Raw genomic sequence first — 71823 nt, forward strand, 5'->3', positions numbered from 1 at the left:
GTGCTGCTCTCGCTTGTTAGTGGGGGGCTGGTGAGCGCAGTCCCAGCGAATCAGCCAGCGAGACCACAATAATAATAATCATTATTAGTATCACAAGTAGGCTTACATCAACACTGCAATGACATTACCGTGAAGACCCCCTAATCGCCACACTACAGTGCCTGCTCGGGTACACAGAGGACAAATTCAGAATGTCCAATTCACGTCTTTTGGGACTTGTGGGATGAAACCAGAGCGTCCGGAGGAAACCCACGCAGGCACTGGAAGAACGTGCAGACTCCGCACAGACAGTCACCCAAGCCGGGAATTGAAACTGGGTCCCTGGCGGTGTGAAGCAATAGTGCTAACCTATCTTTTAGGGCATGAAGCCTGTGGGGCCATTATTTTTTTGTCATGGTGATGACCTCGCTGGGCCGAGTGTCAGGAGGCTCACTGTCGTTCCTGCTCGCTACCACAGTTCAAAACTTTTGGTTAAATCCCGCCCACAGTTTCCTTTAATATTAAACACTTCAATGTTTCTAAAGTAAAACTGAATTAGAGAACTGAACTGGGATACGAGGCAAACCCCGTCTAACCTTTGGACACAATGGGTAATTTAGCATGACCAATTCACCTTACCCGCACATCTTTGGACTGTGGGAGGAAACCGGAGCACCCGGAGGAAACCCACGCACACATGGGGACAATGTACAAACTCCTCTCAAACAGCCACCTGAGCCGGAATTGAACCCGGGTCCCTGGAGCAGTGAGGCAGCAGTGCTAACCACTGTGCTACGGTGCTGCCCATATAATAATAATAAATAATGCACTTTGAGGGAAATAATAATTAACAGTTGCAGGTTGCTCATTAGTTCATTTTTAAAATTCAACTGTAGCCAGCTGATATTAAAAATAAAGGCTGGAAACCAGCAAGGAAAGCAATCCGGGTCTTTGATCATAGTCATCTTCATGTCTATGGTTAACAACAATTAGCTATTATTAAATGTAGAGCCAACATTTTTCAAGGCTGGGCTGGCTTTACGCCAAATTCTCAGAAAAGGTGAAGAGTTAGTTGGATAGAATAAAATCCCCTACACAGTCATTAACGTGGAATTTTATCAAATACCTTTTGGAAGTCCAATGACATCCTCCTGTTGAACTTCCAGAGTGCACTTGGCTGTCTATTTTTGAAAGACCTCGAGATGACTGATTAGGCAGGAGTTTCTTCATCCAAATCTGTGTCAATTGTTGTTTATTAAGTTTTGTTGTTTAGATAGTCTCCATATTTATTGCAGATAATAAATTTCATTAATTAACAGGAAATGGGAGTAAGCCTCGTCCCTCTATAGCTTTTAATAAAAAATTCAGAGTACCCAATTATTTTTTTCTAATTAAGGGGCAATTTAGCTTGGCCAATCCACCTAACCTGCACATCTTTGGGTTGTGGGGGTGAAACCCACGCAGACACGAGGAGAATGTGCAAACTCCACACGGAGAGTGACCTAGGGCCGGGATTTGAACCCGGGTCCTCAGCGCTGTAGGCAGCAGTGCTAACCACTATGCCATGTGCCGCCCTCGTCAGTCTACAGTTGCCAGTATTTGTTTTGTCCACTGTGCATGGGCACCAGATCAGACTGTTTCCAATCTTCATGGATGTCACCGATTTCATTACCGCTGATGTTTTGTTTTTGGCCATGGTAAATTATTAACCAGGTTTAACTGTTTTGCTGGGAAATATTGTTGTTAATTATTTAGCCATTGAACTATTTTTTTTTTTAATGTTACAGTCAATCAACAACATGAATACAAGCTGGAGGTTGCACTGAACGTAACAGAAAATGACATGTCAAAAATTCGTGAATTACCACTGAAATTACTTCAGAGATTATCGCACCCCATTAATTTGACTCTTGAAAATGGCACATTTAATATAACTGGCATCACGCTTACAACAGGTGAGTGTGAACGGAATAAACCAAAAACCTTATGCAACATAAGTCACTTGTAAAAAGTATATTTCATTTTTTAATATAAGTTTAGAGTACCCAATTATAATTTTCCAATTAAGGGGCAATTTGGCACGGCCAATCCACCTATCCGGCGCATCTTTGGTTTGTGGGGGTGAAACCCATGCAGTCACAGGGAGAACTCTGTGTCCACGGTGCTGTAGTCAGCAGTGCTGACCACTGCGCCACCGTGCCCCACCCCAAAAAAATATTTCACACACCTTAAAATCTGTCTGTGGTTCACTGTGAGATGGTAATTAACCAAAACTTTTAAAGTTATTCTTTTTCACTTAACAATTTGATTTTACCCAAAAAGTCTCTGAGAGATGAGGTTCAGAAAAAATACAAGGCGCGATCTTTCGGAAACATTTCCAAGTGCTGTACTGAGCGGGAATTGCCACGAGTTTCCCGGGGCTCCGCCCTGCAAGGCCGGCAATGCTATTGGTCCATTTAACGTGGCCTCACGGGCTTCCCGCTCTGAATGCTGGCTCGCCAGCTGATTCGCCGGGGCCGCGTTTGCCAGCCCCCCGCTAACAATGTCGAGCAACACTTAGGCTGCACTTGCTCAGCCAACCCCAGCCAGCTCACAACAATGGCGCCGAGGAGACCAGCCTCAAGATTCGGAGATGCTGACCTGGGGAGGCTGCTGGATGCAGTGGAAGCCGGAATGGATGTCCTGTTCCCCCAAGGGTGCCGGAGAGTGAGCCACAAGGCAGCCAGTGCTGCACGGCGTCGGCACCATGAGTGAAGGTGTCCAAGGCGTCGCACAGTCGGTGACGGCCATGACTGAGGGTCTCGGCAGTATGTTTGCCTAACTGGGGGATGTCACCCAATACCAGGGGTTCTGTGGGACATGTTCCACTCTCAGATGGGAATGGCCGAAGCGCTGCTGAGCTTGTCCCAGTCACAGGTGGGCATGGCTGAGGCATTGCAGAGCATGGCCCAGTCACTGGGGGATGTGTCCCAGTCACTGAGGAGTACGGCCGAGGGCATTGACACGATGGTGCGGACTATGGGGAACCACCAGGGCTGGCAGAGCCAGATGATGCAGGGACCGCCGGGGTTTGAACCAGCTGACCCTCCATTCAAAGATGAACCCCAGGGCCCTAGTGGAACCAACTGGGAGCAGGGAGCACTGAGTGCCAACACGGGCCTGTCCCATCGGGCAGCGACAGTGGCCACCAGCACCCGAGTTCCACCCCCCTGATGAGGCTGCTTCTCGGGGTCAGCATACGGGACAGGGTGGCACAGCTGTCCATGTGCCATCGACAAGTGAGCGGGGACCTCCGACCACAGAGCCCCCAGGGGACGCCCGCCAGGGGCATCGAAGGTCACGGCATGAGGTAAGTAGTTGGCTGTTTCTACCTTAGATGTGCATCCTGGGGACACTCCTAGATGTAGTGGCTATTAGGGCTAGGCACGTTGAGCATCACTGAGGGCACTGGGGTAAGGGGGAGGAGTTTGGTAGGGGGTGGGGAGGGGGTAGGGTTGGGAGCTGGGGGGGGGGAGAGGTTGGGGGGGCAGCGTTATCGGGAATGGGGTATTGTACAGCACTTAAACAACTTTTTGCACAAACATTATGATGCCTCTGTCACTTTCTTCCACAATGCAGGCTGACCCCGGACCCTTTGCCTATCTCTCCAGGCAACCCCCACTCCCCATGGCACCCACCCTCCCTCCAGCCGTGGTCATATCCCGGGAGCTGTGTCCCATCCCCTGGGTGTTCGGATGTTGGCTGCTGCGTGTGTGATGTTGACTCCCAGAAAGTATCCAGGCATCAAGCGATCAGAATACTAGGCAATGACATCCAAATGCTACATGGCCCGCCTACCCACAGGAACCCATTTGGCATGTGTGAAGTGCTCACTTAACCACGAATACGAATTCCCTATCAGCGATAGCCTTCAGCTGTGCTGCCAGAGGCCGCAGAAGCCAGTGATCGGTGTGGCAGATGGGCAGGGACAGGAGTTGCCCCTGGAATGGGGTTGGGATCCAGGGGTTGGTATTGTGGTGCCGCGAGCGATTGCCCCCTCCCCAGTTGCCCCCCAGCACATCCCCCCCACCCTCCTGTGGCGGCCCACCCCTGCGGAGGGTCCCCCACCCCTCACCAAGTATTAGGGTGGCAAGCCCAGTGCCCCCAGGTGTGGTGATATGCATCACTGTAAATACACAAGGTGTGAATGTAGGTACACTGCAACTAGATAAACACTAGAGGGAGCACCAGAGACATCATGACATGCAGACGTACAGCTAATGAACACATAGGATAGGACACGACCAATGGGCAGTCAAGACACTCAGATGTGACACTACCACAAGGGGGCTACCCATATAAAAGGACAGGGCACACATGCTCTTTCTCTTTCCATAGGCGACACTCAAAGAGACCGGGGCAGATCAGAGCATCACACCCAGCCCATAGATTAGAGCAGACTGGTTAGTTAGATTGAGTTACTATAGCAAGATCAGCAGGAGAGTCGAACTCAAGTTGGAGAATTGTTAACTGTTCAACCTATCTCCAAGTCTGAACCTTCCTTTGTCAGAGTATACATCAAGGAAGCAACTTATGCTATATGAAGAAGCATAACACAATACCGAGCTCTTTGCCTGAGCAAAGATTGCTAACCTCCTCCTCGGCTCCTCACGGAAGCCCTTCCACCAGGTTCACGTTTTTCAAAAGGAGTTCTAATTGGCGCAAGCGTGACCACTTGCTGGGGAGGCCGCTGAATGACAGGAGGCTCTTATTAATTGTATGGAAATGGGACTTAAGTGGTTATAATTGGTTTCTCACCATGCTACGGCGAGATTCCGATTTTGCCTACGGGAATGGACCAGTTGCATCACAAACTGTTTGCTGCTATTCACCGGACTCGTTATGCTTGAGTGTGAGTGTAACAAGGCCAGAAGATCACGTCCACAGTAAAGAAGGAGGAACTTGATGGATCCTCAACTCAGACATCTGCTTTCCTTTATCAAATAAGCTGCCGCCTTACTTGGTAAAGTCAACAACAAGTGTCTTATTGAAACTATTGTCGTTAAATCTACTGATGAGTGTGGTGCTGTTGTTGCCTGGCATAATGACCTCTACGTAGCTGAGACTGAAAGTCAATTTAGCACTTGTTCCTACCTGCCCCTGGACTACGATTCCACCAACAAACATTAAGCTATTATTTCCAGGACTACATCTGAGCTAATGACGTCTTGACATCATCCTACCATGGCCTCCAAATTGTTTTTTATTCATTTATGGGATGTGGGGCGTTGCTGGTTAGGCCAGCATTTATTGCTCATCCCCAGCTGCCTTTCAGAAGGTGACCTGCCTTCTTAAACTGCTGCAATCCTTGAGTGTGTAGGTAAAGAGACTGTGCTAATAGGGAGGGAGTTCCAGGATTTAGCCCCAACGCCAGTGAAGGAACGTCATATATTTCCAAGTCAGGGTGATGAGTGACTTGGAGGGGAAGCTCCAGGCATAGTAACACAGTGGTTAGCACTGTTTCTTCACAGCGCCAGGGATCCAGGTTCGATTCCCGGCTTGGGTCACTGTCTGTGCGGAGTCTGCACGTTCTCCCTGTGTCTGTGTGGGTTTCCTCCGGGTGCTGCGGTTTCCTCCCACAAGTTCTGAAATATGTGCTGTAGGTAATTTGGACATTCTGAATTCTCCCTCCGTGTACCTGAACAGGTGCCGGAATGTGGTGACTAGGGGCTTTTCACAGTAACTTTATTGCAGTGTTAATGTTAGCCTACTTGTGACAATAAAGATTATTATTATTAGGTTATTATTATAGGTGGTGGGGTTCCCAAGTATCTGCTGCTCTAGTCCTTCTATTTGGTAGTGGTCGTGGGTTTGGGAGGTGCCGCCTAAGGAACCGTGGTAAGTTACTGCAGTGCATCTTGTAGATATTTCACACTGTTGCCACTGGCTGTCGGTGATGGGGGTTTGAATGTTTGTGGAAGGAGGAGCAATCAAGTGGGCTGCTTTGTCCTGAGTGGTGTTGAGGTTCTTGACTGTTGTTGGAGCTGTACTCATCCAGAAAAGTGGAGAGTATTCCATTACACTCCTGACTTGTGCCTTGTAGATGGTGGAGAGGTTTTGGGGAGTCAGGAGGTGCGTTACTTGCCATACAATTCCTAGCAGTTGAGCCGCCCTGATAGTCACAGTATTAATATGGCTAGTCCACTTAAGTTTCTGATTAATGGTAACCCCTAGGCCCATTCCTCGTGGGGGTGAGGACTCTGATGTCTGGCCCCCTGCCGCCCATCTGGACCCTCTCCCATCTGTTGTGGGCCAACTTCTCCTACGGGACACAGAGAGGCCATCATGAGCTGCACACTTCGTTCATCGCAGAGGGAGGGTGGGGGATGAGGAACATGTTGGGGGGGATGGGGTGCAGGCATGGGCAGCACTGCTGGACATGGATGGACTGGGGCAAGGTCTGCTGCTGGATGGGATTGTGCCAGGTGCATCGCCATCGAGGGGGAAGGGGAGGCGGGGCCAGTGCCCAGGAGCCAGTGCCAATCCACCCGTTCGGCCTGGTGGAGGTGGTTCACCTTCGAACGGCACTGGATGCTGGACGTCCAGGTGATGCGCCCTGAGCTGAAGGCCACTACCACTTCCTCCCAGGTGACACTGGCAGCCTTGTGGCTGACGCTCTGAGCCCCTCGGGAGGATAGGGTATCCCGTCTGCAGTAGACCGCATCCAGTAATCAGGCCAGGTCGTCATCCTCGAACCTTGGGGTTTGTCTCCTCTGCGGCACGGCTGCGAGCTGTGTGGAGTCTTCTTTCCGGATTGGTTTAAGTGCTGCTTCCCCTTGTTGGCAGACAGCTGGCAGGCGTGGTCCCTCGGAACGAGCCAGCGTGACCATCATTAGCAGCCTGAAGCCTGTTGGGCCTCATTAAGTGGACCAATTGACGTTTGATACTGGGAATCAAGAGAGACCTTCGATGATGGGGATATGCTGGGCGGATGCACGGAAGGCAGCATGAGTGGTGGTGTCCAAGGCAATTCTATCCAAAATAGCCCACCTGAACTGGATGGCACAGTGGCACAGTGGTTAGCACCGCTCCCTAACAGCTGCAGGGATCCGGGTTCAATTCTGACCTCAGGTGACTGTCTGTGTGGAGTTTGCGCTTTCCTCCCGTGTCTGCGTGGGTGTCCCCCGGGTGCTCCGGTTTTCTCCCACAGTCCAAAGATTTGCAGGTTAGGTGGATTGGCCACCCTAAATTATCCCTTAGTGCCCAAAAGGTTAGGTGGGGTTACGGATTACGGGGATAGGGTGGTCACTGGGTTACGGGGACCCGGTGGATGGGCTTAAGTCGGGTGCTCTTTACAAGGGCCGGTGCAGACTTGATGGGCTGAATGACCTCCTCTTGCACTGATTCTATTTTTTAAAATAGATTTAGAGTACCCAATTATTTGTTTCCAATTAAGGGATGATTTAGCGTGGCCAATCCACCTAACCGGCATATCTTTGGGTTGTGGGGCGAAACCCACGCAGACACGGGGAGAATGTGCAAACTCCACACGGACAGTGACCCAGAGCCGGGATCGAACCTGCGACCTCGGCGTTGTGAGGCAGCTGCACTAACCACAAGAAGATACAAGGGTCGGGATTCTCCGAGCCCGCACCGGCTCGGAGAATCGGCATTGACACCAAGACGGCCTGCGACGCCGGTCCGATGCCGCGATCGCGCAGTCGACCTGGCGCCGGTCGGGGGCCATTGAAAGAGGCCCCACGGCGATTCTCCGCGGTCGACCGGCCAAGTTCCCGCTGAGTTCCGCCGGCGTGGTTCCCGTATGGTTCCACCGGAGGGAGCTCGAACCCACGGCCGCGCTGACCGCTCTGGTTGGGGGGGCGGGTTGGGGAGATCAGGCTTCGGGGGGGCCTCCACGACGGCCAGGCCCGCGATCGGGGACCACCGACCGGGTGGAGCGCGCGATTTTGGAGGGGCCTACCTTCTTCCGCGCCAGCCCGCTATGTTGATCCGTCATGTTGCCCAGCTCTGGCACGCAAGCGGCCGCCGCGCGCATGCGTGGGCCCGTGGCAATTAGGGCAGGGCCGCGTACAGCAGCTGGAGCAGCGCAGAGCTGTGCTGGCCCCCTGTACAGAATCGCTGGGCCAAGAGGCCCGTTGACGCCGGTGTGAAATACACCGGTGTTTACACCGGCGTCAACACTGAGCCGCATTTTCAGAGAATCCCGGCCAAGATATTTCCAAAAATGCCAAACAGCTGCACCAGAGGCTGTATGGAAACGAGAGGCAACAGGAGCCTGGAGAAACCAGCGAGCGAGAAGGCGGACACACGAGGCGAGGAAGCCAGGCAGCACCTGGAGGAGAGGGCCAACAAGCAGTGCAAGAAACTCCCACTCGCCGGAGGGTGGCTGAAGGAAGTTCTTCACCAGTGAGCTAAAGGAGCTCAAGGAGGACATAAGGCTGGAAATCGAGACAGTGGTCATGGTGGCAGTCGCAAAGCAATAGAGGCCCAGGGAGGCACAATAAGGGAACTAAAAAAGGCCTCCACGGACCAAAGTGACTGGATTTTTGCCCTGCAGTCAGAAATAACAAGGTTAGTGGCAGCCGAGGGAAACCATTAAGGGAAGATCGAGGACCAAGTGAACCGGTCGATGCGCCAGAACCTCAGAATAGTGTGACAGTTGGAGGGAACCGAAGACAGGAATCCCACGGACTACATGGCACAGATGCTGAGAAACCTGGTGGGACGGGACAGCTTACCCAGCCCGCCAGAGATAGACTGGGCACACAGATCGCTCCGACCAAAACCCAGAGCCAGGGAACAGCCGAGGGCAATAATTGTGAAAATGCACCAGTACCAAGACCGGGAGAGAACCCTGAGATGGGCCAGGCAGACGAGAACCTGAAACTGGGAGGGACATCAGATACAAATACATCTGGACATTGGGGCAGACCTGGCCAAGCGCTGGACCGAATTTAACAGACTGAAGGCGGCCCTGTTCAAAAGTGAGGTGAAATTTGGGATGTTCTACCCAGCCAAGCTATGGGTAACATTCCAAAGCAGGGAACACTATTTTACAGCCCTGCAGAAGTGGACGGGTTAGTCCAAAAGAACAAGCTGGCAAAGCAGCAGCAGAACAGAGGTGAAACCATCACCCTGAGAAACTGAGGAACTGAAACACAGTATGTACAGGACTGTACCACCTTGCTCTGAAACCGAAAGCTGAGGCACAGAAAGGAGGGGACGAGGGCAGCGGGGCGCAGGAAATGGGAGAAAGAGGAAGAGAGGAGAGGGGAAAAAAGCAGTGGGCGAAGGAAAGGCTCAGACTGACCCCAGTGCTAAAAATAATTCTATGTGTGGGCTAAACTGGTGAGAAACTCCCTAGGGCCCACAAAAGTGACTGAGATACCCTCAATTACGACTCAGGAGAGGAGTTTGATAATACAACCAGAAAACCAGACAGCTGCCGAGAGGTGTGCTCACTGCACGCTGCCTAATGAACGTAACCTTATATACAGCTTCCTGGGGGCAGAGCCGGAGGCGGAGGCACCCAGGATTCCAAACCCGGTCTTGAAGGGGCCTACGCATTAAAGGTACATATGTATACAGATGTCATTCATCACATTCACCCTCTGTTTAAAAAAACGCATAGTCCGTCGGGGGTGAAGTGGAATTACAAGTTCAATCTTTTGGGTGGTCTGATTGCCCGTGTCGACCTTCTCATCTCCGGCGATGGTGCAGCGGACACGGTCGTCCTTGGTGGTGGTATATCCAGGAACACGGTTGTCTGAGCCTTTGCCCGCGTTGGAGCAGGGGGGGTATCCGGGGTGACTAGGGTGATTGGTGCCGGCGCCGGCTGGGGGGAGGGGGGCGCTATGGGGGGGCGCTATCGGAGTCGACCGCCGGTGTGGGGAGGGGAGCGTCGGTGGAAGGGGGGGCCAGGTCTCGCAGGGAAACGGTGTCCTGCCTGCCGTCGGGGTGCTCGGCGTAGGCGTGTTGAGGGTTTGCGTGTAATAATTGGACCCTCTCGACCAGTGGATCTGTCTTATGGCTCATCTCGTGCCTCCTGAGTAGAACTGGTCCCGGAGTCGTCAGCCAACGTGGAAGCGAGACCCCAGAGGTGGACTTCCTGGGGAAGACAAGCAAACGGTTGCGAGGGTTCTCGTTCGTGGCCGTACAGAGGAGCGACCTAATGGAGTGTAGGGCATCGGGTAGGACCTCCTGCCAGCGGGCAATTGGGAGACTTCTTGACCGTAGGGCTAGAAGAACAGCCTTCCAAACTGTTGCGTTCTCCCTCTCCGCCTGCACGTTTCCCCGCGGGTTATAACTGGTCGTTCTGGTCGAGGCGATGCCCTTGTTGAGCAGATACTGACGCAGCTCATCGCTCATGAACGATGTACCCCGGTCGCTGTGGATATAAGCGGGGAAACCAAACAGGGTGAAGATGCTGTGCAGTGCCTTGATTACGGAGGCCGAGGTCATATCGGGGCAGGGGACAGCGAATGGGAAGCGGGAGAATTCATCGATGACAGTGAGGAAGTAGGTGTTGCGGTTGGTGGACGGGAGGGGCCCTTTGAAGTCCTCAATCTGACATACAATGAAGAGAAATGCGTGTTCCACACAACCCGGCTAGTCATCCTCGGCTACATCGTGGAAAATGGGGTCCTGGGGCCAGACCCCGACCGCATGCGCCCCCTTAAGGAACTTCCCCTCCCCTGTAGCCTCAAGGCACTCAAACGGTGCCTAGGGCTCTTTTCCTATTATGCCCAGTGGGCCCCCAGATATGCGGAAAAAGCCCGTCCACTCATTAAGACCACGGTTTTTCCCCTGATGGCTGAGCCTCAGTCGGCCTTCAGTCGTATCAAGGCCAATATCATCAAGGCCGCCATGCACGCGGTGGACGAAACCATTCCCTTCCAGGTAGAAAGCACTGGCTGCTACCCTCAACCAGGCGGGCAGACCAGTAGCATTCTTCTCCCGAACACTTACCGCCTCGGAAATTCGACATTCTGCAGTCGAGAAGGAGGAACAAGCCATAGTGGAGGCTGTGCGGCACTGGAGGCACTACCTAGCCGGTAGGAGGTTTGCCCTCGTCACCGACTAACGGTCGGTCGCCTTTATGTTCAATGTCTGGAGGAACTTCCTCAGGTTTTCGTCATGGTCCTGCTGGTCATGGCCGCAGATGGTGACGTTGTCCAAGTACGGGTATGTAGCCCGTAAGCCGTACTGGTCCACCATTTGATCCATTGCTCTTTGGAAAACTGAGACTCCGTTTGTGACCCCGAAAGGGACCCTGAGGAAATGGAAGAGCCGAACGGCTGCTTCGAAGGCTGTATAGGGGCTGTCCTCTGGGCGGATAGGGAGTTGATGATAGGCCGATTTTAGGTCGACCGTGGAGAATACTCAACACTGGGCGATTTGGTTCACCATTTTTGCTATGCGGGGAAGTGGGTACGCATTGAGTTGCGTAAAGCGGTTTATGGTCTGGCTATAGTCCACCACCATACATTGTTTTTCCCCGGAGCGGACTACCAGTACTTGTGCCCTCCAAGGGCTGTTGCTAGCCTCTATGACCCTTCTTTTAGTAGCCGCTGAACGTCTGACTTGATGACAGTCAAGTCTTGGGCACTGTAATGCCGACTCCTGGTGGCGACGGGCTTACAGTCGGGAGTGAGGTTCGCGAAGAGGGGGGTGGTGCAACTTTGAGTGTCGCCAGGCTACATACCATGAGCGGGGGCAGGGGTCCGCCGAACTTCAGACTTCGGTGGCTGCACTGAAAGTCCAGACCGAGCAGCAGGGGGGGTGAGGGAGGTGAGGGAGGATATAAAGTTTAAAACGGGCAAATTTGGCGCCTTGGATAGCGAGGTTCGCGACACAATACCCCGTGATTGGGACCGAATGAGACTCAGATGTGAGGGCGATAGTTTGGGAGATGGGATAGGTGCGCAGGGAGCAGCGTTTTACCGTGTCTGGATGGATAAAACTCTCCGTGCTCCCGGAGTCAAAAAGGCCGGGGATGTCGCAGCTGTTGATTTGAACCTGCATCATTGAGTTTCGCAGGTGCTTCGGCCGAGATTGATCGAGCGTGATCGCTCATAGTTGCGGCAGTCAGAGTCCTCGGTTGAATCGGACTCGCAAAATGGCCGCCGCCGTCGGTCGCACGTTTTGGGTTTTGAAGATGGCCACCGCCATGACTCGCACGAGGCCGATGACGCGTCGGAAGTAGGCGTTGCGGGGCCTGTGTCCCGGGAGTTCGATTTCTGTGCCCGATGAGACTTTTGTTTCTGGCCTTTGGGCCCAGCCAAGCAGACCTTCGCAAAGTGCCCCTTCTTTCCGCATTCGCCGCAGATAGCGGAGCGGGCCGGGCAACACTGGCGTGAGTGCTGGCCTTGCCCACAGAAATAGCATTGGGGGCCCCCGGTGTGAGCGGGTCGCCGCGCGGCGCAGGCCTGAAGCGTGGCCGAGTCTGGAGGGGATTGAGAGGGGTTTGCAAGGTCTGTGGAGTACGTGCGGAGATTATGGTGGGCCGCTTCCAGGGAAGAGGCGAGCGTTACCGTGCGTTGGAGGTCCTTCGCTCCGTCTTCTAGGAGCCACTGCTGGATGTACATGGATCGGATACCGGACGCGAAAGCATCAGGAATATGTAAGTTCATGTGGACTTCTGCCGTCACCTCTTTATGGTCGCAGTTACTGGCGAGCGCAGTGAGTCTCTCCAAGTATTCATCTAGCGTTTCCCGGAGCGTGGTGGCAGTCGAGAGCAAATGTCTGGCATGTACCTCGTTTATCGGCTTTACGAAGCACTTCTGTAGGATTTTGACCGCCGTTTCGTACGTCGTAGCTTTCTCGATCACGGAGGATAGTCGGTGGCCCACCCGGGCATGTTGGAAGCTCAGCTTGCGAGGTCCGTTAACTTCTGTCTCTGAGGAATTCAGATAGGCCTCAAAGCACCGGAGCCAGTATTTAAAAATTTCAGTGGCTTCCGGCGACCGAGCGTCCAAATTGAGCTTCTCCGGCTTTAGACCGCCGTCCATCATGATGTAGTCGGGTTATTAAATTGAGATACCCTCAATTACGACTCAGGAGAGGAGTTTGATAATACAAAGGCTTTAACAACCAGAAAACCAGACAGCTGCCGAGAAGTGTGCTCACTGCACGCTGCCTACTGAACGTAACCTTATATACAGCTTCCTGGGGGGCGGTCTTAAAGGGGCCTACGCATTAAAGGTACATATGTATACAGATATCATTCATCACAGTGACTAAGGGCGGGATTCTCCGGCTGTGCTCGCCCGGTGACCGGAGAATCCCGCCTGAGGTCAATGGATTTTTTCACTGTTGCGTCTCACCTGTGGCGATCTTGCAGCGGGAGGGGCGGGAGAATCCAATCCTAAGTGTCATTAAATAGTGGTGGGGAACTTGCCAGCAGAAACTCCCTGAAAAACCCGCCACAAATTAACAAAGAAGTTGTTTTGGGGGAATCGTGCCATATATAATAAAAAGGTGAGGGGGGGTTAGGGAACAGGGGGAGTTGGGTTTTGGAGTCTAACTCGAATGCAGGGCTTTAAAATTTTTTAATTGGTTTGTACAAATTTGTGTATTTTTATTTTTGTTAAGTCTTAAAGGAAAAACGCTAATAAAAACATTTAAAAAAAAAAGAAAACAATCAAAAGAAAAAAAAAGTTTGATACCAGGACAGCCTCAACAGGTCAAGCATCAGGAAGCTCGCAGCAGTTCCCGCTCGCTACCACACTTATAAATTTTCCCATTAAATCGCGCCCTTAAAATTGTTTTCATGACTGGGGAGCTAAACTCACTGGACAGACCAGCTCCTCAGAGATCATGCCACCATTTTGAAAAGGTGCCATGATCTCAAAGTGAGCTTGAGGGTCCACTACACCCACCAAGCGCAATATGAAGGGTAGTGTAGCGCACAAAGACTCCGTGAGACGAATAGAGTGAAGTCGATGAGGCTTTATTAAGCGTGTCTGTTCCCCCGCAGCTCGATAGTAGAATGGCCTGCGGGGGAGGACTCCGGCTTCTTATACTCCGCCTTCAGGGCGGAGCTAGAGGTCAACGGCCAACCAGGACCCGGGATCTGTCAGCCAATGACATTAGGGCTTCCAGTCCCACATGACCCCCAATACATACTACCACATTCACCCCTTGTCAAAAATGAACCCGGCGGGGTGATGCTTCGTATGGTGGTAAGGGTTTACAGGGCTGGTCCTGGGAGGAAAAAAAAACATTCACATGGCAATACAGTATTGTACAATTTTGTCCTGTTTCGACTATTTACAGAGGGTATAGGGAGAAAAGCAAAATGTTCTTGTGAAAAGTCCATATTTTGATTTTGATCGACGCCACGAGTCGGTCGGGCGGTCTGGTCGTCCGTGTCGATCGCCTCGGCCCCGGTGGTGGTGGTGGTGCTTGTACCGGTGTTGTCGTCTCCGGGAGCCTTACGGTTTCAGCTTGGGCTTTACTCTTGGTCGGGCCTGAGGGGAGGGGAACCGATCCTCCTGGGAAGGGGGCGGTCGCGGGTTGCGGCGGTGGCAGGAAGGGGGGGGGGTTGGGTGAATGGTGTCGGGGGGGGGTGTGTGTGTTGCCGGCGGGCGCCAGATCCCGCAGGGAGACCGTGTCCTGTCGGCCGTCGGGGTACTCCACGTAAGCGTACTGCGGGTTCGCGTGGAGGAGGTGAACCCTTTCGACCTTACTGAGCAGGAACTGGTGCAGCTCGTCACTCATGAAAGAGGACCCCCTGTCGCTGTGGACGTATGCGGGGTAACCGAACAGTGTGAAGATGCTGTTCAGGGCTTTAATGACTGTGGCCGCGGTCATGTCAGAGCAGGGAATGGCAAATGGGAAGCGGGAGTATTCGTCCACCACATTAAGAAAATATGCGTTGCGGTCGGTGGAGGGGAGGGGCCCTTTGAAATCGAGACTGAGGCGTTCAAAGGGGCGGGAAGCCTTAATCAGGTGCGCACCATCCGGCCTGAAAAATTGCGGTTTGCATTCCGCGCAGATGTGGCAGTCCCTTGTGACTGTACGGACCTCCTCTAAAGAGTATGGGACGTTGCGGGACTTGATGAAGTGGTAAAACCGAGTGACCTCCGGGTGGCAGAGGTCCTCGTGGAGTGTTTGGAGGCGGTTAATTTGTGCGTTGGCACATGAACCGCGGGATAGGGCATCGGACGGCTCGTTCAGCTTTCCGGGACGATACAAAATCTCGTAGTTGAAGGTGGAAAGCTCGATCCTCCACCTTAAGATCTTGTCGTTTTTGATTTTGCCCCGCAGTGCATTATCGAACATGAAGGCTACCGACCGTTGGTCAGTGAGGAGAGTGAATCTCCTGCCGGCCAGGTAATGCCTCCAATGTCGCACAGCTTCCACTATGGCTTGGGCTTCCTTTTCCACTGAGGAGTGGCGGATTTCTGAGGCGTGGAGGGTCCGGGAGAAAAAAGCCACGGGTCTGCCCGCTTGGTTAAGGGTGGCCGCTAGAGCTGCGTCGGAGGCGTTGCTCTCGACCTGGAAGGGGAGGGACTCGTCGATGGCGCGCATCGTGGCCTTTGCGATATCCGCTTTGATGCGGCTGAAGGCCTGGCAAGCCTCTGTCGACAGAGGGAAGGTCGTGGTCTGTATTAGGGGGCGGGCCTTGTCTGCGTACTGGGGGACCCACTGGGCGTAGTATGAAAAGAACCCCAGGCAGCGTTTCAGGGCTTTTGGGCAGTGCGGGAGGGGGAATTCCATGAGGGCGCGCATACGTTCGGGGTCGGGGCCTATTATCCCATTGCGCACTACGTAGCCCAGAATGGCTAGCCGATTGGTGCTAAAAACGCACTTGTCCTCGTTGTACGTGAGGTTCAAGGCTTTGGCGGTCTGGAGGAATTTTTGGAGGTTGGCGTCGTGGTCCTGCTGGTCATGGCCGCAGATGGTTACATTGTCGAGATACGGGAACGTGGCCCGCAACCCATGTTGATCAACCATTCGGTCCATCTCCCGTTGGAAGACCGAGACCCCGTTTGTGACGCCAAATGGGACCCTTAGGAAATGGTATAATCGCCCGTCTGCCTCGAAGGCTGTGTACTTGCGGTCACTTGGGAGGATGGGGAGTTGATGGTAGGCGGACTTGAGGTCCACGGTGGAGAAGACTTTATATTGGGCAATCCGATTGACCATGTCGGATATGCGGGGGAGAGGGTACGCGTCTAGTTGTGTGTACCTGTTGATGGTCTGGCTATAGTCTATGACCATCCTTTGTTTCTCCCCTGTCTTCACTACTACCACCTGCGCTCTCCAGGGACTATTGCTGGCCTGGATTATGCCCTCCTTTAGTAGCCGCTGGACTTCGGACCGAATGAATGTCCGGTCCTGGGCACTGTACCGTCTGCTCCTAGTGGCGACGGGTTTGCAATCCGGGGTGAGGTTCGCAAACAAGGACGGGGGTTGCACCTTGAGGGTTGCGAGGCCGCAGATAGTGAGTGGGGGTATTGGGCCGCCGAATTTGAACGTAAGGCTCTGTAGATTGCATTGGAAATCTAATCCCAGTAAGGTGGGGGCGCAGAGTTGGGGAAGGACGTTTAGTTTGTAATTTTTGAACTCCCTCCCCTGCACCGTTAGGGTAACTATGCAGAATCCTTGGATCTGTACGGAGTGGGATCCTGCAGCTAGGGAAATATTTTGTGCGCTGGGATAGGTGGTCAATGAACAGCGTCTTACCGTGTCGGGGTGGATAAAGCTCTCCGTGCTCCCGGAGTCGACTAGGCATGGTGTCTCGTGTCCGTTTATTAGCACCGTTGTCGTCGTCGTCTGGAGTGTCCGGGGCCGAGCTTGATCGAGCGTAATTGAAGCGAGACGTGGTTGTAGTAGTGGAGTGGGGTCCATTGTTGCCGTCCAAGATGGCGTCGGGGATGAACAAAATGGCCGCCCCCATACATCGCACGTGGCTTGGGGGTCACAAGATGGCGGCGGGGGTGGACAAAATGGCCGCCCCCACGCATCGTACAGGTCTGGGGTGGTCCAAGATGGCGGCGCCCTTCCTCCCCTCGTGGTGGCCGGGACCCAAAATGGCGGCGTCTGCGGGTCGCACATGGGGCGCTGGGGGGGCTGGGGAGCGCTAGGACCGCGCGGAGCTCCCTCACCGGGGACAGCGGTGGTCGGGACCCAAGTTGGTAGCGCCGGCGGGTCAGATGTGGGGCGCGGGGGGGGGGGGGGGCGTTCGGGACGCGCAAAACTCCCTCTTCTTTGGGAGGAATTCATACCTGCCACAAAGGCATCGCGCATAACATGTCCGTGTGTTCATTTGCGTTCACCGAAGGGCAGCTGCAGGCTCGTCCCAAAATCAGCAGCGCGGCGTAGAATTCGTCCATCGATTCTCCGGGACCTTGCCGTCTCGTCGCGAGCTGGTAGCGAGCGTAGATTTGGTTAAATGGGCGGACATAGAGACTTTTCAGTGCTGCGAACGCCGTCTGGAAATCCTCCGCGTCTTCGATGAGGGAGAAAATCTCCGTGCTCACCCTCGAGTGCAGGACCTGTAGTTTTTGGTCTTCTGTGACCCGGCCGGTGGCCGTTCTGAGGTAGGCCTCGAAGCAAGTCTGCCAGTGCTTGAAGGCTGCTGCCGCATTCACTGCGTGGGGGCTGATCCTCAGGCATTCCGGAATGATCCTGAGCTCCATAGTCCTTTTTAGGCACGCTTAATAAATTGTAGCGCACAAAGACTCCGTGAGACGAATAGAGTGACGTCGATGAGGCTTTATTAAGCGTGTCTGTTCCCCCGCAGCTCGATAGTAGAATGGCCTGCGGGGGAGGACTCCGGCTTCAAACTTCTGGAGGCCCCGTCATACCCGCTCTTCAGCCCCCCCCCCCCCTCCCCCCCGGCCCCCCGCCCCGCACACACTTCTAACCCCCCTCATCCCTCCTTTTATGGACATGCCCCTCTCAGGCCCTCACCTTTGGCAGTGCCGCCCTGGCACCTGGGTACCCTGTCATTGCCACCTTGGCAGTGCCTGCCTCTAGCACTAAGGTGCCAGTCTGGCAGTGCTAAGGTGCCAGGAGGAGAGGAAGAATGCCACCCTGCTCTGTCCTTGACCATCCAGGGGCGTCCAAAGGCCTGGGAGACCCCACAGGTGCTGTTTCAATTGGTCCACGTTTGAATGGACCAGTACTAATCGGCTTCCAGCTGGGGTCTCCTTTGGGAGGCCAATCGATGCCGGGAGACAGTTAGATCCGCCATCAGCACAGTTAAGTGGGTTCTTAAACCCACTTAATCGTGCAAGGCTGGGTCCTGCCATCAATGGATCACAAAGTCTCAAGAGATCTGGTTGGACCTCGCGAAGCATAACGGCCGGTGGGAATCCTCCTTGAGGCCGCTCCCGGCATTACCGCCGCGTCCCACTCTGATTCTGGCGGAGTCGGTGGTAGATCGCACTCTACATCTTTTATCAGGCAATTCTCTGCAAGACACTCACCATCATGATTTGCAAACATGTCACCGTTCCATCATTGTCTCTGGGTCAACATCCTGGAACTTCCTCCTCAACAACACTGTGGGTGTACCTAAACCACATGGATTTCCGCAGTTTGAGAAGGCAGCTCACCACCATTTTTTCAAAGGCAATTAGAGATGGGAAATAATGCCTGCATCCCATGAATACATTTTAAAAATTACTAATTCTGTCCCCTTTAGTTAAGTGGAAATTACACTTACAACTTTAATGAAGCTGTTATTTTTTTTGTTTTTCCATTTCCAATGTACTTTTCCATGCACTAATCAGTAATAGGGTAGCCAGGAAAAGGGGTGGCCACTCGGGGACATAGGACCGAATCTATGCTTGGAGCCAGAGGAAATGGACGAGGTGCTAAATGAGTGCTTCGCACCACGATTAACCAAAAAGAGGGACTTGGTGAATGATGAGTCTAGGGAAGGGTGTGTAGATATTCTGGGTCATGGAGGTACAAAAATGAGGAGGTGTTGGCTGCCTTAAAAAGCATTAAGGTAGATATGTTCCCAGGGCCTGATGGGATCTATCCCGGAACACTGAGGGAGGCAAGGGAGGAAATTGCTGAGGCCTTGACAGAAATCATTGATTAGTGAGGTCCCAATGGACTGGAGAATAGCCAATGTTGTTCCTTTGTTTAAGGAGGGTAGCAGAGAACATCCAGGAAATTATAGGCCGGTGAACCTTACATCAGTGGTCGGGAAATTATTGGAGAGGATTTTTAGGGACAGGGTTTACTCACACCTAGAAACAAATAAGGAGTGGCACGTGGCACAGTGGTTAGCATTGGGACTACGGCAATGAGGGCCCAGGTTTGATTCCCGCCCTGGGTCACTGTCCGTGTGGAGTTTGCACATTCTCCCTGTGTCTGTGTGAGTTTCGCCCCCACATCCCAAAAACGTGCAGGTTAGGTGGATTGGCCACGCTAAATTGCCCCTTAATTGCAAAAGAAAAATAATTGGTTACTCTAAATTTTTAATTTTTTAAATGGACTTATTAGTGATGGGCAGCATGGCTTTGTGAAGGGGAGGTCGTGTCTCACTAACTTGATCGAGTTTTTTGAGGAAGTGACAAAAATGATTGATGAAGAAAGGGCAGTGAATGTTGTTTACATGAACTTCAGTAAAGCCTTTGACAATAATAATAACCTTTATTAGTGTCACATGTAGGCTTACATTAACACTGCAATGAAGTTACTGTGAAAATCCCCTAGTCGCCACATTACGGCACCTGTTCTGGTACATTGAAGGAGAATTCAGAATGTCCAATTCACCTAACAAGCACGTCTTTCGGGACTTGTGGGAGGAAACCTGAGCACCTGGAGGAAACCCACGGAGACACGGGGAGAACATGCAGACTCCACACAGACATTGACCCAAGTCGGGAATCGAACCTGGGTCTCTGGCGCTCTGAAGCAATAGTGCGAACCACTGTGCTACCATGCTGCCGATACCATGCCGTCTGACAAGGTCCCTCATGGCAGACTGGTACAAAGGGTGAAGTCACATGGGATCAGAGGTGAGCTAGCAAGATGGATACAGAACTGGCTAGGTTAAAGAAGACAGAGGGTAGCAGTGAAAGGGTGCTTTTCTGATTGGAGGGCTGTGACTAGTGGTGTTCCACAGGGATCACTACTGAGACCTTTGTTTTTCTTAGTATATATAAATGATTTGGAGGAAAATGTATCTGGTCTGATTAGTAAGCTTGTGGATGACACAAAGGTTGGTGAAGTTGCGGATAGTGATGAAGATTATCAGAGGATTCAGCATGATAGAGACCAGTTGGCGACTTGGGTGGAGAAATAGCAGATGGAATTTAATCTGGACAAATTTGAGGTAATGCATTTTGGAAGGTCTAATACAAGTGGGAATTATACAGTTAATAGCAGAACCCTTAGGATTATTGACAGGCAGAGAGATCTGGGTGGACAGGTCCACAGATCATTGAATGTGGCAACACAGGTGGGTAATGTAGTCAAGAAGGCATACGGCATACTTGTCTTCATTGGCCGGGGCATTGAGTATAAAAATTGGCAAGTTGTGCGGCCACACTTGGAATATTGTGTACAATTCTGGTGGCCACATTACTAGAAGGATGTGGAGGCTTTGGAAAGGGTACAGAAGAGGTTTACCAGGCTGTTGCTTGGTCTGGAGGTTATTCGCTATGAGGAGAAGTTGGATAAACCAGGATTGTTTTCACTAGAACTACGAAGATTGAGGGGTGACCTGATAGGGGTTTACAAAATTATGAGTGTCATGGACAGAATGGATAGTCAGAAGCTTTTTCCCAGGATGGAAAAGTCAATTACTCGGGGACATAGGTTAAGGTGCGAGGGGAAAAGTTTAGTAGAGATGTGCTAGGCAAGTTTTTTTTCAGAAAATATTTTGTTAAGGCATTTATAATTTTAACACATTGAAACAAAGAGATCCAACAAACACAACAAACCCACAATAACATAACTATCTCCCCCCCAAGCATAAACCCGAATTATCATGGTCCATGTAACTATTCCATCTCACGGGTCACCCTTAATTGGTTTTCCTACCCTTATTAGTCACTTCCATGCCTCCTCCCCCCCACCCTCCTGCTAACGGACTAATTTTCCTCGAAGAAGTTGATGGACGGCTGCCACATCTGAGCGAACCCCTGTAACGAACCCTTTAAGGCGACTTTGATTTTCTCCAGCCAGAGAAACCCCGCCATGTCACTGACCAAACCCCGACTTTGGAGGCTCCGAGTCCCTCCATCCCAGCAGAATCCGTCTCCGGGCCACCAGGAACTCAAAGGCCAAATCGTCGGCCTCTCTCTCCCCCCCAACCTGGGCTCCTGGATCTTCCGATACTCCAAATATTGCCACCTCAGGACGCTGAGTCACCCTCCCTTCCAGGACCTATGACATGACATACGCAAATCCCTGTCAAAATCCCCTCAGCCTCGGACATGCCCAGAACATACGCACATGATTCGCAGGAACCCCCCTTGCCCCCCCCCCCCCCCCCCCCCCCCCCCCACCGCCCACATCTGCCCTCCACCTCCTCAAAAAACCTGCTCATCCGTCCACAGTCATATAAGCCCTCTGGACTACCTTGAATTGGATCAGGCTAAGCCTGGCACACAACGAGGATGCTTGACTTTCCTCAGGGCCTCCTCCTATAACCCGACTTCCAACTGCCCTCCCAACTCTTTCTCCCACTTCTTCTTCACCTCCCCTATTCAAACTCCTTCCCACTCGATCAGTTCCTTATATATTTCTGAGACCTTCCCCTCCCCAACCCCTGTTTTTGATATCACCTTGTCCTGTAGCCCCCTTAGTGGGAGACGTGGGAAGCCCAGGACCTGCCTCCGAACAAAATCCCGCACTTGCAAGTACCGGAACCCATTCCCACCTGGCAACTCGAACTCCTCCTCTAGCTCCTCCATACATCGGAAACCCTCCTCAATAAAAAGATCTCCGAATCTCTCGATACCTGTCCGCTGCAAACCTCCGAAAGCCCCCGGAGCGAACCGGTGTTTGTCACAGATCGGTGACCACACCGACGCCCCCTCCAGTCCCATGTGTTGCTTCCACTGCCCCCACACGCTCAGGGCTGCCACTACCACTGGGCTTGTGGAGTGCCGAGCTGGCGAGAATGGCAGAGGTGCCGTTAGCCGAGCCTTCAGACTCGTGCCCTTACAAAATGTTGCCTCTCCCCGCTCCCACACTGACCCCTCCTCCACTACCCACTTCCCAACCATCGATATGTTAGCCACCCAGTAATAGTTGATAAAGTTCGGAAAGGCCAGTCCCCCCTCCCTGCGCACCCGCTCAAGTGTGACCTTCTTCACACACGGGACTCTCCCGGCCCAAATCAAACCCGAGATCGCCGCAATCATCTTCCTAAAAAACACTTCAGGGATGAAAGTTGGGAGGCACTTAAAAACGAACAGCATTCACGGGAGGACTGTCATTTTCACAGTCTGTACCCTCCCCGCTAATGACAGCGGGAGCACGTCCCACCTTCAGAAGTCCCTTTCATCTGCTCAATCACCCTGCCCAAATTTAATTTGTGAAGCTGACCCCAGTCTCGTGCCTCTTGAATACCCAGGTACCTAAAACTCCCGCCCACCACCTTGAATGGCATCTCCCTCAGTCTCCTCTCCTGCCCCCTTGCCTAGATCGCAAAAGCCCCTCGCTCTTGCCCATATTCAATTTATAACCTGAGAACCAGCCAAATTCCTCCAGTATCCCCATAATTCCTGCAATCACCCCAATGGGTCTGTTATATAAAGGAGCAAATCGTCCGCATAGAGCGAGACCCTGTAGTCCACCCCCCCTCTCACTATCCCCTGCCAAATGTTCGACGTTCGCAGCGCCATTCCCAACGGCTCTATGGCCAGGGCAAACAGCAGTGGGGAGAGTGGACATCCCTGTCTCGCACCCCTACAAAGGCTAAAATATTCCGATCGCACCCGATTCGTCCTTACATTTGCAACCAGTGCCTGATAGAGCAACCGGACCCAATCCACAAATCCCTGCCCGAACCCAAACCTTCCAGGACCTCCTACGGATATTTCCACTTCACCCGATCAAAGGCCTTTTCTGCATCCAAGGCCACCACAATCTTGACCTCGCGCCCCTCCGCAGGCATCATTATTATGTTAAGGAGCCGCCTAATGTTGGACGCCAGGGGCGTCATTCTCCGACCCCCCCCGCCGGAGTCTCCGGTACCGGAGATTGGGCGGGGGCGGGAATCGGGCCGCGCCAGTTGGCGGGACCCCCCGCTCATTTCTCCGGCCCGGATGGGCCGAAGTCCTGCCGAGAAATTGCCTGTCCCGCCGGCGTAAATTAAACCTGGTATTTACCGGTGGGACAAGGCGGCGTGGGCGGGCTCCAGGGTCCTGGTGGGGTGTGGGGCGATCTGACCCCGGGGGTGCCCCCACGGTGGCCTGGCCCGCGATTGGGGCCCACCGATCCGCGGGCGGGCCTGTGCCGTGGGGCCACTCTTTCCCTTCCGCCTCAACCATGGCGGAGGTGGAAATGACTCTCCCCACTGCGCATGCGCGGGAAACTGTCAGCGGCCGCTGGCGCTCCCGCGCATGCGCCGCATTTCCGCGCCAGCTGGCGGGGCAACAAACGCCATTTCCGCCAGCTGGCGGGGCGGAAATCCCTCCGGCGTCGGCCTAGCCCCTCAATGTTGGGGCTGGGCCCCCAAAGATGCGGAGCATTCCACACCTTTGGGGCGGCGCGATGCCCGTCTGATTGGCGCCGATTTGGGCGCCAGTCGGCGGACATTGCGCCATTGGGGGAGAATTTCGCCCCAGATGTCGCCCCTTAACAAATCCCGTCTGGTCCTCCCCAATAACCCCCGGAACGCAGTCCTCTATCGGTGTGGCCAAGATCTTTGCCAGCAATTTTGCATCCACATTTAGCAGGGAGATTGGCCTATACGACCCACAGCTTTCCGGATCTTTATCCCGTTTCAAGATAAGGGAAATCGATGCCGCGGTAACATCGGGGAGAGCACTCCCAACTCCTTTGACTCATTGAAAGCCTTTACCAAAAGCAGCCCCAACAGCCTGGAAAACTTCTTATAGAACTCCACCGGGTATCCGTCCACTTCCAGGGCTTTGCCCGATTGCATCGCCCCCAACCCCCCTATAACCTCCCCGAGCCCAATTGGGGCACCCAGGTTCTCCACCAACTCCTCATCTATCCTCGGGAACTTCAGCCCCCCAAAAATAGTTCCATCCCCTCCTCCCCGGCTGGGGGTTCCGATTTATACAATTTACTGTAAAACTCCCAAAACACATCATTCACCCCCGCCGAGTCCAGAACCACCTTCCCTCCTGTGTCCCTCACTTTCCCTAGCTCTCTTGCCGCCTCCTGTTTCCTCAGCTAATGCGCCAGCATCCTACTAGCTTTTTCCCCACATTCATAAACCTTACTCTCCTCAGCTGTCCCACCTCCTTACCTGTGGACAGGAGCCCAAATTCCAGCTGCAATCTCTGACGCTCTTTCAAAAGTCCATCATCCGGAGTCTCCGTATACCTCCTGTCCATCTGTAGAATTTTGCCCACCAGTCTATCTAACTCCGCCCGCTCAGCCTTCTCCTTATGCGCCCGAATTGAGATGAATTCCCCCCTGATAACAGCCTACAATGCCTCCCAGACCACCCCCACCGACACCTCTCCTGTATCATTACTCTTAATGTATCCCCGAATGGCCTCCCTCACCCGCTCATGCACCTCCACCTTTGCTAACAACCCCACATCCAACCTCCATCACGGGCGCTGGGCCTTTCCTTTACTAACTTGCAAGTCCACCCAGACGGTGGGGTCTGACACCACTATTGCTGAAAATTAAGCATCTACCACCTCTGCCGGCAGCGTTTTGTCCATCACAAAAAAGTCTATCCGGGAATATACCTTATGCACATGGGAGTAGAACGAAAACGCCTTATTCCTCAACCTCCCGAATCTCCACGGATCGACCCCCCCCCCATGTGCTCCATGACCCCCAGAGCTCCTTAGCCATAGCTGATACCTTCCCAGATCTAGAACTCGAACGGCCCAGCCTTCAATCAAGGACCGTGATGAAATCAACCCCCATAGTCTGTCGATGTGAATCGAGGTCCGGAATTTTCCCCAGTACCCATCTCATAAATTCCACGCTATCACAGTTCAGAGCATATGTATTCACCAACACCACGGCCATTCCCTCCAGTTTCCCATTGACCATAACATATCTACCCCACGGGTCGGCCTCTCTATTCCCCACCTCGAACGCCACCCACTAATTAACCAATATCGTCACCCCCCTCATTTTGAAGTCTAACCCTGAATGGAGCACTTGCCCAACCCACCCCTTCCTTCACCTAATCTGGTTCCCTACCCTCAAATGTGTCTCCTGCAGCATGGCCACATCTGCCCTCGGTTGCCTCAAGTGCGCGAACACACGGGCCCTTTTGACTGGCTCATTCAGTCCCCGAACGTTCCTCGTGACCAGTCTGGTAGGGGGGGATCCTGCCCCCCTCTCCTGCAGATGAGCCATACCCTCTCCTAGGCCAGTCTTCGGCCCATGTCCCGCACCTCCCCTCCCGCTCTCAGGCAACTACCGTCATCCACCCTCCACTTTGAAAGTCCCCTCCTCATCAATAGTATTATCTCCCCCGATCCCTCCACCCCCCCCCCCCACAGATCTTCAGCTCACCCCCCACTGCTTCCGTGAACTAGCCCGTCAAGCTCGACTGACAGCCCCTGCCCATGGTGCAAAGCACCCTACCCCCCACTGATTCCTCTCCCCCCCACTCTTATTGCAAACAATCAAAACAAAGGCAAGCAATAAAAGCAAACAAACAATCCCTCCCTATGTCCAAACACAGAGATCCACCACTCATCCCTTAATAAAGAACTGTAAACCAGCCTAAAGCCAAAAACAGAAAAAAGAAAAACAAACACCAAAAACAACGTTTTTCGCAATACAGTACATTCACCACTTCTCCTGTTTCAAAGTTCAAAGTCCTCTTTCTCATGCCAGTCCATTCTCTTTCATAAAGTCCACTGCCTCCTCCGCCGAGCCAAACTACAACTCCCGGCCCCCATAGGTCACCCATAGGTGAGCTGGGTACAGTAGTCCGAACTTTACGCCCTTATTGGCTGACTTGACCTTATTAAAGCTCGCCCTCCTCTTTGCCAGCTCTGCCCCCAGGTCCTAGTACACATGGATCTCGCCACCTTCCCAGTTGCAATGCCTCGTCTACCTGGTCCACCTCATGAAATGTTCCTTATCCAGGAACCGATGCAACCATACCACCATCGCCCTCGGCGGCTCACCCCACTGGGGCTTACGCATCAGTGCTCTCTGTGGGCTCGATCCACTTATAACAGCCGGTCAAATGCACGATCCCCAAGCAGGTCCACGATCCAGATGTTCTGCCGACAAGATCATTTCTCCAGGTCCTCCACTTTCTCCAGTAGTCGCTTCTGTTGGTCTTGCATCAGTCCCATTTCCGCTGCCATTGAGGTGGTCTGTTCTTCATGCTCCCCCGCCAGCTCCTCCAACCTCAGGATCGCCTGTCCCTGGGCTGCCAGTCTCATCTCAATGCGGTCAACCACCGCCTTGATCGAGTCCACCACCCGGGCCAGGTCCTCCAAACTTTCCTTCCGCTGCTGGGTGAACCTCTCTTCAAGAAGCTCACCAACTGCTCCATCGACCACTGAACCGGCAGGGCCGGACCCTGCCCATCCTGCCACAGCCAACTGGTTCGCTTTTTTCCGGGCACTTCTGGTCCACCGCTCCATAAACAAGAGGTCACTCTCTTCTGCTCTCACTCCGACACCTTTTTCCTCCAAAATTCCTGCTACAAACTGGGGCAAGGGCCACAAAAAGATCACCATGAGCGGGAGCTACCAAATATGCGGCCACTTACTCCATGGCCACCACCAGAAGTGTGAGCCAAGTTTTTTACACAGAAGGTATTGAATGCCTGGAACGCCCTGCCAGGGGAGGTGGTAGAAGCAGGTATGATAGCGGCGTTTAGGAGGCATCTTGACAAAGACTTGAATGGAATGGGAATAGAGAAATACGGACCCTGGGAGTGCAGAATGTTTTAGTTTAGACAGGCATCTTCATTGGTGTAGGCTTGGAGGGCTGAAGGCCCTGTTCCTGTGCTGTACTGTCCTTTGTTCTTGGTTTCATGGCTAGATTGAAGGCATGATCTACCGGCTGAGTCCCACCGGGACAGGGGTGTGACACGGCAGGTAAATGCAGGGAGAGGCCTCTCCAGGATTTACCTGGCTTGCAATGCCTCGCGAGATCGAACCGGATCTCACAAGGCATTGTAATCTGGATCCTCCCCACTGAGGGCGGGTTCAGTATTTGGCAAATTTTCATATTAGACTGAGTAGCTAGTCTCGCCTGATCTACCCGAGTCATTAGGATCTAACCCATTTGCCTCGGAGATCTTAGGCAAGGCTGTTTAGTACTGGTCCCCACAAATGGGGACCAGATGGAACGGCACTTGGGTGGGTCTCCCAGGGGATCAGAGGCCCCCGGGTGGTTGGCCCCTTGCCAGGGTCACACCCTGGTACAATTGGTACCACCCAGGTGTCTTGGCAATGCCAGGCTGGTACCTTGGTGACGCTTCCCTCCGAAACCCATGAGAGTGTTGCCCTGCTGCTGAGAAATGAATGTACACTGTGCAGCACACCTGAAGCAGCACTCCGTAAATTAATTTCTCCCTTGGGGAATACTGCCAATGTTGTAATGACCTTTTCATTTGTTCTCCTAGTTTGTCAACATGTGAACAATGAAACTCAGTGCAGGTGTGACGGTGGATTTATTTGGAATTCAACATTTTGTAGTAAACACCAGTCTTGCAGTGTGAATATAACAGACGACCGAAGCTGTGACTGTATCAGGAATGAGCCAACAGAAGGGCCATACTGTGACCTCCCAACTGTGTCAACAACCCCCACACAAAGTACTGTACCCACAACTACACCACGAAATACAACACCTACAATAACGCCTACCACAGTGTCAACAACGCCTACCACAGTGCCAACAACACCCACAACTGTGTCAACAATAAAATTGACCATACAAGGTAATAGAGGTATACGGAACAATGTTTATTCTTTCTTGACATGCAAGTATACTTGTAGATGTGAGCTGACTAGCTTGAATTATTTTAAAGAAATAACAGTGATACTTCTGAGCAGTGTAAAAAATCTAAATTCATAGAGCATTTTCAAGAGAATGATTGAAAACTGACATTTGAGAAATGAAATGAAAATCGCTTATTGTCACAAGTAGGCTTCAATCAAGTTACTGTGAAAAGCCCCTAGTTGCCACATTCCAGCGCCTGTTCGGGGAGGCTGGTACCGGAATTGAACCGTGCTGCTGGTTTGTCTTGGTCTGCTTTAAAAGCCAGCAATTTAGCCCAGTGTGCTAAACCAGCCCCTAAACATTTAAGCCTAGATTCTCATGGGGTCATCGAGACTTAATGGCTTATCCCTAATGCTGTTGGGAACCCAGATCTGGAAATGCCATCCCCATTTGCCATCCGACAAATCATATTTTCTCAGTAGGGACATGGGGAAAATCTGAATCCAGAAGGTCCACTGGAACTCATTGTTGAGATCAAGATAATCCCATTTTCATTGGAGCAAGGACATTACAGCAAAGTGTATAAGTTACATTTTTTTTAGAATAGACATAAATGCTTGTCAAGTGTGAATAAGGTCTGAAGAACTGTGAAGCTATCAAGTAATTTAAATGTTTATAGAGGCCAGCCATCCTCTGCTTTCTGCTTTCTCACTGAAACAAAAAGTTATCATGTCAGTTTTGAAGGGGGCACAGTGGCACATTGGTAAGCACTGCTTGCCTCACGGCGCCGAGCACCCGGGTTCCATCCCTCCCCTGGGGCACTGACTGTGGAGTTTGCACATTCTCCCTGTGTCTGCATGGGTCTCACCCACACCCTCAAGATGTGTAGGGCAGGTGGATTGGCCAAGCTAAATTGCCTCCTAATTGAGGGAAAAAAAATTTTTAAAGGGAAAAAAACGTAATTTAAATGGCTGCCCTTTAAATTTTCAAATAAGTGCAGCCCACCCATCTGTGTGAGCTGAAACTAATCTATGCCTGCAGTTTCAATAGAGGTTTATTGACATCACCCTAAGTATTGCTGATAAAAAGAGAAATGCTTTGTAGAATTTTGTCTTGCTTTCTCAGGGCAGATGCAAGAATACCAAATTTCAAAGTGTGTGAGAAAAAGAGGGTGATTGTTTGGCAAGTAGATTCTAATTGGGGCAGCACGGTAGCAAAGTGAGTAGCACTGTTGTTTCACAGCTCCAGGGTCCCAGGTTCGATTCTGGCTTGGGTCACTGTCTGTGTGGAGTCTACATGTTCTCCCTGTGTCTGCGTGGGTTTCCTCCGGGTGCTCCGGTTTCCTCCCACAAGTCCCGAAAGACTGTTAGGTAATTTGGACCATCTGAATTCTCCCTCAGTGTACCCGAAAAGGCGCTGGAATCTGGTGACGAGGGGCTTTTCACAGTAACTTCATTGCAGTGTTAATGTAAGCCTACTTGTGACAATGAAGATTATTATTAATTGGTGAGGCATTGCCATGAAGAATGCACCAGGGAATAGTTATCCCCAAGCTGGTCCGCTCTGCAACTCCCACGGTAACAACTAGACCAATCAGAGTCAACTTGCCTTTTTTTGAAATTAAACCGAAGCTTGAGGGATATCTCTTTCCTGGTGCATTCTCCATGGCAACATCTTACCAATCAGTGTCACTTGCTAACGAAACAGCCCCCTTTTTGTCATGCAATATTAGTTGTTGTCCCCTTTTACATTTGGTACTCTTGCATCTGTCCTAATGAAGACAAGACATAAAACTTTGACAGTGCTGTTGGGGAGGGTTCAAACTAATGTGGCAGGGGGATGGGAACCGATGCAGGAAGTTAGAGGGAAGTAAAACGGGGCCAGAAACAAAAAGCAGTAAGGGGGAAAGTGTAAGGCAGAGAAGCGATAGTCAAAAATCTAAAAGGGCCACAGTACAGGGTACAGTGACTGAGGAGAGTGTGAAAAGGGAGGTGGCCAATGCAGGATTGAGGGTGTTGCACCTAAATTCGCGCAGTATACGGAACCAGGTAAATGAGCTTGTTGCGCACATTGAAATTGGCTGGTGCAATATTGTGGGCTTCACAGAGACATGGCTGCAAGGGGATCAGGGCTGGGATGAAAATATCCAAGGATGTATGTCCCATCAAAAGGACAGGCAGAAGGACAAAGGGGGCGGGGTTGCATTGTGAGTAAGGAATGAAGTTAAATCGATAGCAAGGAGCGATATAGGATCAGAAGGCATAGAATCTCTGGGGGTAGAGTTGAGGAATCGCAAAGGTAAAAAGACTCTGATGGGAGTTGTGTACAGGCCCCCTAGCAGTAGTCAGGATGTGGGGCAGAAAATAAATCAGGAGATAGAAAAGGCATGTAAAAAAGGCAATATTACAATAATCATGGGAGACTTTAATATGCAGGTGGACTGGGAAAATCAGGTTGGTAGTGGATCCCAAGAAAAGGAATTTGTGGAATTTCTAAGAGATGTTTTTTTTTCAAGCAGCTTGTGACAGAGCCCACTAGGGAACAGGCAATTATGGATTTGGTGATGTGTAATGAGGCAGGCTTGATTAGGGAACTTAAGGTGAAGGAACCCTTAGGGAACAGTGACCACAATATGATAGAATTTACCCTGTGGTTTGAGAGGGAGAAGCTGCAATCAGATGTAACGGTATTACAATTAAATAAGGGTAAATACAAAGACACGAGGGAGGAGCTGACCAAAGTTGATTGGAAAAGGAGCTTAGCAGGGAAGACAGTGGAACAGCAATGGCAGGGTTTTTTGGGGGTTATTCGGGGGGCACAACAGAAATTCATCCCCAGGAGGAGGAAACATGCTGAGGGGAGGACAAGGCATCCATGGCTGACAAGGGAAGTCAAGGACAGCATAAAAGCTAAAGAAAAGGCATACAAAGTGGAGAGAATTAGTGGGAAGCTAGAGGATTGGGAAGCCTTTAAAAGCAAGCAGAGGACAAGTAAAAAAGCAATAAGGGGGGAGAAGATGAAGTATGAGTGCAAGCTAGCTAATAATTTAAAGGAAGATAGGAAGAGTTTTTTCAATATATAAAAGATAAGAGAGAGGCAAAAATACACATTGGACCACTGGAAAATGTGGCTGGAGAAGTAATAATAGGAAACAAAGAAATGGCAGACGAACTGAATAGTTACTTTGCATCAGTCTTCACGGCGGAAGACACACAGTGGGATGCCAGAGCTCCAGGAGAACCAGGGGGCAGAGGTGAGTACAGTGACCATTACTAAGGAGAAGGTTCTGGGGAAACTGAAAGGTCTGAACGTAGCTAAGTTACCTGGACTGGATGGACTACACGCCAGTGTTCTAAAAGAGATAGCTGAGGAAATTGTGGAGGCATTGGTGATGATCTTACAGGGGTCACCGGAGACAGGAAGGGTCCCAGAGGACTGTAAATTGGCTAACGTAACACCATTGTGTGAGAAGGGAGGGAGGCAGAAGATGGGAAATTTTCGGCCGGTTAGCCTGACTTCGGTCATTGCTAAGATTTTAGAGTCTGTTATTAAAGATGAGATCGCAAAGTACTTGGAAGTGCATGGTAAAATAGGACTGAGTCAGCACGGCTTTGACAAAGGGAGGTCGTGTCTGAGAAATCAGTTAGAGTTCTTTGAGGAGGTAACAAGAAAGTTAGATAAAGGAGAACCAGTGGACGTGATTTATTTAGATTTCCAGAAGGCCTTTGACAAGGTGCCGCATAGGAGACTGTTAAATAAGTTAAAAGCTCATGGTGTTAAGGGTAAGATCCTGGCATGGATAAAGGATTGGCTGACTGGCAGAAGGCAGAGAGTGGGGATAAAGGGGTCTTTTTCAGAATGGCAGCCAGTGACTAGTGGTGTGCCTCAGGGGTCTGTGCTGGGACACAACTTTTCACAATATACATAAATGATCTGGAAGAAGGAACTGAAGGCACTGTTGCTAAGTTTGCAGATGATACAAAGATCTGTAGAGGGACAGGTAGTATTGAGGAAGCAAGAGGGCTGCAGAAGGATTTGGACAAGCTAGGGGAGTGGGCAATGAAGTGACAAATGAAATACAATGTGGAAAAGTGTGATGTTATGCACTTTGGAAGGAGGATTTTAGGCATAGACTATTTTCTAAATGGGGAAAAGCTTAGGAAATCAGAAGCACCAAGGGACTTAGGAATCCTTGTTCACGATTGTCTTAAGGTTACTGTGCAGGTTCAGTCGGCAGTTAAGAAGGCAAATGCAATGTTCGCATTCATGTCAAGAGGGCGAGAATACAAGACCAGGTATGTACTTCTGAGGCTGTGTAAGGTTCTGGTCAGGCCCCATTTGGAGTACTATGAGCAGTTTTGGGCCCCGTATCTGAGGAAGGATGTGCTGGCCTTGGAAAGGGTCCAGAGGAGGTGCACAAGAATGATCCCTCGAATGAAGAACTTGTCGTATGAGGAACGGTTGAGGACTCTGGGTCTGTACTCGTTGGAGTTTAGAAGGATGAGGGGGGATCTTATTGAATCTTACAGAATACTGCGAGGCCTGGATAGAGTGGACGTGGAGAGGATGTTTCCACTTGTAGGAAAAACTAGAACCGGAGGACACCATCTCAGACTAAAGGGACGACCCTTCAAAGCTGAGATGAGGAGGAATTTCTTCAGCCAGAGGGTGGTGAATCTGTGGAACTCTTTACCACAGAAGGCTGTGGAGGTCTTTAAGACAGAGATAGATACGTTCTTGATTAATAAGGGGATCAAGGATTATGGGGAGAAGGCAGGGGAATGGGGATGAGAAAATATCAGCCATGATTGAATGGCAGAGCAGACTCGATGGGCCGAGTGGCCTAATTCTGTTCCTATGTCTTATGGTCTTATGGTCTTGACAGCATGTCTCTTTGTTTCAGCAATTTGTTTTTTAAATTTAAAGTGCTCAATTCATTTTTTTTTACAATTAAGGGGCAATTTAGCATGGCCAATCTATCTACCCTGCACATCTTTGGGTTGTGGGGGTGAGAAGAGATCCACGCAGACACGGGGAGGATGTGCAAACTCCACATGGATAGGGGGCCAGGATCGAACTGGGTCCTCAGCACCATGAGGCAGCAGTGCTAACCACTGTGCCACCGTGCTGCCCCATTTTTTCAACGATAACCTTAAGTGCTATCATTATTATTGCTGGACTACTTCCATAATCTTTCATTACACAGTCGGGAACTATAAATTCACAGTTTGATTGACAGGTCCAAGGACTAGCAGTCCTTTCCCTCTCATAAAACCATATTGACTGATCATAGTATGATTTTCTAAATGCAATGTTGAGACTTCGGTAACAATAGATTCCAGCATTTGCCTAATGAATGATGTTGAATAACCGACCTGTTGTTTTCTGATTTCTCTCTCCCTCTTTGCTTGAATAACGGTGCTACTAGTCTGCTGGGATTTCCAGCATCTGCAGTATTTTACTTTTATTGACACATTCTATATATTTGAAATAATAGAATTTTTTTTTTTTTTTGCAGAAAAACAGAACCATGCACTCAGAATTCTTACTCTGATATTTACGGATGATCTAAAAAATTCTTCCTCTACCTTATTTAAAAATAAAACAAAAGAATTCAAGGAGCTGGTATGTATGTAATGACAAACATTATAAGATCAAAAATTGTTCTTTCCAAACTCAAGCTATCTGCTACTGTTGGTGAATCTTGCCTTTCAGAGGTATACAATAGAAATTTTGATTTGAGGCCTTGCATTAAAGATCTAAAATGTTTCAAAGACAGTTAATTGAGAAAATATGATCATAACTGCAATGTTTATAAACATCTAGGAGTTAATTTTCTCAGCAGAAATACTTCACTGCTTTTGATGGGGTCAGGAGCTGTCAAGCATAGCTAGATGTTTCTAAACATTGAGGCTATGTTCAAAGCAGGGTACTTGAGATGCATTCGAGCGTGAAAGGAAATGAAAATGAATAATCCAGACATCTGGTTGTCTGGAAGCTAGTACCCTGTAAATTGCAGCCTACTAAAAGCTATTTCTCTTTTAAAGTGAGTAGAACCCTCACAGATCAAAGGATCTGAGATGGTATAAAGCGTTGTGCCTTTCTTTTTAAAAATAAATTTAGAGTGCCCAATTCATTTTTTCCAATTAAGGGCAATTTAGCGTCGCCAACCCACCTACCCTGCACGTCTTTGGGTTGTGGGGGTGAGACGCACGTAAGCACGGGGAGAATGTGCAAACTCCACATGGACAGTGACCCATAACTGGGATCGAACCTGGGACCTCGGTTCCGTGAGGCAGCAGTGCTAACCACTGCATCACCATGCTGCCCTGCATTGTGACTTTCTAACAGCTGCTGCTTTCTAGACATTGGTCTGCGGCAGGAAGTGTAAGAGACAGGTATGTGAAAAAGCCGTGATTTTTCACAGTTTCTGCCTGGACTGTTCTTTAGCTTCCAGGCAAGGGTGACTGATGTGGGGGTATCTGATATGGAGTCCTCTGGTACTAGGGAGTCCTCTGATATGGGACAGGTCCTCTGATATGGCGGGGTGTCCCCTGATATGGGGGTTCCTCAGATATGGGGGCCTGCAGATATTGGGGGCTCCTCTGATATTGGGGGAGTCCTCCGAAAGAGCAGGGGATCCTCTGATATGGCAGGGTTCTCTGCGATAGTAGGGTTCCCTAATAGGGGGGTCTCTGGTATGGGGGTGTTTCCCTGATATGGGGGTCCTATGATATTGGGGCTCCTCTACGTACATAGATACACACGTCGAAGATAGGAGCAGGAGGAGGCTTTTTGGCCCTTCGAGGCTGCTCTGCCATTTATCATGATCATGGCTGATCATCCATCTCAATAGCCTAATCCTGCTTTCTCCCCATGACCTTTGATCCCATTCTTCCCACGTGCTATATCCAGCTGCCTCTTGAATATATTCAATGTTTTAGCGTCAACTACTTCCTGTGGTAATGAATTCCACAGGCTCACCTCTCTTTGGGTGGTGATATGGGAGGGTCCTCTGATATGGGTGAGTCCTCTGTTATGGGGAGTCCCCTGATATGGCTGGTTTCTCTGATATGGAAGGGTTCACTGATGTGGATGGGTTCTCTGGTAAGGGGGGTGGTTCTTTGAGATGGGGGTTTCTCTGGTATGGGGGGTTCTCTGGTATGGGGGGTTCTTTGAGATGGTGGGTTCTCTGGTATGGAGGTGTTTGGTAGAATTTGCTTTGTGGGGGGGGGGGGAGCCCTCCAATGGACTTTTGGGGCACCTACCTTAAATACCCGGGCCCACTGCGATGTCTACTACTTCAGGGGGCGCTGGCAAATACTTGGTGAATCCCAGGGGAGAGGGCCAGAGCATCATGGAGGTGTGGAGAATCCCATGTCCAGCCTGTTAATAGGATACAGATGTGTTCAAATGACCTATTTGCATCCTCCTGCTAGCGCGGGACCAAGGAATCAGAAACAGATTGTTGCCTGCCGCTGATCCCGTTTTTTCTCCGAAAAGAGATTCTCTGCTACAGGCGCCATTTGCAAAGAATCACCCCCATTGTCTACACCCCAGGGAATCTCCATCATTCAAAACAATATTTTATAGCCATCTCTTTGTAAACAAGTAAATGGTTAAAATCAATCATTATCTCACCTTTTACAACTCCTTAATTAGAGCTTTTATTTTTTTCAGAAATGTTTTTAGTGGCTTTTCACTGTTTTGCATCAGTGTGTATGGGGTACACTGTGAAGAGCATGATCATACGTTAACAGATATACAACATAACAATAGTCCAATCCTAATCTGCCGAACATATTTGCAAGTTTCAGGGGGTGGTACCCATCTGGTATAGGGTGTGGTCAGTGTGTGTATACCTTTGTACTTCCCTGGAATCTTTTGACCCTGTTTCTGGGTCCTTCCTTTGTGGCTATGTTTTCAACCTTCTGCTGTCTGTCTTGTTGGTTTCTGCCCTATTGCTCCCTCCCCTCCCTATTCCCTTTCCTCCCCACTTCCTCCTTTGTGTTTTGTGGCCCATCTGCAGATCCACTTACCTCATGCTCTATCGGCTGTTAGTCAAAAGCAGGTCCTGGAACAAGTTGGTGAAGACATGGAAGCCCTCTTCTGAGCTCCAGATGGTGAATTTGATTTTCTCCAATTGAAGAACTTCCAACAGGTTGGTCAGCCAGTCTGCAGCATTGGGTGGTGCTGCTGATCGCCAGCCGAGCAGGATTCTCCAGCGGGCGATTAGGGAGGCAAAAGCTACGGTGTTGGCCCCCTTCCCCATCAAGAGTTCAGGCTGGTCTGATACCCCAAAGACTGCCACTTTTGTGCTTGACTCCACCTTCACCCCACAACCTTGGACATTGCCTCAGGGAAGACATATCCAGAACATTTGGGTGTGGTTGACTGGGCTTCCCTGGCACCATTCACATTTGTCCTCCACCTTCAGGAAGAACTTGCTCATTCGGGTTCTGGTTAGGTGCATTCTGTGCACCCCCTTTAGCTGCATTAGGCCAGTGCATTAGGCCCATCTCAAAGAACCACCCCCCTTACCAGAGAACCCATCCACATCAGCGTATGTGGAGGTGGATTTTGCCCTATTCTGTGCTTTGCCCCCGATACCCCAGCCTATTTCTATCCCCAGTTCTTCCTCCCATTTTTCTCTTGTCTCGGCGGGGAGAGTGCCTCCTCCTCCAACAGTCGCCCATAGAGGTCCCCGCAGTTCCCCTCCACTAACTTTGCCTGCGTCCAACAGCTCCTCTACCAGTGAGTGTCCAGGCATCTGTCGGCATTTCCCTACGGCGGAAGTTTCTGATCTGTATGTATCGTAGCTCATTCCCTTTGGGCAGTTGAAAACTCTCCATCAGTTCTTCTAGCGTCGCTACTCTGTCCTCCATGTGAAAGTCATTATCAATGTCCCCCAATGTCTTCACCTTTTAAAGGTGGCTTCCATTGTGCCGGGTGAGAACCTGTGATCGTTACAGATGGGGGCCATGGTGGACATATCGGTCAGGCTGAAATGTTGCCTTAGTTGGTTCAATGCCCGGAATGAGGCCATTATCACTGGGATTGGCTGGTGGGGATGGGAGCCCTGCTGGGCCCCTTCACATATACACACACAAACGGCAAGATCATTTTGTCTACTGTGATAAAAAAAAGCCTTGGTGATGTAGATAGGTGTGGATCTGAAAAGGAAGAGAAACCTGGGCAGCATGTTCATTTTGATTGTCTGCACCCTCCCTGCGAGGGAGAGTGGGAGTGTGTCCCACCTCCGCAGGTCCTTCTTTACTTCCTCCACCAGGCTTGTCAAGTTCCATTTGTGGATCCGTGCCCATTCGTGGGCAATTTGGATCCCCAGGTAGCGGAATTTGTTTTGGGCTTGTTTGAACAGCAGTCCCTCCAACTCTGCCCCTCCCCCTTGCTGGTTCACCGGGAAGATTTCATTTTTGCTCAGGTTGGGTTTGTAGCCCGAGAAGGCTCCAAACACTTTCAGGAACCTCATGATCCCATCCATGCTGCTTAAGGGGTCTAAGACGTAGAGGAGCAGGTCATCTGCATAGAGTGAGACTCTGTGCTCTCTGCTCCTCTCTGGATCCCCTTCCAATCATCAGTGGCTTGATTCCCAGGATGAATAGAAGCGGGGACATTGGGCATCTGCTGCCTCACGGCGCCGAGGTCCCAGGTTCGAACCCGACCCAGGGTCACTGTCTATGTGGAGTTTGCACATTCTCCCTGTGTTTGCGTGGGTTTCACCCCCACAACCTAAAGATGTGCAGGGTAGGTGGATTGGCCACGCTAAATTGCCCCTTAATTGGAAAAAATGAATTAGGGACTCTAAATCTGAAAAAAAGATATCTGCCCTGTGCTCCTGTGCAGCTGGAATTATTTAGAGCTAGTCGTGTTAATCCACACGCTCGCCATGGGAGCGTTGTACAGGAGTTCCACCCAGGCGGTGAACTCCACTCCAAGCCCAAACAGGTTCACAGACTCGCTAGCAAGGGGCGCTCTACCTGCAATGCTAGCACAAGCCTCAATCTCGCTGATACCGTGAAAGACAAAGACCCGATCGAACACAGGACCTACAGCACCAGTACTTCCATGAGGAACCTCCACTCGACTCTGGGTCCAGAGAGATGATCGCCTCAAATGTTCTCTTTCTGGATGGGGGTCAATATCACGTTCAGCCAGTTCTGATGTTCGATGTTAGCTGTCTACCTTTAACAAAGCCCACCTGCTCCTCTGCGACCACCTCTGGCACGTAGTTCTCCAGTCGCGAAGGCAGGATCTTGGCTATTATTTTCATGCCTACATTGACAACGAGATGGAGTGTAGGACCCGCATTTGGTTGGATTTTTGCCTTTCTTGGATATCAGCGAGATTGAGACTTGTGCTTGGATTGGAGATAGAGTGCCACTTGCGAGCGAGTCTGTGAACTTGTCCCAAAGGTGCGGGGCCGATGCTGTCCTAAATCTTGTGGAGAATTCCATCTAGTTCGGGCTTCTTCCCCAACCGCATGGAGTTAATGCTCTCCATGACTTTTTCAAGTTCTACTAGAGCTTTCAGCACCCATTTCCAACCCTCCCCACGACTACATGTCCAGTTCATCGAGGAACTTCTTCATCCTCGCCTCCCCTTCGGGGGGCTTGGAGGTGTACATTCCCTGGTAGAAGGCCTTGAATGCTTTATCTACCTTTTCCAGTTCAGCTACCAGCCTGCCGTTGTTGTCCCTAATTTGTGCGGTTTCCCTTATGGCTGCCTGCTTTCCCAGCTGGTGAGCAGGTATCTAACCTTGTCTCCATGTTCGTACAGGGTTCAACTGTGACTCGCGGAGTTGATGCACTGTTTTCCTAGTGGACAGCAGGTCAAAGTCCATTTGTATCTTTTTCCTCCACACCAGAAGCTCTACGTTCGGGGTCTCGGAATATCACCGGTCCACCTTGTAGCGCACAAAGACTCACGAGAGACGAATAGAGATGAAGTCGATGAGGCTTTATTAAGCGTGACTTGATTCCCCGCAGTTCAGTAACAGACTGGCCTGCGGGGGAGAACTCCTGGTTCTTATACTCCGCCTTCAGGGCAGAGCTAGAGGTCAACAGCCAACCAGGACCCGGGATCTGTCAGCCAATGACATCACGGCTTCACAGTCCCACATGACCCCTAATGCATACTACCACATTCACCCCTTGTTAAAAATGAACCCGGCGGGGTGGTGCTTCGCATGGTGGTAGGGGTTACAAGGCTGGTCCTGGGAGGAAAGCTTTTGCATGTCATCACAGTATGTACAGGGTTTTTTTTTGTTTTGCACTATTTACTGTAGTCGTAAGGGGGAAAAGAAAAAAGTTCTCGTTAAAGTCCACAACATTGTAGTATTACATCCATGCCACGAGTCGGTCGGGCGGTCTGGTCGTCCTTGTCGATCGCCTCGGCCCCGGTGGTGGTGCTTGTTCCCGTGTTGTCGTCTCCGGGAGCCTTACGGTTTCTGCGTCAGCTTCACTTCACTTCTGGTCGGACCTGGGAGGAGGACCGATCCTCCCGGGAAGGGGGCGGTGGCGGGGTGCGCCGGCTGCAGGGAGGGGGGTGATTGGTGTCGGGGGGGTGTGCGTGTTGCCGGCGGGCGCCAGATCTCGCAGGGAGACCATGTCCTGTCGGCCGTCGGGGTACTCCACGTAAGCTTGGAGGAGGTGAACCCTCTCGACCAACGGGTCCGACTTGTGCGCCCGCACATGTTTTCGGAGCAAGATGGGTCCTGGGGCCGCCAGCCAGGTCGGCAGCGACGTTCCAGAGGAGGACTTCCTGGGGAAGACAAGGAGGCGCTCATGAGGCGTTTGGTTAGTGCTAGTACACAGTAGCGACCGGATGGAGTGGAGAGCGTCCGGGAGGAACTCCTGCCACCGTGAAACTGGGAGGTCCCTGGACCGTAGGGCCAGTAGAACGGTCTTCCAGACCGTGCCGTTCTCCCTCTCTACTTGCCCGTTCCCCCGGGGGTTGTAGCTGGTCGTCCTGCTCGAGGCTATACCGTTGCTGAGCAGGAACTGGCGCAGCTCGTCACTCATGAAGGAGGACCCCCTGTCGCTGTGGACGTATGCGGGGCAACCGAACAGTGTGAATATGGTGTTGAGGGCTTTAACGACTGTGGCCGCTGTCATGTCAGGGCAGGGGATGGCGAAGGGGAAACGGGAGTACTCGTCCACCACATTCGGGAAGTATGTGTTGCGGTCGGTGGAGGGGAGGGGCCCTTTGAAATCTAGACTAAGGCGTTCAAAGGGACGGGAAGCCTTAATCAGGTGCGCTCTATCCGGCCTGAAAAAATGCGGTTTGCACTCTGCGCAGATGTGGCAGTCCCTTGTGACTGTACGGACCTCCTCTAAAGAGTATGGGAGGTTGCGGGACTTGATGAAGTGGTAAAACCGAGTGACCTCCGGGTGGCAGAGGTCCTCGTGGAGGGTTTGGAGGCGGTTAATTTGTGCGTTGGCACATGTGCTGCGGGATAGGGCATCGGACGGCTCGTTCAGCTTTCCGGGACGATACAAAATCTCGTAGTTGAAGGTGGAAAGCTCGACCCTCCACCTTAAGATCTTGTCGTTTTTGATTTTGCCCCGCAGTGCATTATCGAACATGAAGGCTACCGACCGTTGGTCAGTGAGGAGAGTGAATCTCCTGCCGGCCAGGTAATGCCTCCAATGTCGCACAGCTTCCACTATGGCTTGGGCTTCCTTTTCCACTGAGGAGTGGCGGATTTCTGAGGCGTGGAGGGTTCGGGAGAAAAAGGCCACGGGCCTGCCCGCTTGGTTAAGGGTGGCCGCTAGAGCTACGTCGGAGGCGTCGCTCTCGACCTGGAAGGGGAGGGACTCGTCGATGGCGCGCATCGTGGCCTTTGCGATATCCGCTTTGATGCGGCTGAAGGCCTGGCAAGCCTCTGTCGACAGAGGGAAGGTCGTGGTCTGTATCAGGGGGCGGGCCTTGTCTGCGTACTGGGGGACCCACTGGGCGTAATATGAAAAGAACCCCAGGCAGCGTTTTAGGGCTTTTGAGCAGTGAGGGAGGGGAAATTCCATGAGGGGGCGCATGCGTTCGGGGTCGGGGCCTATTATCCCATTGCACACTACATATCCCAAGATGGCTAGCCGGTTTGTGCTGAAAACGCACTTGTCCTCGTTGTATGTGAGGTTCAAGGCTTTAGCAGTGTGGAGGAATTTTTGGAGGTTGGCGTTGTGGTCCTGCTGATCGTGGCCACAGATGGTTACGTTGTCGAGAAACGGGAACGTGGCCTGCAACCCGTGTTGATCAACCATTCAGTCCATCTCTCGTTGGAAGACCGAGACCCCGTTTGTGACGCCAAATGGGACCCTTAGGAAGTGGTATAATCGCCCGTCTGCCTCGAAGGCTGTGTACTTGCGGTCACTAGGGCGGATGGGGAGCTGATGGTAGGCGGACTTGAGGTCCACGGTGGAGAAGACCTTATATTGGGCAATCCGATTGACCATGTCGGATATGCGGGGGAGAGGGTACGCATCTAGTTGTGTGTACCTGTTGATGGTCTGGCTATAGTCTATGACCATCCTTTGCTTCTCCCCTGTCTTTACTACTACCACCTGTGCTCTCCAGGGACTATTGCTGGCCTGGATTATGCCTTCCTTCAGTAGCCGCTGGACTTCGGACCGAATGAATGTCCAGTCCTGGGCGCTGTACCGTCTGCTCCTAGTGGCGACGTGTTTGCAATCCGGGGTGAGGTTTGCAAACAAGGATGGGGGCTCAACCTTGAGGGTTGCGAGGCCGCAGATAGCGAGTGGGGGTATTGGGCCGCCGAATTGGAAGGTTAGGCTCTGCAGATTGCACTGGAAGTCTAATCCCAGTAATGTGGGCGCGCAGAGTTGGGGAAGGACGTAGAGCCTGTAGTTTTTAAACTCCCTCCCTTGCACCGTTAGGGTTACTATGCAGAAGCCTTTAATCTGTACGGAGTGGGATCCTGCGGCTAGGGAAATCTTTTGCGCACTGGGACGGATGGTCAAAAAACAGCGTCTTACCGTGTCGGGGTGGATGAAGCTTTCTGTGCTCCCGGAGTCGAGCAGGCATGGTGTCTCGTGCCCGTTTATCAGCACCGTTGTTGTCGTCGTCTGGAGCGTCCGGGGCCGTGCTTGGTCCAGCGACATTGAGGCCAGGCGTGATCGTAGTGCTTGAGCGTCTTCCTAGAACCCCGTGGAGCCGTCGACACTGGGGTCCGTTGTTGCCGTCCAAGATGGCGGCGGGGGTGAACAAAATGGCCGCCCCCATGCATCGCACATGGCTGGGGGGTCACAAGATGGCGGTGGGGGTGGACAAAATGGCCGCCCCCATGCGTCGCACAGGGCTGGGGGGTCCCAAGATGGCGGCGCCCCTCCTCCCCTCGTGGTGGCCGGGACCCAAAATGGCGGCGCCTGCGGGTCGCACATGGGGCGCTGGGGGGGTTGGGGAGCGTTTGAAACGCGCAGGACTGCTTCTTCTCCTGGGACAACGGCGACCTCCCGGGACCGGCACACAGTCGTGAAATGGCCCTTTTTCCCGCAGCTCTTGCAAGTCGCTGCGCGGGCCGGGCAGCGCTGCCGGGGGTGTTTCGCCTGGCCGCAGAAATAGCAGCGGGCTCCCCCGGGACGACTGGGCGTCTGAACCGCGCAAGCCTGTGGGGTGGGGTTTATCGCGACGGGGGTCCACGGAGCCCAAGGGGCTGCCGCGCGGTCAGGGACGTACGCGCGGGCGTTTCGCGCGGCTACATCCAGGGAGGCTGCAAGGGCCCGTGCCTCTGAGAGTCCCAGCGACTCTTTTTCCAAAAGTCTTTGGCGGATTTGGGGAGAGTTCATACCTGCCACAAAAGCATTGCGCATCAACATGTCCATATGTTCAATCGCGTTTACCGGCGGGCAGCTGCAGGCCCGTCCCAAAATTAGCAGCGCGGCGTAGAATTCATCCAGTGATTCTCCGGGACTTTGCCGTCTCATTGCGAGTTGGTAGCGTGCGTAGATCTGGTTCACTGGGCGAACATAGATGCTCTTTAGTGCTGTGAACGCCGTCTGGAAATCCTCTGCGTCTTCGATGAGAGGGAAAATTTCCGGGCTTACCCTCGATTGCCGGACCTGTAGTTTCTGGTCTTCTGTGACCCGGCCGGGGGCCGTTCTGAGGTAGGCCTCGAGACAAGTCTGCCAGTGTTTGAAAACTGCTGCTGAGTTCGCTGCGTGGGGGCTGATCCTCAGGCAATCCGGGATGATCCTGAGCTCCATAGTCCTTTAAGCACGCTTAATAAATTGTAGCGCACAAAGACTCACGAGAGACGAATAGAGATGAAGTCGATGAGGCTTTATTAAGCGTGACGTGGTTCCCCGCAGTTCAGTAACAGACTGGCCTGCGGGGGGGGGAACTCCTGGTTCTTATACTCTGCCTTCAGGGCGGAGCTAGAGGTCAACAGCCAACCAGGACCCGGGATCTGTCAGCCAATGACATCACGGCTTCACAGTCCCACATGACCCCTAATGCATACTACCACACACCTCCACTATGGAGTCGACCTGTTGTTGTCTAACCAGCCTCTTCTGCCTGTCTGTTAGCGCTTTATAAGCGATAATCTCACCCCTGACCTTAGCCTTCAGCTTCTCCCAGAATGAGGAGGGTGAGACCTCCCTATTCTGGTTATTGGTAATATACCCGTCTGTGACCTGTGACATTTTCTCCACCACCACCATGATTAGTCGGTGCGTGCCTATGTCGGGGATTTCCACCATGTTCTTTCCAGTTGGGAGCGTATACATTGACCAGGACTACTAGTGCCCCTTCCAGGACATTGCTGACCATGACGTACACTCCCCTGGGTCTGTAACCTTCCTTGTCACGAAAAATGCTGTCCTCTTATTGAGCAGTATGGCTACCCCCCTAGCAGGAATGGTACTTTTGTCCCATCCAGCCCTTTCTTACGCATAGTCGGTCCTTCTCCCTTCTCTTGGTGGAAGACTATGTTAGCTTTCATACTTTTTAGGTGGGTGAAAACTCTGGATTTTCTCACTGGGCCCTTAGGTCTCCTAACGTTCCAAATAACTACTTTAATGGGGGTTTCTGTTCTCTCCCTTCTGCAGGATCAACCATACTTACCTCGTGGATGCACCCCTGCACTTGTTGGGGGATCATCCAAGGTGGCTGTGCTCACCGTACTCACCATGAGGCTGGGCCACTGCACTCCAGTGTTACCCTTTGTCCAGGGACTGCGAACCATATGTACACCATGTGGATGGGCCCCTGCACTGGAGTGTTCCTTTGTTTAGGGACCCTCCAAAGTGTCTGCCTGCGGTGCTATTTTGTTTCCTATTGCTATGTGTAGCCTGTTGTCGCCATCCTAGAGCCCTCCCCCAACCCTTTGTTCCCCTTATCGTTCTGCTTCTCCCCCTTCCACCTCTCCCCCCCCTGATGTTTTCTCCCCCTCCCCCATTTACCCCTCTAACTATTCCCCCTTGGGTGGTGTATACCCGCCCTGTCACCTGGCACCCTCTTCCCGGCGGGGGATGCACTGCAGCCCTCCCTCACTCCTACCCCTTGGTGCTAGCTTTCCCGCTATTGCAGTGGCACCGCACGTGAGGTCGGTCTAGGCCTATCCTTCGCCCGCTACTTTTCTTCCCCCTCTTCCAACTTCTCACCCTGCGCTCTGCTGTCTTCGCCCCCTCCCCTTTCTTTTAGCTCTCAGGTCCAGAGCAAGGTGGTACAGTCCCACGCAAATTGTCTTTTCAGTCTTTCCAGCTGACCGTTTCACCGTTCTTCTGTTGCTGCCTTCCCAGCCCATTCTCTAGGACGAATGTGTCTGAGTTCGCAGGGGCTGGAAGTATAGTTTCCTGCCCTGGAAAGTGATCCATAATTTTGTTGGATACAGCTTCCCAAGGTTCATCCCACTTTTGAAGAGGGCCACCTTTGCTCTGTTAAACTCTGCCCGGCACTTGGCCAGGTCTGCCACAATGTCCTGTTGTATCCAAATCTGGCATCCCTCCCAATTGCAAGCCTTTTGTGATTTTGGTGCCGGTCCATTTTCATGATTATTTCCCTCGACTGCCCCCAGGCCCTTGGTTTCGGCCGGAGTGACCTGTGGGCTCTGTCTACCTGTGGAGGGTTAGGGAAACTGTCCCTTCCCACCAGTTTTCTCAGCATCTGGGCCACGTAGTTTGTGGGGTTCCTGCTTTTGGTTCACTCCGGCAGGCCCACTATCCTCAGATTTTGGCGCCGCGACCGATTCTCCTGGTCCTTTATCTTCCTTTTAATTTTCCCTGCATCGCCACCAATCTCACTATCTCCGTCTCCAGGGTGACGATCCGGTCGCTCTTGTCTGTTAAGGCCTTTTCCAGCTCTTTAATGGTGTTCCCCTGGGCCCCCTGTTGCCTCACCACCTTGTCCAGCATGGCGGCCAGTGCATTAATGACCGCACCTTGACTGCTGCCTTTATGTTGACCTTGATGTCCTCTTTGAGCTTCCTTAGCTGCCTGGTGAGAAACTTGTTCCATCCGCCCTCCGGCAAGAGGGAGCTTCATTTGTGGCTTTTTGGTCCTGTGATGATATGCATGAGGCAAGTTTGTACATAATGTTATGCACGACCTCCGATCACTAGGTGGCAGTGTAAAATCCACCACATGACCATGTGCCACGTGGCGGGGGAGTTGGGAGTAGGTCGTGCTGGAGGACAGACGTATTTTGCAGTAGTTCCACAATAGTTAATTAGTGTTAATAGTTTATTATTTTATTTACCCTAGTTATCTTATCACTCAGTTGTTCTATGATAAATTGTTAAAACTAAATGTGCTGTTGTTCATCATTCACTTCGGCCAATCAATACAACATGACAGGTCGCTCTTTTTCAGGCGTTTCTTCTCCTTGAAGGTCCGCTGTTCAATTTGCTTGCTTCTCCTGGCTTCTGTTGCTTTTTGCCTCTTTTTGGCCACTGGAGCTGCTATTGTTCGGCATCACTCTTTGTATTTCGATTGTCGAGGGTGAGGGGATGATTTTTTCCCGGTCAGGTGACCAATTCCAACTAAAGAAGCCTCATTTCGAATTCTTAGGAAGAGAACCACCTTTCCTGCATCCACTTAGCACATCCCCGTCACCGGAAGACTAGCTTTGGTTTTTAATTAATTTTGGTGTGGCACGGTGGCACAGTGGTTAGCACTGCTGCCTCACAGCTCCAGGGACATGGGTTCAATTCTGGCCTCAGGTCACTATCTGTACGGAGTTTACACTTTCTCCCCGTGTCTGCGTGGATTTCCTCCATGCTCCGGCTCACTCCCATAGTCCAAAAATGTGCAGGTTAAGTGGATTGACCATGTTAAATTGCCCCTTAGTGTCCAAAAATGTTAGGTGGGTTTTAGGTGGGGTTACTGGGTTACGAGGATAGGGTGGAGGCGTGGGCTTATGCATGGTGCTCGTTTCAAGGGCCAGTACAGATGCGATGGACTGAATGGCCTCCTTCGGCACTGTAAATTCCATGATTATGATTCTACGGGATGTGGGCACCACTGGTTAGATCAGCATTTATATCCTATTCCTAGTTGCCGTTCAGAAGGTGGTGGTGAGTTGCATTTTTGAATCACTGTAGGTCATGTGGCGTAGGTACACCTACTGGGGTATTCGGGAGGCAGTTGCAGGATGTTGCCCCAGTGACAGTGAAGGAACGCCAATATATTTCCAAGTCAGGATAGTGAGTGACTTGGAGGGGAACCTCCAGGTGGTTGGGTTCCCGGGTATCTGCTGCTTTTGTCCTTCTAGGTGGTAGTGGTCGTAGGTTTGGAAGGTGCTATCTAAGGAACCTTGGCGAGTTACTGCAGTGCATCTTGTAGATGGTACACACGACTGCCACTGTTTGTCGATGGTGGAGGGTTTGAATGTTTGTGGAAGGGGGGGCAATCAAGCGGGTTGCTTAGTCCTGGATGGTGTCGAGCTTTTTTTTTTTGAAAAATATTTTTATTTAACATTTTCAAAATTTTTACATTTTTACAACAATACACAATCTCTTCCCCCCCCCCCCCCCCCCCCCCCACCCCCAACCCCTCAACAGCAACTAGACCTCCAAAATGTAACACAAACAAACCCCATTCTCTGGTGGAACCCCTCATCCGCCCATTTCAGAGCAGATTCCACGTTCTCCAAATACAGGAACTCCAGTCAGTCCCCCAGCCATTCCAAGGCACTAGGGGGGAGAAGCTGACCTCCACACCAACAGAACCTGTTTGCGAGCAATCAACGAGGTGAAGGCTAAAACATTTGCCCCCGCTCCCATCTACAGATCTACAATTCCAGCAGGTCAGAAACGCCGAAAATGGCCTCCAGGGGCCCCGGCTCCAATTCCATCTGCAGAACCTCAGACATGGTGCTGAAAAACGAACCCTAATATTTCTTCAACTTCGGGCAGGACCAGAACATACAAACATGATTGGTAGGGCCCCACCCTCATGGCTCACAACTATCCTCCACTCCCTCAAACAATTGGCTCATCCTTGCACTTGTTAAATGTGCCCTGTACACCACTTTTAACTGAATCAACCCCAGCCTTTCACATGAGATCGAGCTATTGACCCTTCGCAACACTTCACACCATAACCCTTCATCCAGTCCCATTCCCAACTCTTCCTCCCATTTGGCCTTAATCCCATCCATGGACCCCCTTCCCCCCCCTCCCACTGACAGCAACGAGGAGCCCGGTGCCACGAGAAAGCTCTGGAAAACCTTCTTTGCAAAATTCCGCACCTGCATATACCTGAAGCCCTGCTTACGCCGAAACCCATCCTTCACACTCGGCTCTTCCAAACTTGCAAATCACCACTCCAGAAACAAATCGTTCATCTCTTTTACTCCTTTCTACTCTGATCCCTGGAACCTTGTATCCATCCTCCCTGGTTCAGACCCATGATTCTCTCTTATCGGCATCACCCTCGACCCTGCCCGCAAATTGCTACCTGCACCCCCAAGTACCTAAATCGTAACCCTTCCACTCCCTTTCACTCTTCCCTAGTTCAATTTATACCCCAAAAGTGCCCCAAATTTCCCCAGCATCCCCATTATATCCCTCACCGATAAGCTCGGATTCAAAATGTACAGCAGCAAATCATCTGCATACAGAGACACCCTGGGCGGGATTCTCCACTCCCGCGCCGAAGTGCCCACGCCGTTGTGAACGCCATCGAGGTTCACAACGGCGCGAAACGGCCCCTATCCCGACCGATTCAGGGCCCGATAATGGGCTAGGAGCGGGGCCGCGTCATCTACACGCGCCAGGCCTTGTTACCGCGTAAAGGCGTCGCCGCATACATGACGCGGCCGGCGCCGCATAACTGGCGTCACCCGCGCATGCGCGGGTTGGCCAGCGCCAACCCGCGCATGCATGGTTGCTGTCCTCTCCGAGTCCGCCCCGCAAGAAGATGGCGGACGGATCTTGCGGGGCTGCGGAAGGAAGGAGGTCCTCCTTCAGAGAGGACGGCCCGACGATCGGTGGGCACTGATCACGGGCCACCCCACATTTGAGGTACCCCCCGGTGCAGGATCCCCCCTCCCCCCCCCCCCGCCCCCCGCAGGCCGCCCCCCCCCACCGTTCCCGCGCTGTTCCCGACCAGGTGTGGACGGCGCCGGGGGGAACCCGGCGTTTTGGGCTGGCCGCTCGGCCCATCCGGGTCTGAGAATAGCTGGGGTGCTGGAGAATCGCCATTTTGGGTGTCTCAGGCGATTCTCCGGCCTGCGGCCCACGGAACCCGACAGGGCCGTTCCCGCCGCTTGGGAGAATCGCGGGAGGGCGTCGGACCGGCGTCGCAGAAAATTTTGCCGGCCCAGGCGATTCTCCCAACCGACGCGAGAGTGGAGAATCCCGCCCCTATGTTCCCCCCTCACTATCTCCCTCCATAGGCCAGCGCAATAGCCAAGGGCTCAAACACCAATGCAAACAAAAGGGAATATGGGGCATGTTGTGTCGAGCTTAAGAGTTCTTATTGGTGCTGCACTCATTGCCAGAGGGTTTCTAGCCTTTGACCTGTTCTGGTAGCCACAGTATTAATATGGTTTGTATCAATAATGGTGACCATGAAACGACTGGATTGCTCCAAAACCCTATCTGGTTAACTCATGTCCTTTAGTGAAGGAAATCGCTGCCCTTGTCTCAGGTGGCTGGCGTCTGGCTCCAGCCCCACAGCAATGTAGTTCACTGTCCTGTGAAGGGGCTTAGCCATCCACTAGATTCATAGAATCATAGAATTCCTACAGTGCAGAAGGAAGCCATTCAGCCCATCGAGTCTACACTTACCCTCTGAAAGAGCACCCGGCCTAGGCCTAAACCCCACTCTATCCTCGTAAATCAGTCAGCCCAGGGCAGCACGGTAGCACAAGTGGCTAGCACTGTGGCTTCACAGCACCAGGGTCCCAGGTTCAATTCCCCGCTAGGCCACTGTCTCTGCGGAGTCTGCACGTTCTCCCTGTGTCTGCGTGGGTTTCCTCCGGGTGCTCCGGTTTCCTCCCGCAGTCCAAAGATGTGCAGGTTAGGGGGATTGGCCGTGCTAAATTGGCCTTAGTGTCCAAAAAGGTTAGAAGGGGTTATTGGGCTATGGGGATAGAGTGGAAGTGAAGGCTTAAGTGGGTCGGTGCAGACTCGGTGGGCCGGTTAGCCTCCTTCTGCATTGTATGTTCTATGTTCTATGTTCTACCCCACATCACCTTTTTGGACACAAAGAGGCAATTTAGCATGGCCAATCTACCTAACCCGCACCTCTTTGGAATGTGGTGGAAACCGGAGCACCCGGAGGTAACCCACGCAGACACGGGGAGAGCATACAAACTCCACACAGACAGTCACCCGCCACTGGAATTGAGGCTGGGTCCCTGGCACTGATAGGCAGCAGTGCTAACCACTGTGCTACTGTGCCGTGTATTCAAGACAGCCTCCTTAGGGACAACTAAGGACAGGTAATAAATGTTGGCCTTTCCAAAGATGCACACATCCTATGGATGAATAAATAGAAATTGTTGGAAAACCATTTTCATTAAAATACCTGATAAGCTCCTTCTCGGTTCTAGGTAATAATTCAGTAACTGATGTGTGTTTTTTTTTCCCCAAAATGGAGTTCTTCTTGGCTATTACCTTAGTGTGGCTATTGTGTTCTTATCAGCCAAAGTGGTTGTAAAATCCCACAAGGGGTATTGGATTTAACAATTACTTAGGGGGTCCTTTAAGAGAATCAACTAAAATATACTGGAAAATAAAACGATTCTTGAAAAATTACTGAATCTACAGAAATATGGGGCGAAATTCTCCCCAAACGGCGCGATGTCTGCCGACTGGCGCCCAAAACGGCGCCAATCAGACGGGCATCGCACCGCCCCAAAGGTGCGGAATGCTCCGCATCTTTGGGGGCCGAGCCCCAACATTGAGGGGCTAGGCCGGCGCCGGAGGGATTTCTGCCCCGCCAGCTGGCGGAAACGGCCTTTGTTGCCCCGCCAGCTGGTGCGGAAATGACATGTCGGGGCGGCACATGCGCGGGAGCGTTAGCGGCCGCTGACAGTTTCCCGCGCATGCGCAGTGGAGAGAGTCTCTTCCGCCTCCGCCATGGTGGAGACCGTCGGAGGGCCGCCCAGGCCCAGCAACCAGCTGCCACCCAAACGGTTCCCGGGTTCCTGGATGTAATTGACCCACCCGGACAACCGATGCGTGTGGACACCCAGGGACTGAGTAATGGGATGAGGGTCATCTTCCAGGACCTGCACACGCAGCTGGAGGAGTCTATCCGCGCCCAGGAGCAGGGTGTGGTGCCGCTCATCGCAGCCACCCAGGCCGACACAGCACGGGTCGCGTCCGCGGTGGAGGCAATGGGTGAAGGGGTTTTGGCCATGGGTCAGGTTTTGCAAGGCGTTGGGCTTCACGTACACGCGTCATCCATGGCCCAGGAGCGGGCTGCCCTCTCACAGGTAGCCATGCGCCAGAGCCAACACGACATTGCCGCCGCTCTCCGGGCCCTGGCTGAGTCTCACCATGCCATGGCCCGGTCCCAGCAGGCGATGGCCCAGTCCCAGCAGTCGGTCGCGGAGAGCATTGACCGCCTGGCGCACGTGATGGATGGTGTCGCACACTCACAGGTCGAGATCGCACAGACCTTGGCAGGAATGTTGCACTCCCTGGGCCCCGTCTCGTCGAACATTCGGACCATGGTCGATACCGCTGCAGGCCTCCAGGACTGGCAGCGCCAGGCGTCAGGGGTGCGACGAGGCATGTCTCCGAGCGCATCTCCGTCCCACAGTGAGGCCCGGGGGCCACCGGGCTCCCCGAGGGAGGAGGAGGTTCTGGGGCCCGTCCCGGTAGCTCCACCAAGGGACGTCCCGGCACACTCGGCCTCCTCCTGTTCCGTCCCTGGCGCATCTGGTGGGGAGCGGGCAGGTCAGGGTGGCACCACGCCATCCAGCACGCCCGCAGAGCAGCCTGGCCCATCGAAGCCGGGCCGCCCAAGGAAACGTGTGCCGACGGGGAGCCATGTCGAAGGGCGTGATTCACAGCAGTCCGCCTCCACTCCTGCTGTACCATCTGGGAACACACCTAGGCGTAGTGGTAGGGCCCGTAAGGCAAAGTCGTTCGGCAAGTAAGAAGTTGGCACGGGTGCAGGGCACAGTCTAGTTGTAGTGGGTAGATCACCTATGTTTACCACACGAATAAACGCACTGTTAAATCTGACTTGTAAGACTGTGTGCTATGTCCGGTGCCGGGGGCTCGTGAGGGTGCCCGATTGGCGTAGTGGTATACGAGCCGTTCAAGGTCTGTTCTGGATGTGCTGATCCTTCCCCGCCCCCCCGCCCCCCGCCCCCCATAATCGGACACCGTTGTCCTCGGTACACCGACGCCAGCCACCCCATGGACATGTGGTGAAATATCCGTCACAAATGCTGTGAGCCCCGGAGTGCATGGTTCAGCTAGAGCCATGAGTCAGACCTTGGCTGGCGAATCTGAGCACACAGCTCATCGCAGAGCGGGCTGTCATCATTCAACATGGCACTAATCACACCCGCTTACCCAATCATTAATGTTGTGCAATCCCGTAGTGCCGCAGTGGTAAGATGATGTGGAATTGTTGCCGTGAACGCAGTGCGGGGGCGGGGGGGGGGGGGGGGGTTGGGGGGAGGTGGTGGGCGCTGTGTGGTGCCCATGTACAGGAGTGACGGTGCAAGTGGCAGTGTTCAGCGAATCCCACCCCCACAGTGCGTGAACCGTGCGGCCACCAACGCGTCACGTGCCCGCTGTCCGCGGCGGTGCCGTCACACAGCCTCCTGGGCATAACGAGCAGCCGGGCAGTGTCTGCGTCCTGCGCCCCTCCCCCCACCCTGATGCGCCCCATCATCTTCATCCTCCGCATCCTCCTCTTCCCCATCCCCCTCGTTTGCGTTGGCTCCGGTGCGTCGGGTCCTCCCTTCGGCTCCTCCCCTCTGCATGGCAATGTTGTGCAGCGCACACAAGACCACAACTATGTGACCGACCCTATCGGGCCGGTACTGCAGGGCCCGTCCTGATCGGTCCAGGCATCTGAAGCGCATCTTCAGCAGCCCGAAGCACCGCTCCACCACACCCCTGGTTGCTGCATGGGCCTCGTTGTATAGGCGCTCCGCGTTGGTGTGAGGCCTCCGTATTGGCGTCAGCAGCCATGACCTCAATGGATAGCCCTTGTCGCCCAGCAACCAGCCCCTCAACCTGGGGGGGTGAGGGGGGGGGGGGGGGCATCCATCGAACATTGCGGGGATGAACGACTGTGCCAGAATGTAGGCGTCATACATACTGCCGGGGTACTTTGCACACACGTGCATGATCTTCATGTGGGGGTCGTACACCACCTGAATGTTCATGGAATATGCGCCCTTTCTGTTCATGAACACTTCCCTGTTGTCTGCAGGTGGGCGCATGGGGACGTGCACACCATCGATGACACCCTGGACCATCGGTATCCCGGCCACCTTGGCGAATCCACGTGCCCGTGCTTCCTGCTGTGCTCGGTCCTCGGGGAATTGAATGTACCTGTCCGCGATGGCGTACAAGGCGTCGGTGACGGCCCTGATGCACCTGTGGACCGATGCCTGTGATATCCCGGATAGGTCCCCGCTCGGCGCCTGGAAGGAACCGTTCGCATAGAAGTTTAGAGCCACCGTCAGCTTGACGGAGACTGGTATCGCGTGTCCTCCTTCCATTCCACGTGGTGCGAGGTGCGCCACGAGCTGGCATATATGTGCGACCGTCTCCCTGCTGAACCGTAGTCTCCTCCTGCATGTGATGTCCTTTAGGGCCTCGAACGACATTCTGTCACGGTACACCCTCGGCCTTGCTGGACGCCTGTGGCGCCCTGGCACCACCATCAGTGGATCCTCCTGCTCCACCTGCTTCATCTCCTCCTCCTGCTCCCCCCAAGCACTTCCTCTGCATTCCTCGCCGTCTGGCAATCAATGTTCCCCTCGGCATCCCCCTGTACATTCGGGTCCTGAGCGCCTGCGGCCTGCAGGTCGACGACGGGCCACTCCGCGGCCATCCCCTCTGCTGCACCGGCGACCGCTGCATCTGCAGGCACTGTGGGCCGTCCGACTCTACGCTGCCGGATGGCAAACTCCAGAGCTATTGCTCCAACCACAGCAGTGAACATCGCTGTCTGGTTGGCATACATGGTGACCTGCAGGAGGGTGGAGGGGGGCAGAGAAACGACATGTTACACGGAGGTTCTTCACACCTCGTCAGCCGGGCTGCATGGGATCCCTGTGTGTCCCGGTGGGATGGTCGCGCTGCAGACACGCAGCCAGCCTAACACCTGGTCACTGTCTGCGCCCAACGGTCAGTTCACACCGTACTGCTCACCAGTGTGCCACTCGCCTGTGCCCATCAGCCACACGCAACCTGCGGCCGTGTCCTCGTCACCGTCCTGCCATATCAGGGCGGCTGACATGTGGCATCCGCGGATGGACGATACCATCTACACTCTCCCTCACCCCCCCTCCCACCTGCACGCTCTTCCACCCCCCTCCCACCTGCACGCTCTCCCGCCCCCTCCTCCCACCTGCACACTCTCCCTCATCCCCCTCCCACCTGCACACTCTCCCACACCCCCCCTCCCACCTGCACACTCTCCCTAACCCCCCTCCCACCTGCACGCTCTCCCACACCCCCCCTCCCACATGCACACTCTCCCACACCCCCCCTCCCACCTGCACACTCTCCCTAACCCCCCTCCCACATGCACACTCTCCCACACCCCCCCTCCCACCTGCACGCTCTTCCACACCCCCCCTCCCACCTGCACACTCTCCCACCCCCCCACCTGCACACTCTCCCCCCTCCCACCTGCACGCTCGCCCTCACCCCCCCTCCCACCTGCACGCTCTCCCACACCCCCCCCCCACCTGCACACTCTCCCACCCCTCCACCACCTGCACACTCTCCCGCACCCCCCTCCTACCTGCACCCTCTCCCACACCCCCCCTCCCACCTGCACGCTCTCCCACACCCCCCTCCCACCTGCACACTCTCCCACCCCCCCACCTGCACACTCTCCCGCACCCCTCCTCCCACCTGCACGCTCTCCCATCCCCCCTCCCACCTGCACACTCTCCCACCCCCCCACCTGCACACTCTCCCGCACCCCCCCTCCCACCTGCACGCTCTCCCACACCCCCACCTGCACACTCTCCCGCACCCCCCCTCCCACCTGCACGCTCTCCCACCCCCCTCCCACCTGCACGCTCTCCCACACCCCCACCTGCACACTCTCCCGCACCCCCCCTCCCACCTGCACGCTCTCCCACCCCCCTCCCACCTGCACACTCTCCCACCCCCCCACCTGCACACTCTCCCGCACCCCCCCCTCCCACCTGCACGCTCTCCCACACCCCCCCTCCCACCTGCACACTCTCCCGCAACCCCCCTCCCACCTGCACACTCACCCCCCCACCCCCACCTGCACACTCTCCCCCCCCCCCCCCCACCTGCACACTCTCCCACACCCCCCCCTTTGGCCGCAGCCTTCTCAGGGAAGCCGACCCGGTCTCCAGGCGCTGCACTACAGTCCACTCACCTCCTCACTGCTCAGCGTCAGCCAGCACGACTGGCTGACGACTTTAAAAAGCAGGTGTGAACGGCGACGGCGTGAACTGGGGTCACGCCGTCGGGACTTCGGCCCATCTGGGCCTGCGAATAGCAGGGGTGCCGGAGAATCACCGTTTTGGGTGTCTCGGGTGATTCTCCGGATTGCGGCCCGCAAAACTCGACAGGGCCGTTCCCGCCGCTTGGGAGAATCGCGGGAGGGCGTCGGATCGGCGTCGCGGGAAATTTTGGCGGCCCAGGCGATTCTCCCAACCGGCGTGGGAGTGGAGAATCGCGCCCAAAGTGTTTTGGATACCTCTTCAACCGCACTGAGTACCTTGGGCGAAATTCTCCCCCAACGGCGCGATGTCCGCCGACTGGCGCCAAAAACGGCGCCAATCAGACGGGCATCGCGCCGGCCCAAAGGTGCGGAATGCTCCGCATCTTTGGGGGCCGAGCCCCAACATTGAGGGGCTAGGCCGACGCCGGAGATATTTCTGCCCCGCCAGCTTGCGGAAATGGCGTTTGTTGCCCCTCCAGCTGGCGCGGAAATGCGGCGCATGCGCGGGAGCGTCAGCGGCGGCCGACAGTTTCCCGCGCATGCGCAGTGGGGAGAGTCTCTTCCGCTTCCGCCATGGTGGAGGCCGTGGCGGAGGCGGAAGGGAAAGAGTGCCCCCACGGCACAGGCCCGCCCGCGGATCGGTGGGCCCCGATCGTGGGCCAGGCCATCGTGGGGGCACCCCCCGGGGTCAGATCGCCCCGCGCACCCCCCCCCCCCCCCCCCAGGACCCCGGAGCCCGCCCACGCCGCCTGGTCCCGACGGTAAATACCAGCTTTGATTTACGCCGGCGGGACAGGCAATTTCTGGGCGGGACTTCGGCCCATCCGGGCCGGAGAATTGAGCGGGGGGTCCCGCCAACTGGCGCGGCCCGATTCCCGCCCCCGCCCAATCTCCGGTACCGGAGACTTCGGCGGGGGCGTGATTCACGGCGGCCAACGGTCATTCTCCGACCCGGCGGGGGGGTCGGAGAATGACGCCCCTTATCTCGAGTAGAGATAAGAAGATCTTTCACAGTGGGAATGCTTGTCTTCCCTGTGATCCTTGCAGAGTATGAGCTCTCCCGCTAGTGGTGGGGTATCTCAATTACCCAGTGTATATAAGGTCAACCAGTAAGGCACCGACCAGAATAGGAACCCGGTAATAATCTACTGGGTATCGTATATATAGTTTGTACAAATAATACTCCATTCTTACTTTACTCGGTGTGGATGTCCGTGTTCACATTAAAGTGGTACAGCTATGGGTCTGAAACCAGCTCAAGATATATAAATTGGTGGATTCTCAAGAGTCCATTAATAATGCTGTAGTTATAGGTCAAGGGAGTTTGTAAAGTTTGAGTTGCATCAAATTTAGCAGCTGTAGGTTGTGGCTCTGTGACCGTCAGTTTTGAAATGCTAAATCCTATTGAGATGCTGTCTGGAGGCATTCCAGATGTTGATGTCACTGAGTGGTGAATGTGTGCCCTACACAGTCAATTTCACAGACCATCATTTAATGTCAATATAGCAGTGGAGCTTGTGACACTCATGTTGTAAGTGATACAGCAAATTCACACAGGGTATCAGGTGATTAAACTCAAATAGAACATAGGAGATAAAACATACAGTGCAGAAGGAGGCCATTCTTTCCATTGAGTCTGCACCGACCCACTTAAGCCCTCACTTCCACCCTATCCCCGTAACCCAATAACACCTCCTAACCTTTTTTTGGTCACTAAGGGCAATATATCATGGCCAATTCACCTAACCTGCACATCTTTGGACTGTGGGAGGAAACCGGAGCACCCGGAGGAAACCCATGCAGACATGGGGAGAACGTGCAGACTCCGCACAGACAGTGACCCAGCGGGGAATCGAACCTGTGACTCGGGCGCTTTGAAGCCACAGTGCTATCCACTTGTGTTACCATGCTGCCCTACTTGGCTACCGTGCTGCGGTAATGGACTCTTGAGAATCCACCAATTTATATGTCCAAAGGTTTTGTCCGAGATCTGTTGCTACACTATTAACTGCACAAAAACAGAATCTCACTGTCTGTCCATCATTGACATGCTCTTGAGTAGGACGAAGTTGCGCTCAAGATGGAACCTGATATTACCACAGAAGGGTAAATTTTATTTTCACTCATGTTGCAAATGCCTGGTTTCCCTCACTGACCTGTTAGCAAATCACATTTTCAGCAACCTGGGATGCAGAAAACTTAGAAACCTAAATGTAAAGGATAAATCTAAGTACCCGCAGATGCCACGCCACAACTAACTTTGTGTCACTATATTGTAATGTCATTCACAGTATTTTCCTGCAGGATTAAAGTTGGTGTCAACCTTTTGCTGTTTACACATTTATTTTTAGAATATAATCTTTCTAATCTACTTCTACCTATTTCTCTAGTTGCAAAAGACCTATCGAACTGTGCAAAGTAATGCTGTAGTAAACATTCTAGGATACATGTAAGTAAAAAATTTTAAGAAAATACTTTTTTACAGTCGCATTTGATTCTTAAGGTCTAATGTTGAACATAGGAAAGTAGAAGCTGGAAAGTGAACACAAGAAGGAATAGAAACATTTATGCATTTTATTAAGTGTCCACGAAGGTAAGATTTCCTTATTATTGCCATTGCCTGGACCCCAAATATCTGCTCTGCAATTTAAAAAAAACAATGGGCGCGATTTACCGGCCACGTCCTGCCGGAATTGGGATGGGACACAGCCGATAAATCCTGGGAACGGCCTCTCCCAGGATTCCCATCAATAGGCGACGTTGCAATCCGATCCTGCCCACAATGGCACTGCCAAGCGTTTCCCGTCAAAAGTCAATAAAAACCAAGTGCTGTTAGATAGCGGGGTCGCTCCTGGTGCTATAAGAGCCAAGAACGACCTCTCTAATCTCCCCCAGAATGGACTCTTTTTTTCTTTGGTTAGATTGTGCCAAATGTTGAGATGGTTCACTTTGTAAAAGATCAACAGGGTCTACTTCTGGGAGGGGGGCCAACCTACAACCTGGCTTGTTTTGGCAGTGGTTTTGGATTCCTCACTTCATGAGCATGCAAATCATAAAAGCTCCTCAAATCCCACAAATCTGGATGGCAGGGTGGGACGAGGCCGTGACCAGGATTGTACTTTGTCTCTTCTGGTGAAGTGTGCTCCTCTGCAGATTAACATGTCCACATCCTGCATTCGATTATTATTTAACAGCCTTGAATACAGGGCTTTAGTTTCTAATTATTTCAGTGGCTAGGAGCATCGCTGGCTGGACCGGCATTTGTTGCCCAACTCTAAATGCCCTCGAGAATGCGGTGGTGAGCTGCCTTCTTGAACCATTCCATCTTGTGTAGGTACGCGTACAGTACTGTTGTGAAGCCAGCCTCTACTTTAAGATTGGTTTATTTCCAGGGCAGCACGGTGGCACAGTGGTTAGCACTGCTGCCTCATGGTGCCGAGGTCCCAGGTTCAATCCCGGCTCTGGGTCACTGTCTGTGTGGAGTTTGCACATTCTCCCTGTGTTTGTGTGGGTTTCACCCCCACAACCCAAAGATGTGCAGGGTAGGTGGATTGGCCACACTAAATTGCCCCTTAATTGGCAAAAATGAATTGGGTACTCTAAATTTATTTTTTTTAAAGATTGGTTTATTTCCAAGACTGCAGAGCCCCCACGCACATACTTTCCCAGTTGCCCTATTTTTCAATGTACAATTACCCATGATCTGCTAAAAAACATAATTGCCATCGAACCTAAACAATGTAATTAATAATACTTTGACAGATTCCACTTTTTTCTTTTCAATTGAACAAGCTTTCAAACTAATTAAAAAAAAAATTATATGTATTTTCCCATCTTGTTTGACTCACCTATAACAATGAGTATATCCCATATTCCCTCTTCTTTAAACAATTTTATTCTCAATCATTGATAAAAAAATTACAAACCAAAGAAAATATATTGTTTCCATATCTTCATATTAGCACAAGATGTCCCTCTTTCAGTTCAACTAATATGTCTGACAGTTGGTAACTTGCATCCATCCCTTTTATTTTGGTAATATCTCATCTTTTTAATATTTATTTTATGCTAGCAAGATTAATTTTCAACTTTTTTTTTCAGTGACACCCTTGATTGAATGAACATTGTCCCAAAGAGAGTGATTATCCACATAAAATGCAAACATTTCTCATATTTCCCTTTACATAGCATTGTCTTCAGTATATTAGATGAGTACATCCCCATATATATTGCTTCTACTAACACCAGTGTGTAGAAGGTGGGGGGGGGGGGGGGGGGGGGGGGAGTGCGGGAGGAGGATACCACCCTGACTAACTACATCTTGTTCACCAAATGTTTCTTAAAATTCTCCATTGGCGGGATCCTCAGTTTCGCTGGCAGCGCACTCACGGGCCATGGATTTCCCGATAGCGTGGGGGTGCCCACAATGGGAAACCCCATTAGCCGGCTGCCAGGTAGGAGAATCATCTCTCTGCCAGCGGGGCCTTGCCGCACCAGAAAACGGTCCGGCAGTTGGAGAATCCTGCCCCTAATCTTTGTTCAAAACTTTGTCTTGTCTAGTCTAGATTTAGCCTTTTACATGCCATCGGAAAGCAGTGGTGTATTGGTATTGTCACTGGATTAGTAATCCAGAGACCAAGGGTCATTCTGTGGGGACCCAGATTCGTGTCCCACCATGGCAGAATTTGAATTCAATAGGACATCTGGGGCGAAATTCCTCGCATTATCGGCGGAAAGTTCCGCCGATCGGCGCAAAAAAACGGCGCAAATCCCACTTGCGTCACGTCATAAAAATGGGCCGATAGTCTGCGGCCCGAAATGGGCTAGCAGCGACGTAACGGGATCCGCGCTTGTGCAGTGGTTCACGCCGTGCAGCGTCATACGCGCTGCACAGCGTGACGGCTCATAAGGCCGCGCAGCTCCCCCCCCACCCGACCGGAACAGCCGACCGCAACACCCGACTTGATGGCTGGCCGTCGCTCAGCCCCGAGGTTCGAGTCACGCGATGTGGAGGCGCTCCTGGACGCGGTGGAGCAGAGGAGGGACGCCCTGTATCCCGGGCACGACCGCAGAGTTGCCCCACACCACAGCCGGCGTCTGTGGAGGGAGGTGGCAGAGGCCGTCACCCGCTGTGGCCCCTAACACAACGGACAGGCACCCAGTGCCACAAGAAGGTGAACAACCTCGTCAGAGCAGGCAGGGTGAGCCTCCCCCATATCCCCCATATCCCCCCTCCCCCAAATTCCCCCTCCCCATATCCCCCCTCCCCCATATCCCCCCTCCCCATATCCCCATATCCCCCCTCCCCCATATCCCCCATATCCCCCCTCCCCCATATCCCCCATATTCCCCCCTCCCCCATATCCCCCCCTCCCCCATATCCCCATATCCCCCCTCCCCCATATCCCCCTCCCCCCATATCCCCCCTCCCCCATATCCCCCCCTCCCCCATATCCCCCCATATTCCCCCCTCCCCCATATCCCCCCTCCCCATATCCCCCATATTCCCCCCTCCCCCATATCCCCCCTCCCCCATATCCCCCATATCCCCCCTCCCCCATATCCCCCATATCCCCCCCTCCCCCATATCCCCCATATCCCCAAGTGAATCCAGCCCTAACCTTAACCTCTGCAATGCACGCGCAACCGATGGCGTGCATTCATATACCTGCCTAACACTGTTGCCTTTTACCCCCTGCCACCCGCCCCCCCCCCCCCTCCCAGGAGAAGCGCGCACACAACAATAGGGAGCATGTGAGGACTGGAGGAGGGCCCGCTGATGAGAGGCCACTGACCGTACACGAGGAAAGGGCCCTGGAACTGGCTGGCGGACCTGAGGACCGGGAGGTTGCTGATGCAGAGGTCGGGGCCCCACGAGCAAGTGAGCCACCAACAGCCCGTCCCCATATCCCCCCTCCCCTATATCCCCCTCCCCCGTATCACCTGATCACTGCCTGATGTCTAACCATGCATGCTTCGTTGTGTATCGCAGGACCAAACGTCCAGGCACCCATCCCCGCAGATGCACACCGCCCGCAGGATGCCCCTCGGAGACCACAGGAGACGGAGAGACCCGCACCCTCCAGCATGCGACGCCCGCAGGATGCCCCTCGGAGACCACAGGAGACGGAGAGACCCGCACCCTCCAGCATGCGACGCCCGCAGGATGCCCCTCGGAGACCACGGGAGACGGAGAGACCCGCACCCTCCAGCATGCGACGCCCGCAGGATGCCCCTCGGAGACCACGGGAGACGGAGAGACCCGAACCCTCCAGCATGCGACGCCCGCAGGATGCCCCTCGGAGACCACGGGAGACGGAGAGACCCGGACCCTCCAGCATGCGACGCCCGCAGGATGCCCCTCGCACACCACGGGAGACGGAGAGACCTGGAGCAACAGGGAGACGACACCCCCGTCACGTGCGGGAGCGACCACACAGCGATCAGGGGGGCAGCCACAGGCCCCCGTCACATCCGAGCCAGGACACCACTACCCAGGACACCACTATCCAGGACACCCTACCCGGGACACCACTACCCAGGACACACCTACCTGGGACACCACTACCCGGGACAGCACTACCCGGGACAGCACTACCCGGGACAGCACTACCCGGGACAGCACTACCCAGGACACCCCTACCCCGGGAAGACGAAATACCGGACAGTGACTCAGAGTGGATGGGTGGAGACGAACCCCCACCCCAAAGTGCCATGGACTCAGAGTGGGACGAAGAGCACGACACAACGCCACTGCTGTCACCAACACCCTCCACCATCGCAGAAACGCTCACCACGGTTGGGCACTTTAGTGATGAGGCGTCTGGTACACTCACTGGTGCGCACAACACAGCCGTCCCGGTACAGCAGGTGGAGGTAGGAGCAGCAGAGGGACCGGGCGGTCGGAGGGCAGCCCAGGCCAAGCGAACATCTGCCGCCCAGATGGATCCCGGGTTCCTGCAGTTACCACACCCACACATAGATCCGATGCAACCACCGACACGGAGATGAGCGAATAGGGTGACGGGTGGCTTGCGGCGGCTGCGGTCGCAGGTGGAGGAGTCCACCCGCGTCCAGGAGCTGGGAGTGGTCCCGGTCATGCGTGCCACCCAGGCTGACACCGCACGGGTGGCGTCCGCGGTGGAGGCAATGGGTGCGACGGTGTCAGACATGGGGAACGGTTTGCGAGGCCTGGGCCTTCCGTGCAGGCGGCGTCTGTGGCCCAGGAAATGGCTGCCCTCTCACAGGAGGCCATGAGCCAGTGCCAGCGCCAGATGGCAGAGGCGCTCAACGCCATAGCCCAGTCTCAGCAGGCCATGGCCCAGTCTCAGCAGGCCATGGCCCAGTCTCAGCAGGCCATAGCCCAGTCTCTGCAGGCCATGGCCCAGTCTCAGCAGGCCATCGCTGAGGGCATCGGCGCCAGTGGCCATGTGCGAGCTGGCGTCGCACTGTCGCAGACATGGTTCGACAACCCCCTGGGCTCCATGGCTGCAAACCTGCAGACCCCTGTCGATACCAGCACGGGCCTCCAGGACTGACAGCGCCAGATGTCGGGGGCGCGTCAGATGGCCAGTCCGTTCGCATCCCCCCACCCATGTAGAGGCCTGGGGGCCATCGGGCACCCCGAGGGAGGAGGAGGTGGTGTGGTCCGTCCCGGCTCCCTCTGTAGGGGAGGTCCCGGTACACCGCGACACCTCGGACTCCCCCCCCTTCCGTCCCAGGTGCATCGGGTGGGCAACGGGCAGGACAGGCTGGCAGCTCGCCATCCCAGTCGCCCGGGCCGCAGCCTGGCCCATCTAGGCCAGGACGCCCCAGGAAACGGCCGCCAAAGGGATCCAGTGTCAGAGGGCAGGAATCACAGGAGTCCACCTCCAGTTCTGCTGTACCGTCTGGGGAACCACGTAGATGTAGTCAAAGGGCCCGTAAGGCCAAACAATTAGACACTGAGTAAGTTGGCACGGGTGCAGGGCACAGATGAGTTTTTAGGGGCTAGGGCACGTGCATGAACTCCTTTGGTTATTAAAGTCAATGTTACACCTACCGAAGCTGCCTTTGTGCTCTGTCCAAAGTGTGCGGGGGTGTCATGTACGTTGAGCACAAGTGTGTGTGTGAGGGGTGGTCTTACCTCAGCCCCAGGTGAGTCTGCCCCCTTCCCCCTGGGCCGCCATCAACATCCCCCGGGCAGAGGACGGGACCGTGCGCTGCAGTGTCACAGCCGCATGCAGGGATGGTCCGGGTGGATGGTGGTACTGTGACCATGGGTCAGACATAGTCCAACGATGTAGAGCCAGGAGCTCATCGGAGGCGGGTTGTCATCATCCTCCATGGCCTGCGATTCCATGGCCTGCGATAGACACGCGTCCACCCGCAACTGGGTGAGCCCGGCACGTTGTGCCGCCGGTGGATCGGCAATTGGGGGTGGGGGGGTGGTGTGCATGCGGGTGGGGTGTGTGGGGTTGGGGAGGGGGGTGAGGGTGCTGGGTGGGTGGATGGGTGGGGGGTGTGGGTGGTCGACTGTTGTCATGGTGTGCGGTCTGTGGCCATACTACCCGATTCCCACACCCATCTAGTCAGTGAAGCGGGCGTCTATCAGTCTGTCCCGTGCCCGCTGGGCCAGTCGGTAACGGTGGACAGCCACCCGCCTGTGTCTACCCCGTCTGCCCTGACCATTGCCCCCATCCCCCTCATCTGGGGAGGACTGGGCCTCTTCCTGCTGCTCCTCCACTCCGCCCTCCTCTGCCTGCGGCACATCGCCCCTCTGCTGGGCTATGTTGTGCAGGACGCAGCACACCACAATGATGCGGCCGACCCTATCTGACCGATACTGGAGGGCGCCCCCAGAGAGGTCCAGGCACCTGAAACGCATCTTCAGCACGCCAAAGCACCTCTCGATCACTCCCCTTGTCGCTACATGGGCATCATTGTAGCGGTTCTCCGCCTCATTGCGTGGCCTCCGTATAGGCGTCATCAGCCACGATCGCAATGGGTAGCCCCTGTCGCCCAGCAACCAGCCCCTCAGCCGGGGATGGCGTCCCTCGTACATGCCGGGGATGGATGACCGCGACAACACGAATGAGTCGTGTACACTGCCTGGGTGACGGGCGCAGACGTGCAGGATCATCATGCGGTGGTCGCAGACCACCTGTACGTTCATTGAATAGGTCCCCTTCCTATTAGTGAACACGGCCCTGTTCTCTGCAGGTGGCCGCACGGCGACGTGCATCCCATCGATCGCGCCCTGGACCATGGGGAAAACCGGCAACGGCAGAGAAGCCCACGGCCCGGGCATCTTGGCTGGCCCGGTCCACGGGGAAGCGGATGTAGCGGTGCGCCATGGCATAAAGGGCATCTGTCACTGCCCGGATGCACCGATGCACCGATGTCTGCGATATGCCGGAAAGGTCCCGACTCGGTGCCTGGAATGACCCCGTTGCATAAAAGTTCAGGGCCACCGTAACCTTGACGGACACGGGGAGAGGGTGTCCCCCGCCAGTGCCACGCGGTGACAGGTGTGCCAGCAGGTGGCAGATGTGTGCCACGGTTTCCCGGCTCATCCGGAGTCTCCTCCTGCATTCCCGGTCCGTGAGGTCCTGTTATGACTGCCGGGGCCGGTACACACGGGGCGCCCTCGGGTGCCTCCGTTGCCGTGGGGCCGCGACGTCCTCCTCCCCCTCCTCGTCCTGTCGGTCAGGTGTCCCTCCAGCCTGGGCGGCTGCCGCCTGCCCCTCTGCGGCAGCCTGCGCTGCCTCTCTGAAACGCTCCTCCTCCTCCTCCTCCTCCTCCTCCTCCTCATCCAGGGCAACATAGACATGAGCGGCTGCCACCACGGCGGCCAACATCGCTGGATGGTCTGAAAACATGACGGCCTGGTGGGGGGGAGGGGAACGACGACATGTCATCATTGCCCATATCCCCTCCTCCCCCCAGCCAGGTGGCATGGACCGCATGGGTCCAACTGTTGGAGGCTGGCACCTGGCCAGGTGGACCAACTCATTTGCCCTCCCATCACCCACCCTGGCACGGACACCCCCCCCCCCCCAACCTCCACCCCGGCACGGACCCCCCCCCCCCAACCTCCACCCCGGCACGGACCCCCTCCCCAACCTCCACCCCGGCACGGACCCCCTCCCCAACCCCCAACCTCCACCCCGGCACGGACCCCCTCCCCAACCTCCACCCCGGCACGGACCCCCTCCCCAACCTCCACCCCAGCACGGACCCCCCCCCCAACCCCCAACCTCCACCCCGGCACGGACCCCCTCCCCAACCTCCACCCCGGCACGGACCCCCTCCCCAACCCCCAACCTCCACCCCGGCACGGACCCCCTCCCCAACCTCCACCCCGGCACGGACCCCCTCCCCAACCTCCACCCCAGCACGGACCCCCCCCCCAACCCCCAACCTCCACCCCGGCACGGACCCCCTCCCCAACCTCCACCCCGGCACGGACCCCCTCCCCAACCCCCAACCTCCACCCCGGCACGGACCCCCCCCCCAACCTCCACCCCGGCACGGACCCCCCCCCCAACCTCCACCCCGGCACGGACCCCCTCCCGGCACTCCCCCGGAGCCCAGCCTACTCTAACCCCCCCCCCCCGCCGCACACACACACACACAAGCCGAGACACACCTCTCCTCACGCAATCAGTCTGCGGCCACGCCATTTCCTGCCCAGAGCCAACCCCCCAGGCCGTCACTCACCTCCTCGCTGGTCGGCGTGAGCCTGGAGCACCGGGTCACGCCGATGAAAAGGAGGTTTGATTGACGTCGACGTGAACGGTCATCACGTCGACGGGACTTCGGCCCATCCGGAAGGGAGAATATCGGCAGGCCGAAAATCGGCTGCCTTGCGCAGACCGTGACATTCTCCGCGGCAGCGGCGCCATTAACGCCCCGCCGACTTTCTCCCTTCGGAGACTTCGGCGGGGGCGGGGGCGGGATTCACGGCGGCCAACGGCCATTCTCCGACCCGGCGGGGGGTCGGAGAATGACGCCCCTGGAGTTAAACCTCTAATGATGACCATTGTTGATTGCCATAAAAACCCATTTATTCCACTGATGTCCTTTTGGGAAGGAAACCTGTTGCCTTATATTAACTTGGTCTGGCCTACATGTGACTCCAGTCCCATAGCAATGTGGTTGATTCTTCAATGGCCTATAAAACCACTCTATAAAAACACTGGGCTAAATCGCTGGCTTTTAAAGCAGACCAAGGCAGGCCAGCAGCACGGTTCGATTCCCGTACAAACCTCCCCGAACAGGCGCCGGAATGTGGCGACGAGGGGCTTTTCACAGTAACTTCATTGAAGCCTACTTGTGACAATAAGCGATTTTCATTTCATTTCACTAAAAAAAGTCTAAAAATCCTGGAACTCCCTCCTAACAGTACTGTGAATGTTCCTGAACCACATGAACTGCAGCAACGATTTTAAAAAAACTTTTTTCGATGTACACCCACCTGTGTAATAAGACTGGCTATCTGGTATTTCAGTCTATGCAGAAAATTCTTTCCAACTTTCCAACCATTTTTGATTGGCATCTATTATTAACTTACTTTCTAACTTGTTAGGAGCCACTAGAATTTGCAATGATAAGGTCTTCTACTTCTAGTTGCATTCGGAGCCTGTTCCATTGTCCTTGTCAAACTATGACCGCTATTCATCTTCCTCTCTCTTTCTGGATTACTGCTACACAATCTCCCCCCCACCCCCCCCCCCCCCCCCTCCCCACCCCTGCCATCAGAGTCCCTTTCGCAAGTCTATGATCCTTTTCTTTAGGGCCGTGATCACTTCCTGGTCCACTTTCAGAGCGCATACTCTGTTTTCTGGCTCTTCACATCTTTACCTCATTTGCCAATCCACGGGGCTGACCTATTGTCCCTCATCTTGCACATTCAGCCAATGTTTGCATTTGCTGATGCAGATTCCTGCTCTCCCTTTAATGGTGGCATCCTCTAAAATCTGGCCCCTACTGGCATATATCTTACTTTAGTGCCCACTTTGGGATTGCCCCGTGTCACTTCATATTCAGCCATCCCTCTATTCCCCGTAATCTGCTCCCCATAACCGTCCAACATATGCATGCATGAAGTGAATTTTCTACACCCGGTTCAGATTTTGAAAATATTTAATCAGTGCCAATTAGCTCTGAAGAATGTAACCTAACAGTTTGATTCCCTTCTTGAAAAATCGTTGTTTTTCCATCACAGCCTAGAATCTTACCAGGTCCTTTACATTTTTATGCCCTTCTCTTTTGTAATGTAGGATCAAACTGCATTTCTGATGGCCTTATGCGGTGCTGTATTTCCTCCAAAACTTCAGCTTTGATGAAAACTTTCCTATCTGCATGCAAGGCATTAAAATGAGCAGAGAAAGTAGAGCTGATGGTAGTTCCTTCAAGTGCAGGGAACATGCGAAAGGGCTGAAGGACGCTTCGGATTCCTTCCACACACCAACTGCATTTGCAGCTAAGCAACAATCGTGATTTTAATCTGATCAGATGGACCGTAGTAACCTGACAAAGAGTTCTTAGAATGCTCTTGGGGCAGTCTCTTAGAACAATATGGTCTGGAACCAACCAGAGAGCAGGTTAAATTAGACTTGGTATTTTGTAGTGTGACTGGATTAATTGATGACTTCACAATGAGGGCATGCCTAGGAAGCGGATACTACAATATGATTGAATTTTACATCCAGTTTGAAAGGGAGGAAAATCGCTCTAAGAATAGTATTTTAAATTTCAATCAAGGGAATTGTACCAGCCTGAAAGCTGAGCTAGCTAAAGTGAACTGGGATACTAGGCCAGAGGATAGTTCAATAGCAAAGCAGTGAAAAACTTTTAAGGGGCTAATTCAAAATCCTCAGAAGGCAGGAGAATGAGTCATGCATGATCGAATGGTGGAGCAGGCTGAATAGCCGAACTCTGCTCCTATATCTTATGGTCTCGCAGAGTTAATTGAGTTTAGAAACCCACTTAACTCTGCTGATGCCGGATCAAATGGCCAACTGACATTTATTGGCCCTGCCGAGGAGACCCCTGGGTGCAGTTTAACACTGGGCCCCACAAATGGGTACCAGGCGGAATGGCATGTGGGGGGGTCTTCCAGGCGATTGGAGGATCCTGGGTAGTTGGCCTCCGGGCAGGGTGACACCCTGGCACTGCTGGTGCCACCCAGGCACCTTGGCACTGCCAGCTTGGCACCCTGGCAGTGCCACCTAAGTGCCAGCTTTCCCTGCCAGGGCCCAAAACAGCAATAGAGTGCATTAGAAAGCGGGGCCATTCCCGATGCTAATCCTGTCCAGAACAGACTATGTTTTTTTGGTTAGATGTCACTGGACTAGTTAGTCAAGAAACTATACACCACTGCCTCAGTTGGCTGTATAATAAGACCATAAGATATAGAAGCAGTATTAGGTCATGCTCCACCATTCGCACATGGCTGATTTGTTTCTTATCCCAGTTCTTCCCATAATTACTGATCCTCTTATTAATCAAGAACCTATCTATCTCTGTCTTAAAGACATTCAGTGATTTGTCCTTTTTTTTATTCATTGGACGTGGACATCACTGGCTGTGTCATTACACTTGAGGATCTGTGGGTCTGGAGTCACATATAGGCCAGACCAGGTAAGGATGACAGATGTCCTTCCCTAAAGAACATTAGTGAATCAGATGGCTTTTTACAACAATTGACAATGGTTTCATGGTCATCGTCAGACTTTTAATTCCAGATTTTATGCTACATTCAAATTTCACTATCTGCAGTGGCGGGATTTGAACCAGGGACCCCAGAGTACTCTGGATCTCTGGGTTACTAGTCCAGTGACAATACCACTATGCCACTGCCTCCCCACAGCCTTCTGTGGCAATGAGTTCCACAGATTCACAACCCTCTGGCTGAAAAAATTCCTCCTCATTTCATATTTAAAAGATTGTCCCTTCAGTCTGAGGCTGTGCTCCTGAGTCTAGTTTCTGTAGTGGAAAAATTCCTCACAGTTTTATGTAAGTTTCAGTAAGATTCCCCCTCATCCTTCTGAACTCCATCGAGTACAGATCCGGAGTCCTCAACCACTCCTCATATTACAAGCCCTTCATTCCTGGGATCATTCTTGTGAACCTCCTCTGGGCCCTCTCCAAGGCCTGCACATCCTTTCTTGGATACAAGGCTCCAAACTGTATGGAAAATGGAATCTGACCAGAGCTTTATACAGCCTCAGCTGTAGATCCTTGCTCTTGTAATTTAGCTCTCTCGAAATTAATGCTAACATTACTTTTTCCTTCCAACTGATCCTGCATGTTATCCTTTTTTTATGTAAAACATTTTATTAAGGTATTTATAATTTTATAATAATAACAGTAAACAGTACAAATACAAATATAAACATAGTGCATAAACCATCTCCATCCCCAACAAATTCCACCGATCCTAAACAGCAAATAGCCTAACTCCCCCCCCCCACTTTTCTTATTGTCTCTGCTGACAGTTAGTTTTCCCCGAAGAAGTCGACAAACGGCTGCCACCTCCGGATGAACCCTAGCATTGACCCTCTTAAGAGAAACCCAGCCATGTCGCTAACCCAGGGGCGGGATTCTCCGTTACTCGGCGGGGCGGGGGGTTCCGGCTTAATGGAGTGGCGGGAACCACTCCGGCCGCCACAATGGTGTGGACGTCTCCGCACCTTTAGGGGTCAAGCCCTCACCTTGAGGGGCTAGGCCCACGCCGGAGTGGTTTCCACTCCGCCGGCTGGCGGGAAAGGCCTTTTGCTCCACGCCAGCCTGCGGCGAAAGGTCTTCGCCGGGCGACGCATGCGCGGGAGCAGGGGAGGGGGTCTCTTCCGCCTCCGCCATAGTGAAGACCATGGCGCAGGCGTAAGAAAAAGAGTGCCCCCACGGCACAGGCCCGCCCGCTGATCGGTGGGCCCCAATCACGGGCCAGGCCACCGTGGGGGCACCCCCCGGGACCAGATCGCCCCGCGCCCCCCCCAGGACCCCGGAGCCTGCCTGCGCCGCCTTGTCCCGCCGTTCAAAAGGAGGTTTAATCCACGCCGGCGGGAGAGGGTTGACAGCGGCGGGACTTCGGCCCATTGCGGGCCGGAGAATCGGCAGGGGTGGGCCCGCCGACCGACGCAGCGCGATTCCCGCCCCCGCCGACCAGCGCGCCGCGATTCCCACCCCTGCTGAATCTCTGGTGGCGGAGAATTCGGGACACGGAGGGGGCGGGATTCACGCCAGCCCCCGGTGATTCTCCGACCCGGTGGGGGGTCGGAGAATCGCGCCCCAGATATCTGGTTTCGAGTCTTTCCATGCTAGCAATATCCGTCTCCGGGCTACCAAAGAGGCAAAGGCCAAGACGTCGTCCTTTCTTGCACCCTGGACTCCCGGATCTTCCGACACTCCAAAAATTGCCACCTCTGGACTCAGCACCACCCTTGTTTTTAGCACCATGGACATGACTTCGGCAAATCCCTGCCAGAATCCCCTAAGCTTCGGACATGCCCAAAACATATGGACATGGTTTGCTGGCTCTCCTGCACACCTCGCACACCTGTCCTCTATCCCCAAAATCTTGCTCATCCGGGCTACCGTCATGTGTGCCCGGTGTACCACCTTGAAATGTATCAGGCTGAGCCTGGCACATGATGAGGACGTGTTAACTCTGCTCAAAGCATCTGCCCACTGACCTGCCTCTCTCACCAACCCCCCCCCCCCCCGCCCCCCCAGCTCATCTTCCCATTTGCACTTTAGCTCCTCTATCTGAGTTACCTCCAACTCCATGAGTTCCTTATAGATACCTGAGACCTTCCCCTCTCCCACCCCCGTTCTAGAAACTACTCTGTTCTGTATCCCCTGTGGCAGTAGGAGCGGAAAGGTCGAAGCCTGCCTTCGCAAAAAATCCCGTGTCTGCAGATATCTAAACCCATTCCCTCCCGGCAATTCAAATTCTCCTCTAAATCCTCCAAACAGGGTAAGCTTCCATCTATGGATAAATCTCCCATCATCTCGAATCCTGCTCTCTGCCATCTCCAAAACCCCCCATCTAGCCTCCCCAGAACAAACCGATGATTATTACAAATTGGAGCCCAGACCGATGCTCCCTCCACTCTCATATACTTCCTCCACTGCCCCCATACTCTCAGGGCCACCACTACCACCGGGCTTGTGGAGTATCGGGCCGGCGAGAACGTTATCAATGCCCCCAGACTTGTGTCCTTACATGATGCCGCCTCCACTCGCTCCCACACTGACCCCCCCCACCCCCGACTACCGACTATGTTTGCCGCCCAGTAATAGTTGCTAAAGTTCGGCAGCGCCAACCTACCCTCCCCCGACAACCCTCCAGCAGCAATTTCTTCACTCACGGGGTTTTACCCGCCCACACAAAACCCCAAATCACCTTATTCTCCCGTTTAAAAAAGGTCTTTGGGATAAAGATGGCGAGGCCTGGAAAACAAACAAATCTTGAGAGGACTGTCATTTACCCTCCCCGCCAGTGACAGCGGGAGCATGTCCCACCTTCGAAAGTCCTCCTTCATTTGTTCCACTAGCCAGGTCAAATTTAGTTTATGTAACAGCTCCCATTCCAGTGCCGTCTGGATTCCCAAATAACAAAAGCTCCCTCCCACCACTCTGAACAGCAGCTTCCCAATCTCCTCTCCTGTCTTCTTGCCTG

General features: G+C 53.4%; 1 protein-coding gene across 1 annotated transcript; it reads left to right on the forward strand.

Moving 5' to 3' along the window:
• Positions 1-586: 586 nt before the first annotated feature.
• On the forward strand, positions 587-59409 carry LOC140411465 (uncharacterized). Its single transcript, XM_072500562.1, has 6 exons — positions 587-590; positions 1767-1934; positions 27719-28036; positions 33557-33663; positions 57545-57603; positions 59343-59409. Exons 1-6 carry the CDS (start codon positions 587-589, stop codon positions 59407-59409), a joined length of 723 nt encoding a protein of 240 aa, XP_072356663.1.
• The last annotated feature ends 12414 nt before the right edge of the window (positions 59410-71823 follow it).

The sequence above is a fragment of the Scyliorhinus torazame genome, chromosome 4 (assembly GCF_047496885.1).
Source record: "Scyliorhinus torazame isolate Kashiwa2021f chromosome 4, sScyTor2.1, whole genome shotgun sequence".
NCBI lineage: Eukaryota > Metazoa > Chordata > Chondrichthyes > Carcharhiniformes > Scyliorhinidae > Scyliorhinus > Scyliorhinus torazame.

Bases quoted from the DNA above. Each gene is read 5' to 3' on its own strand.
- LOC140411465 (XM_072500562.1), top strand. The intron at 1,935-27,718 runs GTGAGTGTGAAC...TTGTTCTCCTAG, and splicing joins TGGCATCACGCTTACAACAG to TTTGTCAACATGTGAACAAT. The intron at 33,664-57,544 runs GTATGTATGTAA...CTATTTCTCTAG, and splicing joins CAAAAGAATTCAAGGAGCTG to TTGCAAAAGACCTATCGAAC.